This window comes from Nicotiana tabacum, chromosome 21, assembly GCF_000715075.1.
Source record: "Nicotiana tabacum cultivar K326 chromosome 21, ASM71507v2, whole genome shotgun sequence".
Classification (NCBI taxonomy): domain Eukaryota; kingdom Viridiplantae; phylum Streptophyta; class Magnoliopsida; order Solanales; family Solanaceae; genus Nicotiana; species Nicotiana tabacum.
In genome coordinates this window covers 85450093-85522181 of record NC_134100.1, presented here as the reverse complement: position 1 = coordinate 85522181, position 72089 = coordinate 85450093, and the positions used below count along the sequence as shown (strand labels likewise).

At 37.4% G+C, this 72089-nt stretch overlaps 2 protein-coding genes and 1 pseudogene across 2 annotated transcripts; all 3 read left to right on the top strand.

The window, feature by feature from the left end:
* Positions 1-5332: 5332 nt before the first annotated feature.
* Positions 5333-6598, top strand: LOC107761037 (nuclear transcription factor Y subunit B-3). The gene has a single exon (XM_075242350.1). The coding sequence runs from the start codon at positions 5649-5651 to the stop codon at positions 6258-6260; it is 612 nt and encodes a 203-aa protein (XP_075098451.1). The 5' UTR covers positions 5333-5648; the 3' UTR covers positions 6261-6598.
* A 46923-nt stretch (positions 6599-53521) lies between these two features.
* On the top strand, positions 53522-56773 carry LOC107780006 (fasciclin-like arabinogalactan protein 2). The gene is made up of 2 exons (XM_075242164.1): positions 53522-53971; positions 55732-56773. The coding sequence occupies exons 1-2, from the start codon at positions 53617-53619 to the stop codon at positions 56550-56552; spliced, it is 1176 nt and encodes a 391-aa protein (XP_075098265.1). The 5' UTR covers positions 53522-53616; the 3' UTR covers positions 56553-56773.
* A 2273-nt stretch (positions 56774-59046) lies between these two features.
* Positions 59047-59957, top strand: LOC107780005 (fasciclin-like arabinogalactan protein 2; annotated as a pseudogene).
* Positions 59958-72089: the final 12132 nt, after the last annotated feature.

Genomic DNA, 72089 nt, shown 5'->3' with positions numbered 1-72089 from the left:
TACAGAACATCAGCGAACTCTAGCAAATCACACTTGACACCGATATGTTTGTTTTAAAAAAAATAGTGCACCAATGTAGAGAAGAGGAGAAGTTTTCAGATTTTTCTGCATGTAAAAATGAGGCCAAGCCTATAAATTTATAGACAATGAAAATGTGAGATGAAGATGTGCAATCCAAAAAGTGCCTCTTCCATTTCCTATTCACACCCTTTAGAAAAAGTCCAACAAAATCTATATTAATTATGCCAAAAACGAATATCAAACACAAGATAGAAAACAAAAAAAAATCTCTATTGACACAAGCTTGTGTTAAAGAGACCAAATTGAGGTAAACCCTTCGGGGTTGCCCAGTTGGTTTGGAGGGCGGTCACCCATACGGATGATCTGGGATCGAATCTCCCTCAATGCCTTCTGGGTTAAGCCTGTCGCACATGACTTGCCTAGTGCGGTTTACCTCCCATGTGTGGTTTGCATGCTATTACACAGGGGGGGGTTTACCCAGTGCGCACAAGTGTAGCGGCTGCGAGTTTCTCTCTTATCTAAAGTTATTTCAAACGTTAATTATTTTAATCATATCTTTGAAATTGCATTAATAGATACTCCACTTGGTTTAGTGTTAAGTGGAAATCGTTTGCAATTATTTTCAGCTTTTGAAACATATGCAACAAGTTGTACGGGTATAAAATATTAAAAGCACATTAAAAAATAAGTGTCCTAGGAATCTTGGGATAGATTAATACAATATTAATGTTGTGCAACTTGATTTGAATGGGTCAAAATATTTTATGATCTATCATACATAAGAATATTTTACAAGTTCTTGTTTTAGCAAATAATATATTCAATAATTTTTGCGCAATCAGGGCTCAATAGTAGTATCAGAAAGCTGAAAGTTAATGAATTAAGGTGAAGAACTAAGTTCTAATGAATCTAATCTTTGATTTTTAATTAGAATCATAAAAGAATTCCACAGGGGGCCTCCTCTTCTTCTCCCTCTGCTAGTGGCAGCTAACAGAATATTCTTATAGTACTATTTGATATGTAGCTTTTTCTTTAAGATTTTGTTTCCACATCTAATAATAATAATAGCTATGGCTCAATTTCAAATAAGTTTTAAGTTGATTATTTCACCATTCATGTCATTTTATTGATTCAAGGGCAGCCTGCACCACCCAAGAAAATTATTTCTAATTTATGTAACAATGTTTAACTTTTTGCGGAATTTAAGAAAGAAAGATAAATTTTTGAAACTTTTGATTGTAAGCATATTATGGAATTTATGTGGTTATGAAAGCATGTCTTTAATAATAAAATAAAAAATTTAAAATTAAATTATTTTTTAAATATTAAAATATAGTGCAATTCTTTCTTTAAAATTCTAATAAAAAGTAATGCCACATAAAAACAAGTGAAAAATAGTGCAGGAGAGGAAATAATTGGTTGAAGAAAAATCTTGAACATGGAGATATTTTAGTGGTAGGGTCTTATGGAAGCCAACTTTAGGGGGGGACATTGACTAGAAAATTAAAGAGAATAGTTTTGAAAAGTCTTTGCACTAGAACAACTTGCCAATCTCTTTACAAGTATCTTGTTCTAGTTACACGTTATCATTCTCAGACTCTATTAATAGAATTTTATTAGGTTATTATTGTTGTATCTTCTTAGAGTTACACAGTAGAAAGAATTGACATTGACTTCCAAAAATATATTCCAGTAACTTTTTCCAAGTGGTTTTTACACTTTTGAGTTTCTCTCTTTTTTCTTGTTATATACTATATTTTTCATTTAGGCCACTCTCTTTTCTTTTTTTTTTTCTATTTTATATTCGGTATTAGTTTTGAGTCTAATTAAATTTGAATTTGCGTGGAAATTTTTTATATTGAACAATAAAACACTTCCTACCATGAAAATGTGCTTCGAGGCCATTCTTTCTACCAGTATGAGAAAGTGGTTTTGTAGGTAAATAATTTAGGGAAGTCATCATCTTTCACTCTTTCTTAATGTACAAATCCAACTAATTTTACTAAGTGCCTTTTATTTAAAGTAACATGTCAAAGGTAATTCCAAGTGATTAAAGAACATTACTACCTAAATCGATTAGCAAAAATTTCTTTTAACCTACGGCAAAAACTATTTATATTTGGTAGTCATAAAAGTGTATGAAATTTATATATTTTTGTATATAATATACAAAAATGCATATATATGCAAAAAGATTATATACATTTTTCCACTATTATTTTAAAAACGACTATACAATATCATTTTCCCTAAATCGAAAGGTTATCTTCTCTTCTAATTTCAAAGTTTGATGCTATTGTTATCAGTCGTGGAACCAAAAATCATGATAAGTACAACAACAAACTCAATGTAGTCCCATGAGTGAGATTGGAGGAGGGTAGAGTACACTAGTGTAGGAAAGACGGTAAAGAAAAAAATGTTATAAAAAGAAATCCTGATAAGTGAATTCAAACAATACAAAAATGTTTGTATTATAAGATTTTCTTGAAAGATTCACTAATGTTCCTTGTGGAACTTTATGTCTTATCTAAAGGAAAACTTTTTTTGGTTGTCCCCAATATATATAATGCTGCTTAGGTCAATGTTTATTTATTGATGACCGAACTAAATGAGTCACCACCTCTCACAATCAATAACATGGGGCGGCTGTTCCATATGCGAGTTTGCTATTAACACTAAACACTACTTCCCCATTCTCATAGGAAAATTCATGTTCAGAATTTAAGGGTGTGTTTGATACGACGAAAATTATTTTTTTTAGGTGAAAAATATTTTTCATACAAAATATTTTTCTAGAAAATATTTTTTGCTATTTAATTAGTGAGTGAAAAAAATATTTCCCAGCAATAATATGTAGTACTAAAGATTAATAATAATAATATCACCAAATTAGAAATTGTTTTGATGAAGTTTTGAGCACTTGGAATAAATGATATTGTCGAGTGTTAGTTGAAACAAGTAATATAAAGTTAAAAATTGAAATAATTATAAAAAAAATAGAGATGAACCAGATAATGAATCAAATAAATATACCCAAAACTTATGTGAATTCTATACTTATACCAAATAAATAAATACATCATATGTATTGTATATAGACATTTATTACTTAATTATGATTAAGCGCTAAGTCCTCTCACTTATATTTTAACTCATGTGATTACTTTGTTGGGTGGAAAAGCTTATCTATTCTGTTTTTTAAGTTTAGTAAAGATTTTTTCCCTTACTACTAATAGTAACCAGTAAGTGGAAGGTAATGTGGGCTGGCCATAAAGATGTAGCGATATAACCCTAGCTAGATTAGGATAGCGGTTGCCATAAAAAAGCTAATCAGAATGCAAGTCACGTAAACATCAAGTTAAAGAAAATATTTTTTACTTAGGGTGTGTTTGGTATGAAGCAAAATATTTTTCATGAAAAATATTTTTATGGAAACTGAGTGGTTTTCTCACTTATTTTTCCTTGTTTGGTTGGCGAGTGAAAAACTTTTTCCGCTAAATATTTTCTAGTGTTTGGTTAGAGAGTATAAAATATTTTTAAAAAATAATTTTTTATGCTACTCTCCTCAACACACCTTCTCCAAAAACCTCTATTTTTATTCAAAAATTTAATTATTCGTTTCAAAATTCACACAAACCCAAATTAAAGGAACTAATGTGCTACTTTAGTTTTTTACGTAAAAACAACGTTGAGCTCGATAACTAACAAGAAAATACTTTTTTTTGTTGAAAAAAAAAGTATCCTTTCAACAACATGAAAAGAAATTACTCATTTTGTTGAATGAAAGAAAATAATTTTTCTACATCATGAAAAAAAATACTCGTTTTGTTAAAATGAAAGAAAATATTTTGAAAATACTTAGTTTGTTGAAATGAAAAAATATATATTTTCTACATCATGAAAAAAAGTACTCGTTTTGTTAAAATAAAAGAAAATATTTTTTCTACATCAAGAAAAGAAAATACTTAGTTTGTTGAAATGAAAAAAATACCTTATCTACCTCACGAAAAAAAAGTACTCCCTGTTTCAAATTAGATGAAGTACTTTTCTTTTTAGTTTGTTCCAAAATAAATGACACATTTCTAAATTTGAAAATAATTCAACTTTAAACTCATCATTTTATCTATTTTACCCGTAATGAGAAGATTTTATAACCACAAAATGTCATGACCCCACAAATCTTTTACCCCTTAAGTTTTTAAGACCACAAATTTCAAAAAAAAAAAAATCTTAAACTCCGCGGCGTGTCAAACTATTTCATCTAAATTGAAACGGAGGGAGTACTCGTTTTGTTAAAATGAAAGAAAATATTTTTCTACGTTAGAAAAATAAAATACTTAGTTTGTTGAAATAAAAGAAAATACTTTTTCTAGATCATGAAAATAACGTACTCGTTTTGTTAAAATGGAAGAAAATACTTTTCTAAATCATGAATAGAAAGTACTCATTTTGTTGAAAGAAAATACTTTTTCTAAATCATGAAAAAAATATTCGTTTTGTTGAAATAAAAGAAAATATTTTTTCGACATCATGAAAAAAAGATACACGTTTTGTTGAAATGAAAGAAAATATTTTTTTTCTACGTTATGAAAAGAATATACTTATTTTTGTTAAAATAAAAAAAATACTTTATTTATAACGTGAAAGGAAAGTAGGGGTTGGGGTGGTTGGGGGTGTAGGGTGGGGTGGGGTGGTTTGGGGGTGGAATGGATAAGGTGGGCGGGGGTTGGTGATGATGGAGAATATGGTGGAGAATGTTGAAAAAGAATTTTGAAAAATATTTTCTTTCTTCTGATAAGGAAAATATTATCCTGCAATTGGAGGAAAATGAGTTCATGAGAAAAATATTTTTCAAAATATTTAAGTCAATCAAATATGAAAAAATTTAAAAATATTTTTCGAAAAATATTTTCTTTCGTACCAAACACACCAAGATTTTGTTTGCTAATATTAGTTATTATCATTCGCAATAAGTTGAACCTTACGGCTGAAGAAATTCTTAATTGGAAAGGATTCACGTTTAATTTGCGCAATATATTTTATCACAAAGGAATTACTAGTTACATAAATTTTCAACTAGAAAACAAATTAAATCTTTAAAATCTTTTAGAGAAATAACATACTTCCCTACACAGTTTCATAGAATCTCCTCTTCACACCCCCACCACGTGACTCCTCCTTGTCAAGATCTCTTAATACCCCACCCTTTATCTGCGGTTCAGATTCACCCACGCGATCTAACCCTTATCGCCAAACGAACGGTTTTACACTTGCCACGTGTCGTCACCGATACAATATTATACCCCACGATCCAACGGACCTTGCAATTTCTCCCCTCCCCTCCTCTCTCTCTCTCTCTCCCCCTCCCTCCCTCTCTCTCTCAACTCTCGCCGGAAAGTCAAGAACCCGGCAATATCTCCGGCCAAAATTCTCTATCCGACAAAGGGCTTTTCTCTTTTTTAAACTTTTCTTCTCTTTACCCATAAAACAAATTGTAATCCCTTGAATTCTGTTTATAGAAATATAGATTTTCTCTTGGAGTTTCAGCTGGGAAACCTTTTAAAAGGTGCTTTTATTGGGTATCCTTTTTGTTTTTTTTAAAATTTGGAACTGAGGCTTGAATAGCGATGGCTGATTCAGACAACGAGTCAGGAGGACACAACGCTGGAAACGAAGGATCAACAAGGGAACAAGACAGGTTTTTACCAATAGCAAACGTGAGCAGAATTATGAAAAAAGCGTTACCAGCAAACGCAAAAATCTCAAAAGACGCTAAAGAAACAGTTCAAGAATGCGTATCTGAGTTTATCAGTTTCATTACCGGAGAAGCAAGTGATAAGTGTCAGAGAGAAAAAAGGAAAACGATCAACGGCGATGATTTGCTTTGGGCTATGACGACTTTAGGGTTTGAAGAATACGTGGAGCCTTTGAAGATTTATTTGGCTAAGTATAGAGAGATGGAAGGGGAAAAGACTACTATGGGAGGGAGACCAGGAGGGGAGAAAGATAGTGGGGGGAGTGGGGGTGGTGGGGTTAGTCCTAGGGGTGGGGGGAGTGGTGGTGGAGTTGGGTATAATGGTGGGGGTGGTGGGGGAGGGATGTATGGTGGTATGGGGGGTGGTATGATATATCATCCACAAGGTCATCAGATGTATGGTAGTCATGGGTCATATCATCATATGGGTATGGGCGGCGGCGGCGGTGGCGGTGGTGGTGGTGGAGGTTCACGGCCAAGGTAGGCGGTGGAAGGAGATGAAACTTTGGACATTAATCAAATTAATCATATGATGTATCATTGTGTTGATAGCTACTTTTCTCTATTACTTTAGGTCCTTTTTAATTATTTTTTTTGCCTTTTTTTTTTGGAAGCACATTGACATGTGGAGTTTTAGATATGCTTTATTATAGCTTTTCTTTTGATGTTGGAGTATTAGTGGGTTACATGTGTAGTACTTTGTGGAAAGGGTAACGAGAGGATAAAGTAGTACATGATATAACCTTCAATGAAAGGCACTTTGGATATATATGTATTTAATGGGAAATTGAGATGGTATATTGTGTTATCTTTTTACTTGTATTTCTTTATTTTTCGCTTCTTCTTGTTGTTGAATTTGCTTTTGCAACTTGCCACCACAAAACCTTCCCAAACCCCATCTTTAATCTAGTGGCAAATTCAACTATATATGTTTGCGAGTTCGATAGGACTTGGTGTTTTTTAGTGGAATTGTTTATATATGTGCGCCAAAATACAAGTATTGGTAAATCTAGATACACATTTAAGGATTCATTTTCCCGACTCAAAATTCATTCGTCTAAAATCTGAATTTGTCTTTCTTTTTTGTTTTTGAATGTCTTCAAAGTGATTGTAACAACAACCCAATATAACGGTACAAGTGAAGTCGGTACAAGTGAAGTCAGGGAAGACAGTGTGTATTACAGACCTTATCTTTAATCTGAGAAGAAATGTCCTCAGAGATACAATCTATCACTATTATAACATCTTGAAAAATGAGCAAAATGATTAAATTTATTGTCTCGAATATCGACTAAAAAATTAAAGCGTTTATATTCTAAATCTTTTACCGTGGTAATATCTTAAGAAACTAACAAAAAGATTAGTGGAATTTTGAATACCAAAAGCACTTAGAACCCGTTTGACCATAGATTTTGCTAAAATAAATTTGGGTTTTATTTGACAAATACATGTTTGGCCATAAATTTTGCCTACATTTTGACAAAATTTCAAATCTCAAAACCAGCTCAGTAGCTGGTTTTGGGCCAAAATATCACTATTATATTTTTTAAAAAATTACCCCAAACTTTTGTATTTTATAAAAGAGCTCACCATTTATTATTTTGTAATAATGTTATTTCGTCTTCTCGGTTACCTGATAGTGTATCATGTAGTTTATTATAAAAATGATAATTTTGTATCAAATTTATTTATGTTCAGGGCTATGGTTTGCGATAATATAATAAATATTATTGATAATGGTACTGTTAGATATTTGTGATAGTTTTTAGAACTTGTGGTATAAGTCATGTTTCATATTTTTCTAAAATAAATTTAGAAAATATATTTTAAAAACTGATGTCCAAACACATTTTTATCTTCAAACCAAACTCCATCCAAATTAAATTTTTCGGAACAAATTTGCCAAACGCTAGTTTAGATTTGGTGATGTTGAAAGGAGCAGCAGTTAGGTTTTTCAGTTATAGAGTAGTTAAGGGAAGAGTAAATTTTGTGAAGCGACTGCTGCTAGACATTTGCCGCAAATGTCTATTATGGATAGCATAAAGAATAGGATATTTGCGTGTTCTGCCATTTGTCTTACCATCACCCCCTTTCCCTAGGAGAAAAAAGGATAAACACTTTGAGGTACTACTTTCATAATAGTGTTCCTATTTATTTATGCATGTCCAATCATAATTTGACTAAAAGAATTTTTTTTTAAAATTTGTGATCTTAAAAGTTTAAGGGGTAAAAATTTTGTGGGACCATAATATTTATATGATTATAAAAATTTCTCATTAAATGTCGAATTTGTAAAATAGAGAGTTTAAAATTGAATTATTTCTAAATTTAGAAATATATCAATTATTTTGGAACAAACTAAAAATGAATGTACCTCATCTAATTTGAAACGGAGAGAGTAGTTTTTTATTCGGTGTTCAGTATCGATTTTGGGACCCGATTAATTCATACTTATATGAGAAAATTTTATTTGGAGAGTAAAGTGTTTTGACATGTTTTTTTTATCAAGATTTCATATTAGGGCTCGACCCCGAGATCTCTAATTGAGAATGGAGGAGTATTTACTACTTTATCACAAGCTTAATGTGGTGGTCCCATCTGGCAAGGGCGAAAAGGGCGGTGATCAATTGATCACTTCTCGCCAAAAAATACATTATGTATATAAATAAAATATTATTTTACAGTTATATAACATATATTGAACACTCTTTATCGATAAGTTATTCACTTATATATTGATTTTTCCCTAAAGAAATCCCTGTGTGCCAAAGGAGTGAGTAAGCATTTGGTTTGGATATATAGGTGTATTTTTATTTACTTTTACTTAAACCTGTCAAACGGGTCGGGTTGGCCCGGTTCCGGCCCGACCCGACCCGGTAGTAAGGGGCCGGGCAGGGTGATGTTTGGCATATTTCGATATGTGTTGATGTTACTTTACCCATGTTTTAACCACTTCTTGATGTTATTTAATCTTTAAAACGCCCAACATGGTGTAATTATTGGTTTGATGACTAATTAAGTTATGTGTGACGATTTAAGGTGTTCGGAGTGCAAAATATGAAGAAAAGGTGGTTTAGCCAGAGGAAGAAGGGTTGGATGCGTCGCATCCAACCTAGGAAAACATCATCCTGCATGCAACCTTAGCAGTGAAGTTGGGCCATAGCGTTCGCCATCGCGTGCGAAACTGGGAAGTAGAAGAGAAGGCTGGATGCGTCGCGTCCACCCTCGCATGCAAAGCTGAGAAATAGAGGACAAGGTGGATGCGTCGCATCCACCTTCGCAGGCAAAAAATTGAAATGGAGGACGAGGTGGATGCGTCGCATCCACCTTAGCATCAATCCCTGAAGCCGATTTGGACTAGGAATAGGAGAGCTTTGGCCCACGACTTTTGTACGCAATATATAAGCCAAAAACGCCTCCTTTAGGTTATCTAACATATTGGGAAGAGAAAAAAAGGCACGAAAAAGCTGTGGAGGCTGGAATTCATCAAGTTTCATCTTTCTCCCACCAAACTTAGTAATCTTTATGTTTCTTTATATGATTTGTTGTTTGGCTACCATGTCTATGTGGAGCTAAACTTCACGTTCTAGGGTTGTGGTTCTTTCATGACTATTGTTATTCGGATATTGATTTTGACTTCTTGATTTATCATATTAGTTTATTTATTCAATCTTGCACTTAATTATTTAATTGCTTGATCACCAATTGAATATTATCTACGAATCTAGAATTGAACTCGAAAGTGGAAATTCTATATTGCATATAGGATTGAGTAGGGCAAGTTCTTGAACTCGGGCATCGGGGGACGGATTCGTAGTTAGGATAGACATATACCTAATTGCCTTGCTTGGTTGATTTACAGGAATTATAAATGCGTTCTTGTTGATTCTAACTCCATAGACATATAGGCGTTAGGTTAGCTTGAATAGGCGAGTAAGAACTCGACAGATTCTTATGAGCATTAACCCTGTCAACCAATAAGCTAGATAAATTAGTCGGTCAATTCAATTGAAGAATACAATAGGATTGTTAGATAGCCCATAACCCTAGATCGTTTTCATTACATTGATATCATTAAAATCTGCTCTCTCTCTGTTCAAAGTTTATTATTTATATTTTTCTTATTTAATTAGTTTAGAATAAAATATTTTTAGATTTAATTCTTGTTTAGATAATTAGGATAGTCTAATTTAGTTAATAGTTAATCACAAGTCCTCGTGGGTTCGACATCCGACTTTTAGTCACTTTATTACTTGACGACCACGTATACTTGCGTGTGCGTTTGGCTACAACAAGTTTTTGGCGCCGTTGCCGGGGACTTAGAAATTAGCTACGTGACTAAGTTAAGCTTTTATTAGATATTTGTTTTCAAGTTTTAATTTTCAGTTTGCCTGGTTTGTGTCAACGCAGGGTCTTCTCTCGAATGCAGAGGAGTAGAAGTGCAAACAACCTCATTCCTCTTGATCCAGAAATCGAACGAACACTACATAGAGTGAGAAGGGAACACGAAGCTAGAACGAGAATAGAAAGAGAGTTGGACATCGCAGTCCAACCACAGCAAATAGATATGGCAGGCAATGAAGAGCGTCCGGTAATTGAAGCCGCAAGGCCCAATCTTGCGAATATGACTCAGGCTATTGTGAAGCCTGATATCACTGGGCATTTTGAACTCAAACAGTACATGGTACAGCTGATTCAGTCCACAGGACAATATGTGGGTCTATCTCATGAGGACCCGCAGAGGCATATTCAGAACTTCTTGGAAATCACGGACACTTACAATTATCCGAACGTCTCCAAGGACTATGTCAGGCTGACACTATTCCCTTTTTCACTGTTGGGGGAAGCTAAAGAATGGTTGCAAAAGGAGCCCGCGAACTCTATCCACACTTGGGATGATCTAGCAAGGAAATTCCTGATCAAGTTTTTCCCAACTAAGAAGACAAAGTCGCTGAGGAGCCAAATTCTTGGGTTCCAACAACGGGATGGCGAGACACTTCGTCAAGCTTGGGAAAGATACAAGAAGCTACTCAGAGACTGCCCGCATCATTGTCAAACTGATGAGGTATTGGGTCACACTTTTGTTGATGGGTTAGATGAAGCATCAAAGATGAATCTTGACTCAGCTTGTGGGGGTAGTTGCATGGCAAGACCGTATAGTGAAATACAACTCTTGCTAAATAATTTCACTGCTAATGACCATAATTGGCAAGGAGAGGGGGATTCACGAAGGGGAATTAAACAGAAGGCCGCCGGTTTGATTGAGCTTGATGACTTTTCCACCATGAGAGCCGATATAGCAAAATTGGCAAATCAGATGAATAGAATGACAACACAACAAATGCAACATGTACAACAGATGTCTATTTGTTGCGAACTATGCGGAGACAGTCATATGATTGACATGTGCCCCACGAATCCTGAATCTATATACTATGTGGGGCAACAAAACAGAGGTCCTATGAATCAACATGCGCAATATGGGAACACTTACAACCCAAACTGGAGGAATCATCCTAACTTCTCATGGGGCGGAAGTCAACAGAATCAGTATAGGCCTCAAGGGAATTTTACTCAACCTCAGAAGCCACCCCAACAAATGGAAGAAAGTACGAATGACTTGCTGAAAAAGTTGTTGCTAGACAATCAACAGCTCAGGACCGATTTCAGAAATCTTGAGAGGCAAATGGGGCAGTTAGCAGCAAACCAAAATACTAGACCTACAGGCTCACTTCCCAGTGATACAGAGAAGAACCCTCAAATTAATGCAGTTACACTTAGAAACGGGAGGGAACTAGAGGAAGTGCCAAGGAAGATAAAAGAAAAACCTATACCTGGGGGGAGTTGACACCTAAGGCAACACAAGAGTCAAAGGAAGATGATGCAAGTTCAGAGCGAATGGAGGTTACAAGGCCACCACCACCTTTCCCGCAAAGATTGCAGAAAAGGAATGACGATCGCATGTTCAACAAATTTCTCTCCATGTTGAGTCAGGTTCAATTAAATATTCCATTAGTGGATGTACTTCGTGAAATTCCAAAGTACGCTAAGTACATAAAAGACATAGTGGCTCATAAGAGGAAATTGACTGAGTTCGAGACGGTTGCACTTACTGAGGAGTGCACATCAAGGGTCCAAAACAAGCTTCCCCAAAAGCTTAAGGATCCTGGCAGCTTCACCATTCCAGTACAAATCGGTAATATTGACGTGGGACGTGCTCTGTGTGATTTGGGTGCAAGCATAAATCTGATGCCTTTATCCTTGTTTAAACAATTAGGTCTGGGAGCTCAGAGACCAACCACCGTGATGTTGCAATTAGCTGATAGGTCCATAGCCTACCCCGAAGGAGTGATTGAAGATGTGCTGCTGCAAATTGGAAAATTCATCTTCCCAGCTGACTTCATTATTCTAGACTTCGAGGCTGATGAACAAGTTCCAATCATATTGGGACGACCTCTCTTGGCTACTGGCGATGCAATAATTAAAGTGAGAGAAGGGAAAATGATTATGAGAGTGGACAACGAGGAAGCAGTCTTCAATGTCTACAAAGCAATCCAACTTCCCCGCCACTATGAGGAGCTCTCTATGATATCTGTGGTGGAGGTGGATGAGAAACTTCTTGACACGAGTGTATATCTAGACGACTGTTTAGAAAAAGCAATCATGATGTTTGATAGCTTGGAGATGGATGATGAGGTTGAGGAGATGATGCATATCCTAGATACATCATGTGGTTACATGCAAGGAATAATCCCGTTTGAGCCCCTGAATAGGCCAAGTGGCCCCCCACCAAAGCCGTCAATTGAAAAAGCTCCAAATTTGGAACTTAAACCCCTACCCCTCACCTTCAATATGCTTATTTGGGAAGTTCTGACACTTTACCTGTTATTATTTCTGCTCACTTGTCTAAATTACAGGAAGAAAAGCTATTAAGGGTGCTACGTGAGCACAAGCGAGCAATTGGGTGGACAATGTCTGACATTAAAGGCATTAGTCCAGCTTTCTGCATGCACAAAATCCTCATGGAGGACGGACACAAGCCAAGTGTAGAACACCAACGCCGACTAAATCCAATCATGAAAGAAGTGGTAAGAAAAGAAGTGATTAAGTGGCTTGATGCAGGTATTGTATTTCCAATCTCTGATAGTAAATGGGTAAGCCCCGTTCAATGTGTGCCGAAGAAAGGGGGGATAACCGTAGTAGTTAATGAAAATAATGACTTAATTCCTACAAGAACTGTCACTGGATGGAGAATTTGCATAGATTACAGAAAACTGAACAATGCCACCCGGAAAGACCACTTTCCCCTTCCTTTTATTGACCAAATGCTTGATAGATTAGCTGGCCAGGAATACTACTGTTTCCTGGACGGTTATTCGGGGTATAATCAGATTTCTATAGCCCCAGAAGACCAAGAGAAAACTACATTTACATGTCCTTATGGCACGTATGCGTTCAAGAGAATGCCCTTCGGTCTTTGTAATGCACCTGCGACTTTTCAAAGGTGTATGATGGCTATTTTCACTGACATGGTTGAAAGATTTGTAGAAGTATTCATGGACGATTTTTCTGTGTTTGGATGTTCTTTTGATAGTTGTTTGATGAACCTTGATAAAGTGCTAGCTAGGTGTGAAGAGACGAACTTGGTGCTAAACTGGGAAAAGTGCCATTTCATAGTACGTGAAGGTATAGTTTTGGGGCACAAGGTTTCAAAAGATGGTCTACAGGTGGATAAAGCAAAGGTGGAGACGATTGAAAAATTGCCCCCGCCGACATCCATCAAAGGCATTCGCAGTTTCTTGGGTCATGCAGGTTTTTATCGTCGTTTCATTAAAGATTTTTCGAAAATTTCTTCCCCTTTGTGCAGGCTTCTAGAGAAAGATGTTACCTTCAAGTTTGATAATGCATGTCTGAAAGCATTTGAGGAGCTGAAGGGAAGATTGGTGACTGCACCAATTATCATTGGCCCCGATTGGGCACAACCATTTGAGTTGATGTGCGATGCAAGTGACATAGCAATTGGAGCGGTGTTGGGGCAAAGGAGGGATAAAATCTTTCACTCCATTTATTATGCAAGCAAAACTATGAATCCAGCTCAGATGAATTATACAGTGACTGAAAAGGAGTTGCTTGCAGTGGTGTGGGCGTTTGACAAGTTCAGATCCTATCTAGTGGGAACCAAAGTCATCGTCTACACAGATCATTCAGCTATCAGATACCTATTTGAAAAGAAAAACGCCAAGCCGAGGCTGATTCGTTGGGTCCTCCTCTTGCAAGAATTTGACTTAGAGATCCGAGATCGAAAAGGGACAGAAAATCAAGTGGCCGATCATTTGTCCAGATTAGAAAGTCGGGACCATGTAGCTGAAGGAGGGTCAATTAAAGAAACATTTCCGGATGAGCAAATATTAGCAATCACCTCAGGTGAAGTCCCATGGTATGCAGATTATGTGAATTTTATCGCAAGTGGGGTGACGCCACTAGAATGGACAGCTGACAATAGAAGAAGATTCCTACATGATGTAAGGTTCTATGTGTGGGATGAGCCATTCCTATATAGGCAGTGTGCAGATCAGTTGGTGAGAAGGTGTGTTCCTGAGGAAGAGATGAAGGCTATACTGCATGACTGCCATGCGTCACCATATGGAGGTCATCACGGCGGGGATAGAACCGCCCAAAAAGTGCTACAATCAGGTTTTTATTGGCCAAAATTGTTTAAGGATGCACATGCCTTCGTTAAAAATTGTGATAGATGCCAAAGAACTGGAACTATCACGAGGAAGCACGAGATGCCCTTGCAAAATATTCTGGCGGTAGAACTTTTTGATGTTTGGGGGATTGGTTTTATGGGACCATTCCCATATTCTAACGGGCACAGATACATCTTGGTGGCGGTCGACTATGTTTCTAAGTGGGTAGAGGCCATTGCTCTTCCTACTAACGACGCAAAGGTTGTGGTAGGCTTTGTAAAGAAGCACATCTTCACACGTTTTGGGACCCCAAGAGTGTTGATAAGCGACGGGGGAACTCACTTTTGTAACAAACTGCTGAATAATATTCTTGCAAAATACGGAGTCAAGCACAAAGTTTCCACTGCCTATCATCCCCAAACGAGTGGTCAAGTAGAAGTTTCCAACAGAGAGGTCAAGCAGATTTTGGAAAAGACAGTAAGTATGAATAGAAAGGACTGGGCCGGGAAGCTGGATGATGCATTATGGGCATATCGCACTGCGTACAAGACCCCAATAGGCACTTCTCCGTACAGGTTGGTTTATGGGAAGGCCTGTCATCTGCCCGTCGAGCTTGAACACAAAGCATATTGGGCGATTAAAAAGCTAAATATGGAGATGGACTTGGCTGGTGAGAAGAGATTGCTACAACTCAACGAGCTTGATGAGTTTCGATTGCATGCGTATGAAAATGCCAAATTGTATAAAGAGAAGACCAAAAGATGGCATGATAAGCATATCCAACATCGTGAGTTTGAACCAGGTCAAGAAATTCTACTGTTTAATTCAAGGCTAAAGCTTTTTCCAGGAAAGCTTAAATCTCGATGGTCGGGTCCGTTTGAAGTGGTTAGTGTGAAACCTCATGGTGCGATAGAATTGTGTGATAAGGGGTCCAATACGACATTCTTGGTAAATGGCCAAAGAGTAAAACACTATTGGGGTGGTGACATTGCACGTCACAAGACCACAATGGATTTAGTGGAGGCATGAAGAACATGTTGCGTCGTGCCGCGACGTTAAATCAGGCGCTTCTTGGGAGGCCACCCAAGTTAGTTAGTTTATTTTTATTTTTATTTTTATTTTTTTGTAGGACATAGATCTTAAAAAAAAAAAAAAAAAAAGTTCCCCAGATATGAGAAAACGAGGCGGATGCGTCGCATCCCCCTCAGCAAAAAAATTTTTGACGGGCCAATTGCTCAAGGCAGTGAAGTCTGCCTATCGCGTCCGTGTCGCGTCCGAAAATTTTTTGAAGGAAGACAAGGGGATGCGTCGCGTCAAAGCTCGCACGCACAGGTAAGTACTATATATTTTAACACATCTTAAGATAACGAATTCGTTAAAAACTCTTCTTGCGACGCATCCACTCGTCTCTTTTTGCGACGCCTACGAACGCAGAACAGATTTCTTTAATCGAAATTGTAACGCATACAAACGCGACAGGTACGCATCATCCTCTTCGTTCTTCCGTTGGCTTCTCTCCTAATTCTTCTCTCTTCCCTCCCTCAATGGTAGCAACAAGTAGGTTTTGCAATTTCAAAATTTTTTAGGGCTGTCGTTCTTGGTCGTTGTAATGGTTGCGAGATGATAAACTATAATTCCCTTCATCTCGTCAAACTTTGGGAGGGTAGTTGCATTGCTCAACTGATAGAATGAACTAGGCACACTTGTTGCATACCACATGTTCGACGAATTGTCCCTGAGGAAAATTTAGGCGTCGGTGAAGTCTGAGTAACCGAGCAACATTGGTGTATGCTTGAGAATAAGTGTGGGGTCGAGTGAGGGGCTATGTGAAATTGAATTTTTGAAGAGAGTTATCATATACTTGCTGAAAGTCATGAGCTACAATTCCATGAAGTAGTGAATGGCATGACTTTACGAATAAATTGAAGTCTGCAAGCTGTTGCAATTGCTTTCAAGCTGAACTTCGCTGTTTCATCTGCTAATTGTTGAATTCTTTGCATTGCAGGTACTTAGATTCGTAAAATGACAGCAGTGAGTAAACCATCCAAGCAACAAGACAAAGATGGTAACAAGCAACCGCCCAAAAAGCCTACCGGAAGGGCAGCGGGCGGTCCAAATCCACAGAAAAAAGGAAGCGGACGGAGAAGGAAATGGAACTGCTGCCTAGGCAGTTAAGTGATGATTCAGAGCAAGAGGAGGAGGAAACATTAGTCAGGAGGACAGTGAAGAAGGGTATTACACCAAGCAAAGGAATAGAGATAAGAGAGCCTGTGACATACCAAAGAAAAGCTTCGAAAATGAGTGATCCGACTGATAAAGTGTTACACCCTATATTTTCGTATGTAAAAATGCGTCGTAAGCAAACTAATGTAGGACAAAAAAATGAGATAATATTTAAAAGTATATAAAGTAAGTTAATCATGTTACCTCTGAGGTTACAAATATTGAAGATCATGAACAACAAGTACAAAGAGGGTTGGACAGTTCAGAAGCTAAAGCAATTAAATAAAACAATGTTTCATCGAAAGTCGACAAGTTGGGAATGTTATAACATGTACCTTTGGGGTGAGACTAGGGTGATTAACATGATAAAGAGATTATGTTATGATTTATATTAGTCATATTACATCCGTGTGTTATGTTTTTAAGTCAAGCGAGTTGTGGAACAAAAGTCGATGAAAGTCATCACAAGTTACATTCATAAGTTTTACTGAAACTTTGGGTCAAATGTAACTGCGATTTTCTCCCAATATACTTAGAGTTATGGTGTGTTCCACCGATCAAATTAAAGATCTATGAGTCTATTTTCCAACGCATTAAACCATTTGTTAATACGACATCGGAGTAGAGAGATATGTGCATTTTTGCGATACTGCGCAAGCTGCTAGGTGACAAGTAGGTGTGTCACCTTCTTGCTTAAATGAAAGCCCAAAAATGGGCCATTTCGGGTCGTCCAAAGAGGCCTTTTAAGGGCCTATTTTCTTCATATATTAGACTTAAAATAGAGCATAATAACCAGACATAAGCTCTGCAAAGAATCCTCCCAAAAATTTCTCACAAACCCTAATTGATTTTCTCTCCCTTTCAAGTTCCAATTGGAGGTAAAACTTAGAGTTTGAAGAACCAAGATAGGAGCTGAGTTATCCAACAAATAAGGTGAGTTTACTGCTCTCTTTCATCCATTTTTTCTTCTGTAAATTCATGGTAAGTCGTTCTATACTTGTAAGAACTCACGGGATGGTGATCGGAAGCCGTGAGTTCGAGTTATTCACTTGTAGCGGACTGTTTTGTGGACTGTTTTGTGTTGCTGTTGGGCTGCGTATTTTATTACTATTTTGTGGAGTTTTGGAGGAGGAAGGGGGTTTATAAACACCATATAAATGTAGGGTGGTTGGCTGGTCGTTCGTCATAACATTTTCGGGTCGTTTGACACTACTACGGTGGTCGTTTTGTGTACGAAGAGATTGGGGTGTGTTGGGCTGTTTTGTAGTATTTGATGGTGTATATAGGGCTGGAAAATGATGTATATATGTTGTTATTGTTCTGTCCTTGTATTGTTGGTGTTATCTTGAAGTTGGAGGAAGGGCATATTATAGGGGAGATGCTGCCCGTTTTAATACAAAATAGGTTTGTCGTTCGTTGTGCGATAGTTGTACCTTTCGTAACTTAACGATAGTATTATTATCATTCTTGTAGATTAAGGTGCGAAGAGGTGAGTTCAACTTGGTGATTGAAAAGATTGTGATAAGGTATGTTAAGGCTAAGCCTTCCTTCATTTTGGCATGATCTCGTAGCTACATGTGTTAGTAATGAGACAAAAAGAGAAGTTCATATTCATGAATTTATTCACACTATTCTAGTCTCATAAGTTACAATATTATTCCTTATCGAGACTCTATATTCAATTTTAGTATTGTCTTCTTCCAGTCAAGAGAGCAGCAAGCCTATATATACAGTATTACAGTATTTTCATTACCATCGAGCTATAATCGATGGGCAGGCCCCTATTGGGCAACCTCTGATCAGATGGAAAGTTATATACCGAGCCTACTGTGGCCGAGCGCCTATGAGCGAGCCCAGCATAGCCGAGATACATAGCCTAGTATGGCCGAGCGCCTATGAGCGAGCCTACTATGGCAGAGCAGTTATATATATACCGAGCCTTATAAGGCCGTACAATTATTTTACTTACTATATTGAAGGAGTTGAGTCAGTATCAGCAGGTAAGTATATCTCCAGATCATCTTTGACTCCCAGTTAATTTCAGTTATCATATTATCAGTTCAGTTTCAGATTTCAGTTATTTTATTGCCTTACATACTCGGTACATTATTTCGTACTGACGTCCCTTTTTTGGGGGCGCTGCATTTCATGCGTGCAGGTTCAGACAGACAAACGGGTAGACCTCCTCAGTAGGTGTTTTCCGAGTTCCGCCTGATCGGTAAGCTCCACGTCTTTCGGAGTTGCCAGGACTAGAGTTTTGTGTACATCTTATGTATATCTGTATATATGTTATGGGTAGGTCGGGGCCCTGTTCCGATCACAGTACATCTATCAGTAGAGACTTGTAGGCATATCCTGTTGGTTAGTGCAGTATGTTGGGTTTGTATAAATTGGTGGTTTGTCAGCTGTAGTAGCTATGACGGCCTTGTCGGCCTAGCTTTATATTGATATTTAGTTAGTGCTAGTTTCCATTCAGATTTATATTTTGCTTCGCAAATTGTCTTGCAAGGTGGCCCCATGGCCAAAGTATGACATTATGTGTTCAGAGTCCCTTAGTCGCAATTTGGTACGCCAGGTTAGGTGAGGCACGGGGTGCTTGTCTCGCTCCTAGGTTCGGGGCGTGATAAACTTGGTATCAGAGCAGTTCTGTCCTAGGGAGTCTACAAGCCGTGTCTAGTAGGGTCTTGTTTATAGATGTGTTGTGCACCACATTATATAAGCAAGGAACTACAGGGCATTTAGGAGTTGGTTACACTTCTTTGAAATCTAAATCGTGCTATAGAACTGAGTTATAGGAAATTTGAATTAAACTTATGTGTTGGTGTTTGCATGCACAGATGACGGTGACTAGGAAGACTACGGCTAGCCAGAGGAGAGATACAGTAGTAGGTGAGGGGACCAACAGGGTACCCCCAGTAGATGGGGCCCAGTCTGAGGCTCAAGGGGAGACCCCTACTCAGCCATTACCGGCTCCTCCACCAACTACAGAGATTCCTAGGGAAACCGCACATCCAGTTCCCCCTCCACTTCCATCAGATCAGGACTTAAGGAGTGCGGTGCATTTGTTGACACAGTTGGTAGCTACCCAGCAACATGCTAGGGCATCAGCTAGTGCAGGAACTTCTGAGGGGTCTGGGAGTTCAAGGGTCCGAGAGTTTATTGCTTTGAGTCCCCCAGAGTTCACGGGGACAGATCAGAGGGAGGACCCGCAGGATTTCATAGATCAGCTTCACAGGATCTTTCGTGTTATGCATGCCACGGAGAAAGAGGCAGTTGAGCTAGCAGCTTTTCGACTCCGAGATATAGCCATCCTTTGGTATGAGGGATGGGAGAGGTCCAGGGGACGTGATACACCTCCAGCTATTTGGGAGAATTTTTCAGATGCTTTCCTTGACCAGTACTTACCGCGGGAGATCCGACAGGCTCGAGTCGATCAGTTTCTAGCCCTCAAGCAGGGTAATATGAGTGTTCAAGAGTATAGTCTCCGTTTTGACTCATTGGCCAGATATGCACCATCCATAGTTTCTACTATGCGGGACAGGATTCACAGGTTTATAGCAGGGTTAGCCCCAGAGTTAACCGAGGCATGTGCCACCGCTGCATTGCAGGATAGTATGGATATCTGCCGGATTCAGGCATTCGCCCAGAATATAGAAAGGGGTAGGCGTCGGCAGCAGGGTACAGAGAGGGCTGAGCAAGGGCAACGTAAGAGGATGAGATTTCCCAGGTCTCAGGAGCAATCTCAGGGTAGTTATAGGACCCAGTACTTCGGACGGCCACCTAGGCCTCCGCCACCTCAGTTACAGGGTTACGGGTATGACCGCTATACTCAGTCAGGACCAGGTGAGAGCTCACGGGCGTCGGGTTTGCAGCGACAACGAGGTTCTGCGCAGACATGGTCATTTCCTCCGCGGTGTGACATCTGTGGTAGAGGACACTTGGGTCAATGCCGAGCAGGTTCTGATGCTTGTTATACATGTGGGCGTCCGGGGCATATGATGCGAGATTGCCCAAATAGAGATTCTGGGGGAATGGCACAACCAGCGAGTTCAGCAACAGGATCGTCTATGTCCGTGCATCCTTCAAGGCGTGAGTCTCTGTCTTCGGCTGGTAGAGGTCGAGGCAGAGGTAGAGGTTCCAGTTCAAGTGGTAATCAGAACCGTATCTATGCTTTAGCGGGTCGACAGGACCAGGAGTCTTCACCAGACGTTGTGACAGGTATATTAACCATTTTCTCTCACGATGCTTATGCTTTGATAGACCCAGGATCTACTTTATCGTATATTACCCCATTTGTCGCGAGGAAGTTTGGTATAGTGCCTGAAATACTAAGTGATCCTTTTGCGGTATCTACACCGGTCGGAGAATCGATTATTGCTAGACGGGTTTACCGAGGTTGTACGGTGACAATTTGTAGTCGTCAGACCTCAGCTGACCTAGTTGAGCTAGAGATGATGGACTTTGATGCTATCATGGGCATGGACTGGTTGGCAGCTTGCTATGCCACAGTTGATTGCCGAGCAAAGGTAGCCAAATTTCATTTTCCGGGTGAGCCAGTCCTTGAATGGGTAGGTAATACACCAACACCCAGAGGTAGGTTTATTTCCTATCTGAAGGCGAGGAAAATGATCGCAAAAGGGTGCATTTATCATATTGTGCGAGTTAGAGATGCAGATGCTGAGATACCTACACTTCAGTCTATTCCCATAGTCAAAGAGTATGCAGATGTGTTTCCAGATGAGCTTCCAGGTATTCCTCCAGAGCGAGAGATTGATTTTAGCATCGATTTGCTTCCAGGAACTCAACCAATATCCGTCCCTCCGTATAGAATGGCACCTGCCGAATTGAAGGAGTTGAAGGAGCAGTTAAAAGATTTGCTGGAGAAAGGTTACATTAGGCCCAGTACCTCACCTTGGGGTGCACCGGTACTATTTGTGCGGAAGAAAGACGGCTCGCTGAGGATGTGTATCGATTATAGGCAGTTGAACAAGGTAACTATTAAGAATAAGTATCCACTTCCAAGGATCGATGACTTGTTTGATCAGTTGCAGGGAGCTAGATGCTTTTCCAAGATTGATTTGAGGTCGGGGTACCACCAGGTCAGAGTTCGGGAAAAAGATATTCCGAAGACAGCCTTCAGGACCCGATATGGCCACTTCGAGTTCCTTGTCATGTCCTTCGGGTTGACTAATGCACCCGCTGTATTTATGGACTTGATGAATAGCCTATTCCGGCCATTTTTAGATCTTTTCGTGATAGTATTTATTGATGATATTCTGGTTTATTCCCGTTCAGAGGATGAGCATGCGGACCACCTGCGAGCGGTACTCCAAACCCTCCGTGATCGTAAGTTGTATGCTAAGTTTTCTAAATGTGAGTTCTGGTTGAAGTCTGTAGCATTCTTGGGGCATATTGTATCAGATGAAGGGATAAAGGTGGACACTCAGAAGATTGAGGCCGTGAAATCTTGGCCTAGACCTACCACTCCGACAGAGGTTCGTAGCTTTCTAGGCTTAGCAGGATACTATCGGAGTTTCGTAGAGGGTTTTTCTTCCCTTTCGGCACCATTGACGAAGTTGACACAGAAAGAAACTAAGTTTCAATGGACAGAGGCTTGTGAGCGGAGTTTCCAAGAGCTTAAGAACAAGTTGACCTCAGCTCCAGTTCTAACACTTCCAGAGGGTCTAGAGGGTTATGCCGTGTATTGTGATGCATCAGGTGTCGGGTTAGGATGTGTCCTGATGCAACATGGGAAGGTAATTGCATATGCTTCAAGGCAGTTGAGGAAGCACGAGAGGAATTATCCGACCCACGACCTCGAGTTAGCTGCGGTTGTCCATGCACTTAAGATATGGCGGCATTATTTATATGGTGTTCATGTTGATATATTTACTGATCATAAAAGCCTACAATATATTTTCAAGCAGAAAGAGTTGAATTTGCGACAGAGGCGATGGCTTGAGTTATTGAAAGATTACGATGTTAACATTCTCTACCATCCAGGGAAAGCTAATGTTGTAGCAGATGCCTTAAGTCGCCGATCTATGGGTAGCTTAGCACATGTAGAGCCCGAGAAAAGACAATTAGCTAGAGATATTCATCAATTGGCTTCGTTGGGGGTTCGGTTAGTAGATTCTGAGGATGGTGGAGTTGTAATCCAAAACACTGCAAAATCATCCCTCATAGCTGAAGTCAAGGAAAGGCAGTACGAGGACCCAGAGTTGGTCGAGTTGAGAGAGCGAGTTCCGCAGCAGAAGAAGCCATTGTTAGAGCTCAAGGGAGATGGGGTTCTCAGATACAAGGGTCGTTTGTGTGTTCCAGATGTAGCAGGGCTACGAGACAGGATTATGTCAGAGGCAAATTGCTGCTATTTATAAAGATTGGCCATGTGTGGCATGCATAGTATGTTTCTGGCTACGTGCAGGTTGGTTTTAACCTAGTGTACGAAGGATACTCTGGAAAAAGTTTCCAAAGTCTCCAAGAGTAAACATTCGAGGACGAATGTTCCCAAGGGGGAGTGATGTTACACCCTATATTTTCGTATGTAAAAATGCGTCGTAAGCAAACTAATGTAGGACAAAAAAATGAGATAATATTTAAAAGTATATAAAGTAAGTTAATCATGTTACCTCTGAGGTTACAAATATTGAAGATCATGAACAACAAGTACAAAGAGGGTTGGACAGTTCAGAAGCTAAAGCAATTAAATAAAACAATGTTTCATCGAAAGTCGACAAGTTGGGAATGTTATAACATGTACCTTTGGGGTGAGACTAGGGTGATTAACATGATAAAGAGATTATGTTATGATTTATATTAGTCATATTACATCCGTGTGTTATGTTTTTAAGTCAAGTGAGTTGTGGAACAAAAGTCGATGAAAGTCATCACAAGTTACATTCATAAGTTTTACTGAAACTTTGGGTTAAATGTAACTGCGATTTTCTCCCAATATACTTAGAGTTATGGTGTGTTCCACCGATCAAATTAAAGATCTATGAGTCTATTTTCCAACGCATTAAACCATTTGTTAATACGACATCGGAGTAGAGAGATATGTGCATTTTTGCGATACTGCGCAAGCTGCTAGGTGACAAGTAGGTGTGTCACCTTCTTGCTTAAATGAAAGCCCAAAAATGGGCCATTTCGGGTCGTCCAAAGAGGCCTTTTAAGGGCCTATTTTCTTCATATATTAGACTTAAAATAGAGCATAATAACCAGACATAAGCTCTGCAAAGAATCCTCCCAAAAATTTCTCACAAACCCTAATTGATTTTCTCTCCCTTTCAAGTTCCAATTGGAGGTAAAACTTAGAGTTTGAAGAACCAAGATAGGAGCTGAGTTATCCAACAAATAAGGTGATTTTACTGCTCTCTTTCATCCATTTTTTCTTCTGTAAATTCATGGTAAGTCGTTCTATACTTGTAAGAACTCACGGGATGGTGATCGGAAGCCGTGAGTTCGAGTTATTCACTTGTAGCGGACTGTTTTGTGGACTGTTTTGTGTTGCTGTTGGGCTGCGTATTTTATTACTATTTTGTGGAGTTTTGGAGGAGGAAGGGGGTTTATAAACACCATATAAATGTAGGGTGGTTGGCTGGTCGTTCGTCATAACATTTTCGGGTCGTTTGACACTACTTCGGTGGTCGTTTTGTGTACGAAGAGATTGGGGTGTGTTGGGCTGTTTTGTAGTATTTGATGGTGTATATAGGGCTGGAAAATGATGTATATATGTTGTTATTGTTCTGTCCTTGTATTGTTGGTGTTATCTTGAAGTTGGAGGAAGGGCATATTATAGGGGAGATGCTGCCCGTTTTAATACAAAATAGGTTTGTCGTTCGTTGTGCGATAGTTGTACCTTTCGTAACTTAACGATAGTATTATTATCATTCTTGTAGATTAAGGTGCGAAGAGGTGAGTTCAACTTGGTGATTGAAAAGATTGTGATAAGGTATGTTAAGGCTAAGCCTTCCTTCATTTTGGCATGATCTCGTAGCTACATGTGTTAGTAATGAGACAAAAAGAGAAGTTCATATTCATGAATTTATTCACACTATTCTAGTCTCATAAGTTACAATATTATTCCTTATCGAGACTCTATATTCAATTTTAGTATTGTCTTCTTCCAGTCAAGAGAGCAGCAAGCCTATATATACAGTATTACAGTATTTTCATTACCATCGAGCTATAATCGATGGGCAGGCCCCTATTGGGCAACCTCTGATCAGATGGAAAGTTATATACCGAGCCTACTGTGGCCGAGCGCCTATGAGCGAGCCCAGCATGGCCGAGATACATAGCCTAGTATGGCCGAGCGCCTATGAGCGAGCCTACTATGGCAGAGCAGTTATATATATACCGAGCCTTATAAGGCCGTACAATTATTTTACTTACTATATTGAAGGAGTTGAGTCAGTATCAGCAGGTAAGTATATCTCCAGATCATCTTTGACTCCCAGTTAATTTCAGTTATCATATTATCAGTTCAGTTTCAGATTTCAGTTATTTTATTGCCTTACATACTCGGTACATTATTTCGTACTGACGTCCCTTTTTTGGGGGCGCTGCATTTCATGCGTGCAGGTTCAGACAGACAAACGGGTAGACCTCCTCAGTAGGTGTTTTCCGAGTTCCGCCTGATCGGTAAGCTCCACGTCTTTCGGAGTTGCCAGGACTAGAGTTTTGTGTACATCTTATGTATATCTGTATATATGTTATGGGTAGGTCGGGGCCCTGTTCCGATCACAGTACATCTATCAGTAGAGACTTGTAGGCATATCCTGTTGGTTAGTGCAGTATGTTGGGTTTGTATAAATTGGTGGTTTGTCAGCTGTAGTAGCTATGACGGCCTTGTCGGCCTAGCTTTATATTGATATTTAGTTAGTGCTAGTTTCCATTCAGATTTATATTTTGCTTCGCAAATTGTCTTGCAAGGTGGCCCCATGGCCAAAGTATGACATTATGTGTTCAGAGTCCCTTAGTCGCAATTTGGTACGCTAGGTTAGGTGAGGCACGGGGTGCTTGTCTCGCTCCTAGGTTCGGGGCGTGACATAAAGGGAAGGAGAAGATTACTACAGAATCTGAATCAGATTCCGATTCGGACAATGACCACCTACATGTCAACATGAGTGATGAAGACGAGGGTGAACCCATAGACCAAGTTGATTGGGAGAAATACTTTGTTAATGAGAAGGCATTCCGAGCCTATAAGAAGATACTGGTTTCAAAGAAGTATATTCCGGAAAAGCCGATAAATATCGGACCACTTAAGACAAAGTACTCAGAGTTTCTCAAGTCAATTCGAGAGGTGCAAAAATGGGGACCCATCTTGAAAGGTCACGGCAAAGCCAACCTCACCATTGTTAGAGAGCTCTACGCCAATTGGCGTCACGCAAGGGGAAACATTGTGCGAGTAAGAGGGGTAGATATTAATGTGTCAGCTGAAGCTCTGAATAACTTCTTAAGGGTGCCACACACACTTACAGACAGGTTTGACTCCATATGCAAAACACCAGATTATGCACACATTAAGTCTGTCCTATGCCCTACCAGGAAGGATGCAGAATGGAAGCATGGGAGTATGGAGTACCACTCTATAGCCAAGGAATTCATGAGTGCGTTGGCACGTGTGGCTCTAAATTTCATTTGTAACCGACTGTTGCCATGCCAACATAAAACTGATGTCCCTCGTTACCGCGCACTCGTATTATATGCTTTATTAGAGGGGATACCACTCAACTTCGGAGCCATCATGCATGATCAAATGCAGCGAACCAGGATGAATTACAAGTGGAGGCTGTTCTTTGCTAATACCCTAACGGCTTTTTTAACAGAGATGGGAGTACTATGGGACAAGGAGAATGACGACATTGAGGCTAAAGCTCCAGGACCATATGATGTCACTCATGTTCTAGAGCCGAACAAGGGAAGGTCTTCTAAGCTCACCATTCAACAATTATTTGAGCACATGCAAGCAGATATGCAAGAGAACAGGGCTGAGCTGATAGCGACTCATATCGAGTTGAGTGCCACCAGGGATGAGTTGAGACAGACTCGTGCGGATCTAAGCTGAGTTCAGACCGAGCAGGCCACGATGATGAAGGAGATATCATTACTCCTCAGAGCTCTGGTTCAATGTGCAGGTACAGACATCTCCCAGCTGATTGCATCATCCACTGCCGGACCATCCACTCCTGTTCCTCCCATAGTCACTGAGGCTCCACTCAACAGGCCTACTGAGGTCGCTGTAACACCTGATACAGAATCAGCACCAGTTGTTGATGATAGGAATGCTATGGATGCAGATGCTCCTCCACAGACTGCGGATGAGCCCTCCACCTTGACTTGAGGGAGTTCTTCTCACCCTACTTTACCTTGTTTGTGTGCGTTGGGGACAACGCACAGTCCTAAGTGTGGGGTGGGGGTGATTCATGTTTTGATGTATGGATGAATGTACTAAAATATTCACTGGATTAATGGCATAAAATAGCAGTAAATTCATCTATATGGAGTAACTATCAGTTTATCTATCAGTTTATCATTATCAAAAAAATATATATATATATATATATATATATATATATATATATCAAAATATATCTTTTAGCTTTCTTTAGGTAGTAATAATCCCCTGTGGTTTTTCTTTGTGCCTCGGTTCTTTTCCATGGGATGTAGTTTGAACCGGGTAATTTTGTTTTCTTTTTAGAGTAGAGTAGGAATGTAGGGAATAAAAGGAGGAAGAATGATGAACCTAGGTGACCTTGACTTGGTTGATAATGGCATATTTAGGCTTTTACATATGTAATATCTTCCCTTCTCACTCTGAAATTATTGATGATGCCTTGTTAAAATGGATAGCATGTTTTGTGGCGCCTATTTCTTATTTTCTTGACTTGTGTTCACTTTGCGCTTAATGCTTAATATCTCGTTGCTCCGTGAATACTTGCATTGTTTGAGAGTCGGAATGTGACCGTCCTTAATGAGTTATGTGCCATGTGTGGTAAGGTTTTTGTGTAGTCCATGTAGTGTACTTGTGTCTAGAACTTGCCCAGTATGTGAGTTGAAGCGAAATTTTAGGTGATGCTCGGTTTGAAAAATGATTTTAGGCTTTCTTTGATCTTTTTGAGCTTATTGCTTATCACAAATAAAATCTATCCCTAGTTAACCCTTTTGAGCCTGTAGACCTTTTATTTGGTACCCACATTACAAGCCTATACCCTTTTTATTCTTAATTGACATTGTTTTGATCCTTTTACCTCTTAAAGCACTTTAATTGTTAGATGAGCGCTAAAAGAAGTAAGAAAGGACTAAGTGTGGGGTGACTTTTGAGTGGAACCAATGAAAGAAAGAAGGGTGCACTTATTTTGTAAAATAATACACCACTAGCGGAAAGTGAAAAAAAAAAAGAGAAAAATCTGGAAAAAAAAAAGAAAGAAAAATATAAATGAATAAATTGTTGTCTTGTTCTTGCTAGTGGGTATGAATTAAAGTAGTGCTTAAAGAAAGAGGAAATATTGTTTGAAGTGATATTATTGGTGAAATTGAAAGGGTGTTGAAGAATTCGCGCTTAAGTTATTTGATGATGTGTTAAAGTGCTTAGGAGGGTGAGTCACTATTCCTTAAATATATCCTACCCGTCCCTTAGCCCACATTACAACCATGAAAAAGTCCTAATTGATTTTAGATCGAGCGAGCTTACATTAGTAGAGATTTACATTAAGGGCAAGCCTATGGTACCAACTACATGCATGTGACTTCTTTTGTGAGAGTGAGCAATTTTCTTTGTGAGCATGAGATTCGAATGTGTGGACTGAACTCGCTCTCTTGTTTTTGTTGTGAGGGCACATGGTTTCACGAGGGATAGGTAACGTTATTAGACTTCTCTATGATGTTGGTTGTTCAAGCCATGAGTGCATTGTGACATTGAGTCGGTTTTTGAGGTTAGGATTGTTGTGAGCATGTTGTCTTTGTTCGAATATGTTTAAAGAAGGGCATAAGAAAAGGGAAGTGTGTTGATGCATAGTCTAGAGCCTAATTGTAGCAAATAACCATGGTCATAGATGTAGTGTGCTTTGAATGATAAGAGCTTAATTTTATTTTGTTTACTATAGTGATGGTTTGTTCGAGGACGAACAAAGGTTTAAGTGTGGGGTAGTGATGTTTGGCATATTTCGATATGTGTTGATGTTACTTTACCCATGTTTTAACCACTTCTTGATGTTATTTAATCTTTAAAACGCCCAACATGGTGTAATTATTGGTTTGATGACTAATTAAGTTATGTGTGACGATTTAAGGTGTTCGGAGTGCAAAATATGAAGAAAAGGTGGTTTAGCCAGAGGAAGAAGGGTTGGATGCGTCGCATCCAACCTAGGAAAACATCATCCTGCATGCAACCTTAGCAGTGAAGTTGGGCCATAGCGTTCGCCATCGCGTGCGAAACTGGAAAGTAGAAGAGAAGGCTGGATGCGTCGCGTCCACCCTCGCATGCAAAGCTGAGAAATAGAGGACAAGGTGGATGCGTCGCATCCACCTTCGCAGGCAAAAAATTGAAATGGAGGACGAGGTGGATGCGTCGCATCCACCGTAGCATCAATCCCTGAAGCCGATTTGGACTAGGAATAGGAGAGCTTTGGCCCACGACTTTTGTACGCAATATATAAGCCAAAAACGCCTCCTTTAGGTTATCTAACATATTGGGAAGAGAAAAAAAGGCACGAAAAAGCTGTGGAGGCTGGAATTCATCAAGTTTCATCTTTCTCCCACCAAACTTAGTAATCTTTATGTTTCTTTATATGATTTGTTGTTTGGCTACCATGTCTATGTGGAGCTAAACTTCACGTTCTAGGGTTGTGGTTCTTTCATGACTATTGTTATTCGGATATTGATTTTGACTTCTTGATTTATCATATTAGTTTATTTATTCAATCTTGCACTTAATTATTTAATTGCTTGATCACCAATTGAATATTATCTACGAATCTAGAATTGAACTCGAAAGTGGAAATTCTATATTGCATATAGGATTGAGTAGGGCAAGTTCTTGAACTCGGGCATCGGGGGACGGATTCGTAGTTAGGATAGACATATACCTAATTGCCTTGCTTGGTTGATTTACAGGAATTATAAATGCGTTCTTGTTGATTCTAACTCCATAGACATATAGGCGTTAGGTTAGCTTGAATAGGCGAGTAAGAACTCGACAGATTCTTATGAGCATTAACCCTGTCAACCAATAAGCTAGATAAATTAGTCGGTCAATTCAATTGAAGAATACAATAGGATTGTTAGATAGCCCATAACCCTAGATCGTTTTCATTACATTGATATCATTAAAATCTGCTCTCTCTCTGTTCAAAGTTTATTATTTATATTTTTCTTATTTAATTAGTTTAGAATAAAATATTTTTAGATTTAATTCTTGTTTAGATAATTAGGATAGTCTAATTTAGTTAATAGTTAATCACAAGTCCTCGTGGGTTCGACATCCGACTTTTAGTCACTTTATTACTTGACGACCACGTATACTTGCGTGTGCGTTTGGCTGCAACACAGGGCTGGGTTAGGACGGGGATCAGAATGTGCCGGGTAATTTTTTGGTATCGGTTAACCGAACCGGTACGACCCGTTATGGTCAAGTCACATGTGAACCGGTTAACCAGACCGGTTCAATAGCTATTTTTTAATTTTTTTTAATTTTATAAAGTTGACGATTATTATACAAAATACAAAAAATACAAACAAAAAAAAATTAGCCCAGCCCGGCCCGATACATTGGACCCGAAATTGTTCCGGTTAAATTTTGTACCGGAGAAGCCCAAAAACTATCAAAAATAATCGGAACCGGCCCGATAACGAAACTGGCCCGACCCCCTTTTATTGTGTTTTTGGAAAGCTTCATACTATACTCTTGAGGTCGAGCTTTAAAAAGGAAGATATTTTGGGAAGAAAAGAAAAATAATAATCTCAAAGCACTTAGTCAACAAGTTTTTGAATTTCACTTGAATTTGAATGGATTCAAAAAACATCGGCCCCGGCAATTTGCCGAAGAAATAACTACTCAAATAAAGGATTGAATTAAGACAGACACGACAAGTGAGACTTACTTAGTTGGTAAAAGCACCTCCATCCACGACCGTTAGGTCATGAGTTTGAGTCACGCGGGAGGGGAATGTGAAAACACTATAAATCCTTCTAATTTGGGAGGGGTTTAAAAAGAAAAAATTAAGATAGACACTAATTAAAGTAAAGGAATTAGGCATAATAGACTGTTCATATAACCAATTAAGGTGAAGACAAATTTCTTTATGATAAACAGATTTATTTTTCAAATTAGATATTACGAGTAGTTCCTAATAAGGTAATTTGAGCTAGTTTCATTTATCTTCCTACTCGAATCGGAAACCTCCGGTCAAAAATGTAATATAACAATCGATCCGCCAAATCCCTTGTTAGTCGTATCCCTGCCTTTTAAGATTAATGAATAATTGTTGCTATCGAAAAAGTGTATAATTAATTAATTTCTCCCTGAAAGTCGGAAAAAGTCTTAGTGCGTCCTACCTTTAGAATAAGTCATGCATTCCACTTGGGATCTCACTTTTCCATGTCCATTCACCATTGCTTGCTAAAGTTTCTATATTTTAATGTGTGTTTATTAAAGGCAATTATCCTCAATTTCCATGACTATGCATTTGCTCTTGAATGAAAAACTCTGGCATAGAATTAGAGGAAAATGATTATAATAACACAGAATTGATTAAAAATTAAAGATGTAAGGTATGTATGTGTATATATATATATATAAAAGGAGGTTTGCCTAGAAGCAGCCACCCTTGAAAGAGCGCATAATAGCTCACTTGATCGAGCGCTCTTGCGCCGAAGATGAACGGGGCTAAGCGATCTGCCGAAGCTGTGGGATGTAAAAATACATCGGTAGGAGAGCATTCCGCCTTAGAGAGAAGCCTCCGCGCGAGCGGTGGTGGACGAAGCGGAAGCGAGAATGTCGGCTTGAGTAACGCAAACATTGGTGAGAATCCAATGCCCCGAAAACCTAAGGGTTCCTCCGTAAGGTTCGTCCACGAAGGGTGAGTCAGGGCCTAAGATCAGGCCGAAAGACGTAGTCGATGGACAACATATTACACTTTTGAGTTTAATATGAGTATTATTTTGCCGGTTGTAGCTTACATTACCATAGACTAATAGTTTTAAATGGTTTGAAGTAAGCTAATAATATAAACTATAACTCGCGTAAGCAGGTGGAAGGGAATTAAATAAAAATCTCATAGTTGTAAAGTGATTTAAGAATCAGGCTTTAAGGTTGATATTTCTTTCATTACCAACAAGGGTTGTGGTGGAGTGATAAGTACTCATTCATCCTTAACCAGAGGTTTCAGATTCAAACTTTGGGTATGAAATCACCTTTGCTAGGTTGTGAAACTTCCGACGAATCTGAATATAATCGAGCCACAATGCGTTACCGCACACCGGATAAAAATATGAGTTACTTTCATCAGGTTGGCGTCTTCCAGGCTAAATTAGAAATATGCTAAGACATAGTATCATCTGATTGGACCTCGTTCTTATATCCCATTCTACAGCATTGGTAAAAATTGGCGGTCTAAATTTACACTTTTACACTAAGAAGAGCAAGATATATAGTTAAAAAATTTTAAAAATAAAAAGATACATTCCTGAGCGTCAAGTGTGAGAATTGTACTATTATTACGATTGTTGACGATTGATCCAAGAACCTGCAGCCACTAGGGAAAAAATGGAAAAAAGCAAGAAAATTGAATGATTATGACCATTAGAATTAAAGCGAGAGTGTTTTGTCCCTATTAAAGTGCGAAATTGAGAAGAAAAAAATTATTTTGCGGCCTCTTGTTATATGTTTGTTTAATAGTAAGTAGTATTTTACCTTTTGTTTTAAGTTGACCAGATTAAATAATTGCTTTAGGTTAGCTCCTTAACGTGAATTTGTTGAGTCCATTAACCAAGTAGTCATTGAAATTATGTGAAATTATGGAGTAAAGTCACTTTTATTTAATCGGTAACAAGAAAGTCATTTAACTATTGCTATTGCAATTTGATGATTACTCGATTGGATTTATTAATTTTTCCAGAGAAAAATGATGACTTGCCATTCAGTCCACATGGACTTTTGAATCACATAAAATAATTGACACCCAAACAAAGTATTAAAACACACCCATACCCCCAATCCAACCCGACACCACCAGTTTATAAAGATAAAAATCCACCTAAGCATCTTACAATGCACTTTCTTCTTCTCTTAAACTCACCCAAATACAAAACCCTTGAAAATGCACGTGAACTTCCCTACTTATTTCATATAGGTTAACACAACAATCAAATAGCATAATAAGAATTGAGGACCAAGGGTTATAAAGAAAAAGGATAAAGTGATTTTGTATATAAAGATATGGGTTTTCGAGTTTAGATCGAAATTACATTCATCTTTTACTTATGCATTGCATTTACAACATCCATTGCAAGGCAAATGCAAAAGAGGTCACTTCAAAATGCTAGATAAAGAACACCTAGAAGCGCATTTCTAATGAGGTGATGCAAATATTTTATGAAGGATTATACACCCTTTCACCCGTTTAATATACACTACTTTTACTCAACTGGCGTGCACTCAAACACCAATAAAAGGAGCACGGGAAAGGACTCATAGCCCGTTCAGATTGATTTAAAAAAGTGGCTTTTCAACAAAAAAAGCTTTTAAATCCAACTTATTGCTTTTTGCTTGTTTTAAGAAGAGCTTAAAAGCTCATTCTATTTCATTGTTTGACTCGGTTTTTACATAACGTCTTTTTGTAGGGCTCTTAGAGTAGTCCAAGTTTATCATCTTCATGGTTTCTTCATTATTACGAGTAGAGTCGTCAAGATGGGCTTGGCTCGTGAGGCTAGCCCAACCCATCCCGCTACTTGGATAGGATTGGGTTGGAATTTTTTTAGCCTATTTAAAACTGAGGCTTATAAGCTCGACCCAATTTAGCCCGCTGGCCCTTGAGGCTTGACCGAGGCTTGGCCTGGGCTAGCCCATGGGCCAAAATTAATTAAATTCAAATTTAATTATTTAATATTTTTTTAAAAAACTATTAACTATAATTCCTATTCTCAACCTTAGATTACTCATTTACCCTTCCATATCAACTAGAATTTAGATTTCTGATAGGCATGTAGTACGACAAGATTAGCTTTTCTTTTACTTGATTAAAGTTTTAAGTGTCAATAATATTTTTTCTCAATAGAAAATATTACTTTAAGTGGCCAATAATAAGTTTGGTTACTTTAATATATTATTAATTATTAAATTGCTCTTCATTATAGAAAAAGGTCAAGTTTTAATACCCAAAGAAAATTGACAACACTAGCAAATTTCATGAATTTTAAAATTTCTATGGACTATAATGATGAAACTAGCAAATGATGTTAAACCTAAATTTAAAAACTTCAACATATAAACTTATTGAAGCAATCCCTGAACCTGAGGAAATTGAAAGAAAATTATTAAAAAAATATTCATGTAACGTTAAAAAAGAAGAGCGAGACATAGAGAGAATTTACATTTCAATTACGAGATTCCTTGTCAAATATCAAGATTATTGTACGCTCTAAACAAACAGAAGTCGTTCATATATGATTAATAAACTATGTCACGGAGAAATATTTAAAGATTTGAAGAAAAAATATTTTTAAAAAAATTGAAGGGCTGGCCCGCCCTAACCCGCGATCCTCTAAGGGCTAGGTTGGACAGGCCATTTTAAGGCCCAGTACACCAAATTTAAAAGTCCATAAAACTTGGGCTGGGTTGGACTGGGCTGACTTGTTTTGACAGATCTAATTACGAGTTTCAAGGGGGGGACTCGAAAGTTCTGCCTAATAGTTGGGCTTTCCTAAGACAATAAGGCCCATAAAACTGATAAATCTACATGTTGTATAATAGGCCAGGAATTGTGGACAAAAGTTGAAGAGTACTTAAATAGCTATACAAATAGCTTTTTGCAGCCACTTTGACATTAGAAGTTTAAATTCTTTATAAAAAGGTATATTTTTCATGTGGTGCCTGTTTTACGCCGCACATTGAATTTGTACCTATTTTTTTAAAAAAAGTTTAACTCATTCTCAATTTTTGGATATTTTCAGATACATATACTTTTTTCTTCTTCTTTACTGCTATTTTCTTCTTCTTTGTGCTTAGAATTTCTTGTTCTTCTTAGTTCAAAATTGGTTTGTTAATTTCTTTTTATTATTTTGACAATTTGATGATTGAGATTTGTTCATTATGATATTTGAAAGTTATATTTCAAATTTGAACTCATTTCGGGTAGAGTTGGGCATTGAATCGTGTATAAGATTGTTGAAAATCGAAGAACATGTTTATGTTTGAAAACTTAAGTGTCACGACCCAAAATCCTAGCCTATTGTGATGGCGCCTATCTGAATACTAGGCAAGCCGACACTCTTAATAAACCACAATTTCCTTTAAGTTCGAAAACATAATATTTGCATTCCATAGAAAATCTCACAATTTCTAACATAAAATACATTCTCAAAACGCGGCGTCACTCTGTACATGAGCATCTAAATGATAAAAAAGTCTGAAAGGAAAGAGATGTCAAGGTCAGCGGACGCCAAGCAACTACCTTGATATTCTCCAACAGATAAGTCCTCAACTCTAGCCACCATCGTATCCGGATGTACCTGGATCTGCACATGAGGTGCAAGGTGTAGTATGAGTACAACCAACTCAATAAGTAACAAGACTATCCTCTGGACTAAAAGTAGTGACGAGCTCAGCAGGTACGGTCCAGTATAAAAATAACAGTACAAAAATGTAGGCATGCTTTCAAGTTCAACAGTTAAACTCAGTCCACGTAAAATAGATAATTCCTGCATGATATGAGGAATATGACATCTCTATATCTACATGCCAAAATATATGTTGTATGTGATGTACCATAATGGAAACCTCGTGTACTCACACTCTCAGAATACTCAATCACTCAGTACTGTATATGGCCAGTCCAGCCCAGGGAAGATCCATCCCATATATATATATATATATATATATATATATATATATATATATATATATATATATCGACACACAGTCAGTAAGGCAACTCCCTATAGAAGGCCAATCTAGCCGAGGGAACTCCATCCCAATATAAATAAATAAGGCAACTCCCTATAGAAGGCCAATCTAGCCGAGGGAACTCCATCCCAATATAAATAAATAAGGCAACTCCATCCCAAATATAAATAGATAAGGTAACTCCATGCCTAGGGAACTCCATCCCTAATATAAATAAATAAGTTAACTCCATGCCTAGGGAACTCCGTCCCTAATATAAATAAATAAGGCAACTCCATGCCTAGGGAACTCCATCCCTAATATAAATCATCTACGCTCACTATGGGCGGTGCAGACTCCAGAAGGGATCCTTCAGTGCAAGCGTGATATAAAGCTTATATGGCATGCTGCAGCCGGGCAGCCCCGATCTATATAATAATAAAGCCTATAAGGCCTGCTACAGGCGGAAAACCCCATTTTATATAATAATACTAATATATCAAGCCAATATGGCCTGCTGCAGGCGGGCAACCATGATCCCATAAATATCCTCACAATAGATGGACATGACTGAGTATGAAATATACATTTTAAAACAATTAAATTCAACAGCAACACGACCTTATGAGTCCCAAAATATCGGCACATAGCCTAAATATTATCTTTAATACGAGTCTCAGCTCAATTTCTCTAACACGTGGAGAATATGCGGATAATAACATGGTTCTTTAATTTTATAACTCCACAGAATTTATTCAAGTCACAATTTCTATGGTGCACGCCCACACGCTCGCCACCTAACATGTGCGTTACCTCCAAACAATTGATATAACACCAAATTCGGGGATTCATACACTCGTAACCAAGTTTAGAAGTGTTATTTGCCTTAAGCCGTATAATTCTTTACTCCTCTATGCCTTTTCCTCGCGAATTGGCCTCCGAAAATCTCGTATCTAGTCACAATTAATTCGATTAAGACAATACAAATTATAGGAATTAATTCCATAGGAAAAAACTAATTTTTCAACAAAATTCGAAATTGCACTCAAAAATTGCCTGTGGGGCACACGTCTCGGAATCCGACGAAACTCACAAAATCCGACAACCCATTTAATTACGAGTCTAACCATTAACCATACTAGTTTCACTCAAATTCGACTCCGAATTGACATTTAAATCCCAAAAATTTATTTTATGAAATTTCTACAATTCTCCCCAAAGTTCCATCTCAAAATACTAATTAAATGATTAAAACAATGATATATTCATGTATATTAACCAAATACGAGTAAGAATCACTTACCCCAATGAAAGTTTTGAAAATCCCACGAAATATCGCCACAAATCGAGCTCCCAAAATCCAAATATGAAATAATACTCTAACCATCGTTTATAAAGTTCAAAAATCTGACCTCCCATTGTGCTGACTGCACATTTTTATTGAGGTCAGCACATTTCCAAGTTCCAGCCGCACTTCAACAGTGACTACACTACCGTGCTTTAGTAAATTGACCATAACTTTCTCTACAAATGTTCAAATTATTAAAGGTAAACATTTCTGGAAACTAGACTCAAAGGGATACAACTTTTAGTTATTGAAGCATCTCTAAATTTCTTGTAGATTAAAAGATATAAGTCTCTGAAGTCAGACCATCAAATCTGTAGAATCTTCTTTCTGCGGTTGCGAGAGGATTTCTGCGGTTCACACATTTCCTCTACGGTCCGCACTTTTCCTCTGCAGTCCGCACCTGAGGCTTTGCCTCAACACTCCAAAATATGCCCCCACACTTCCAAAGTTCCAGAACAACATCAGAGTGCCGAAATGTCATATTCTCTCAAAACTCACCCCGAAACACACTCGAGTCACTCGGGACACCGTCCGAATGTACAAACAAGTCCTAAAACACGATATGAACTTAGTCGAGCCCTCAAATCACATCAAACAATATTAAAAATACAAATCGCACTCCAATTCAAGCCTAATGAAAACTATCAATTTCCAACTTCTACCTTCAATGCCGAAACCTGCCAAATCAAGTCCGATTGACCTCAAATTTTGCACACGAGTCATAAATGATATAACAGACCTATTTCAATTTTCAGAATCGGATTCCAACCCCGATATCAAAAATTCAACTCCCCGGTCAAACTTTCAAACTTAAATTTCTATTTTAGCCATTTCAAGCCAAATTCAACTACGAACTTCCAAATAATTTTTCGGATATGCCCCTAAGTCCAAAATCACCATACGGAGCTATTGGAATCATCAAAATTTCTATCCAAGGTCAAACACTAAAAGTAAAACTTGGTCAACTCTTCCAACACCCAGCTTCAAACATGAAAATTCATTCTTCCGAACTAATTCCGAAATACCTGAAAATCAAACCGACAATTCACACAAGTCATAATATCGTATGAAACTTTTCAAGACTTCAAATAGTTGAAAGGAGCGTAAATATTCAAAACGACCGGTCGGGTCGTTACATTAAGATTCGAAATGCATTCAATAGATTGAACTATTTAAGATTCCAATTTGTGAAGTAGCATTTGAAAGATAGAAGAATTTCAGATTTGATTTATGAAGTTGCATTGAAGCGATTGAACTACTTCAGATTCGAATTTCTGAAGTTGCATTTGAAAAATAGAAGAATTTCAAATTTGACTTCTAAAGTTGCATTGAAGAGATTGAACTACTTCAATCCGAGCGTGTACACTTTGCAAAATTTGTGCAATACGGGTATAACTTTAATGATAACCTTTAAAGTAGGTATATATGGAAATGCCCCTAAAAAAAGAAGGAAATTTTATCTTAACTCAGGACTTGTTCCACTTAAATATAATAAAAATTCAATTCTATATTAGTACATGAACACTACCTAGTTAACTAAGCATAACTAATCAGGATACGTATTTGGAGTATTACATTAACTTTTTGTAAATTTTTAATCTGTATTAGAACTTTAAAAATTTATGGCTTCCTTTACGGCTTTTATAGGAGGATCTTATTTGCTACTTTTAATCCCAGCAATTGATAAAATTAGGTGCGATGTCAGTGTTTATGTGTAAACAATGTCTCCACCAACAACAGTTTAGTTAGATCTTTGGGAAAAAGAAAAGAGGACTTTTGTCTTAACTTTAGTAGATTAACTAGTATATTAATTTTCATGCTTTTGTTACAATAGTAGGTAGTGTTACGCTCGCTAGCGGCACCGAATTGCCCCTCGCTGCAGGTCAACCTTCATCCTTTCCCAGGTTTTCAAGCACGATCCTGTGCTTGTTGGTGGAACTCGCCCATGAGGCTCGAGAATATAATTAAATAATAAAAGTTTACTCTCTTTAACAATATAAATTTCTATATGAAATTAGCACAGATTTCAATATGTACCACGGCATGCAAGAAATAGTGGGTTCTCCCTGTCATCCATTATCAAAGAAATTTCAAGTGCTTGGCCTGTGGCCCACATGTGAATGGACATGTAGAGAATACAATGAGTAATTTTCAGAAATCACTATTGTTTAGTGGCTCTTAACTTCCTTTAGCTATCATATACATAATTACTTTCTATAGCTACTATTTTGTTATTACAAGACTGTATTCGTTGTATTCGCTGTATTCGCGCTATTGTATTCATGAATACAGTAGCGGAAATTGCCTAAAAAATAAGGGAGTCTAGTTGTGCGACTGTATTCTCACTACTGTATTCATGTTGTATTCGTTGTATTCGCGCTACTGTATTCATGAATACAATAGCGGAATTTGCCTAAAAAATAGGGGAGTCCAACCGTGCGATTGTATTCACTGTATTATCGCTACTATATTCATGAATACAATAACGGAATTCACCTAAAAAATAGGGGAATCCAACTGTTTAATAACGAAAAGAGGATCAATTAGCGTGTATCACTACTAATTTAACTCAACAAAATTAATTCTACATAAATTTCACTGATACTGTGTTGTATTCCATGTATTCGCACGACTGTATATAAATACAATGAGGTAACAAAGAAATAAGGTGTATATCGTTCTATTCAATTCGACCGTATACATTATATTCAATTCACAGATATTCATTATTCACTATTATACATTGTTGTAACGACCCGGCCGGTCGTTTTGAGAATTTAAGTCTCGTTCGGCGGCATAAGGCCCTGAGCAGCTTCATATTATGTGTATTGACTTGCGTACGTGGTTGAATTCAGTTACCGGATGATTCAGAGTGATTTGGGATACTTAGTCCCTAAAACGAAAGCCTAATCCTTAGGATTTTGACTGTAGTCAGAACTATATGAAGATGACTTCGGAATAGAGTTCCGTCAGTTTCATTAGCTCTGTTGGGTAATTTTGGACTTAGGAGTGTGTCCGGACTGTAAATCTGAGGTCTGTAGCTAATTTAGGCTTGAAATGGCGAAAGTCAATTTTTTGGAGATTTGGACAGAAAGTGAACTTTTTGATATCAGGGTCGGAATGCGATTCCGAGAGTTGGAACAGCTCCGTTATGTTATTTGGGACTTGCCTGCAAAATTTGACATCAATTCCGGGTTGATTTGATAGGTTTCGACACGAGTTTTAGAAGTTGAAAGATTTAAAATTTATAAGTTCGATTCATGGTGCGATTCGTGGTTTCGACATTCTTTGATGTGACTTTAAGGCTTGACTAAGTTTGTATGGTATATTAGGATTGGTTGGTATGTTTGCTTGAGGTCCCGGGGGCCTCGGGTGAGTTTCGGGTGCTTAACGGACTAAAAGTTTGATGTGTGTTACTGTTAAGTCTTCAGGCTTCTGGTATTTTCGCACCTGCGAAGAAAAGACAGCAGGTGCGAGAGAGCACGTGCGGAGAGGCAAGCGCAGAAGCGGAAAAATAGAGGAGTGCCAGGGGTCGCGGGTGCGAGGAAAATTCTGCATCTGTGATGCCCGCAGATGCGAAGATTGAGGCGCAGGTGCGAGAAGAGCTGGACTTGACAGTCTCCGCAGGTGCGGAGAAATTGTGCGCATCAGCGACTCCGCAGAAGCGGATTTTTGGCACGCAGAAGCGAGAGGAAGCACATGTGCGGTTGGACATGCGCACCTGCAGTCGCGCAGATGCGGCTAATTATGCGCAGGTGCAGTCACGCCTGGGCAGAAAAGAGAAATCTGAGGGTTTGGTTTTATTCTTCATTTTTGGACGTGAGAGCTCGGAATTTGGCGATTTTTCAAGGGATTTTCAGAGTAAACTTTGGGATAATAATTCCTAACTCGTTTTTGGTTGTATTCCATTAATCTATAGTTGTTTTCTCCATTTAGTTTCGGATTTTTGGGGTTGAAATTGGAAAAAAAATTGGAAGAACGTCTTCTATGAAGATTTTGAGTTTTGAATGGGGATTTGTGTAATTCTTATATGGTTGGATTCGTGAGTGAATTGGTGTTCATATTTTGTGATTTTTACCCTATTTCGAGAAGTGGGCCACACGGGCGATGTTGAGTTAATTTCGGAATTTTCGTTAAAATGTTGATTTCATTAATTAGATGAATCTATTATTGTTGTAATTATGATATCTAATATCTTTTGGCTAGATTTGGGCCATCCAGAGCCGGATGTTCGTGAAAAGGGCATTCTTACGTATTTATTGAGCTGGACTCGAGGTAAGTATCTTGCCTAACCTTGTGTGGGGGAACTACCCCTTAGGATTTGAGTTATCTATGTTGATTGTAGTCTGTGTACGCGAGGTGACGAATGCGTGCTCGGACCTATTTGTGGAAAGTTGGCCTTTTAGGATTCTTATGTCCTTATATTCACTGTGTATGATGTTATTTTTGATACGTTTGAATTCCTATTTGCTAGTTTTACCTCTACATGCTTTGACTAGAGATAATTGCTTTAGGATTCACTCTTACTGTCTATTTGACCCTTATTCGACTTAACCAAAGAATTTTACCTCTTCTATCGTCGTGCTATATTTTTTTTTAACTGCTTATCCTTATTTGAATTGTTGAATTTTCTTCGTAATTGCTCAACCTCAAGAGGAATTTAGATAACCTATATCTTAGTTGACTTACCATTATTGGAACTATTTGACTCGTGTTGGCTTCTTATTGTTGACTTGAATATTGTGGAATCGTTGCTACATTTTTATTTTATTTTTCCTTGTTAAGTTGTTCTCCTTGTGCCTAACATTCTTTACTGTGGTTATTTCTTGTGAATGAGTTATACCGTTCTTGTGATTTAAATTCTTGAGTTGATTTGTTCGCCGTACTTTGCATTTCTGTTATTATTGCTTTTGTACTCGTTGTGGTGATTTACGAGGTTTCTGTCATGTTATAGTTGTTATCTCTGTTATTTGCGCTGCATATTTAAATTGGGACTACAGACGTATTTCGGGAGATCCCCCAACACTGCATATTTAAATTGGAACTACGGACGTATCCCAGTAGATCCCCCAGTCTTGCATATTTAAATTGGGACTACGGACGCATTCCGGGAGATCCCCCTGTCTTGCATATTTACTTTGGGACTACAGACATATTCCGGGAGATTCCCCTGCAATGCATAATTAAATTGGGACTACAGACGTATTTCGGGAGATCCCTCAGCACTACATATTTAAATTGGGACTACGGACGTATTCCGGGAGATCCCCCTGTCTTGCATATTTAAATTGGGACTACAGACGTATTCCGGGAGATCTCCCTGTCTTGCATATTTACTTTGGGACTACAGACGTATTCCGGGAGATCCTCATGCACTATATATTTAAATTGGGACTACAAACGTATTTTGGGAGATCCCCCCAGTACTGCATATTTAAATTGGAACTACAGACGTATTCCGGGAGATCCCCCTATCTTGCATATTTACTTTGGGACTACGTACGTATTCCGGGAGATCCCCCAGCACTATATATTTATTTTGGGATTACGGGACGGTGTTCCGATAGATTCCCCACTGTGGTTATATCTGTGTTCGGGGCTGCAAATCTTCCATGCTCAGGTGTCACAGGGTGACTTATACTCGAAGGATATGATTTGAAAAGTTTATATTTGAAAAGTATTTATCTCGAAGAAACTATATTTGAAGATATTTATTTGAAAGAGTTATACTTGAAAAGTATTTATCTTGAAAGAACTATGTTTGAAGGCTAATTATTTAAAAAGTTTATATTTGAAAGAACTATGTTTGAAGGAAGTATATTTCAAAAATAATTTCTTATTGGAAAGGATTATATTCAAAAGACCTCAATTTTAAAAAAAAACTTACGGGTGGAAGTTTACACTTGAAGGATTTTGACTAATTTATTGGGGTTGTTGGCTGAGACCTGATGTGAAAAATATTGCAGCTGCTGAGTTACTACTTGCCTTTACTGTATTGTGATTTCTGAATTTGGGTTGTATTTTCGTTCATTCTTCTTTGTCTTATTCTGGTGTTCCGCTGTTACTTGCTGTTTTTCCTTCCTTATTGCAGTTGCTATGTCGTTAGCCATATCTCGGGGTCCTTAGATAGATGTCATGTTCTGCCATCCCTATACTTATACTTGTTCAGTTTATTAGACCAGTGGGTGTCTTGACTAGTCCTCGTCACTACTTCACCGAGGTTAGTCTTGATATTTACTAGGTACCGCTGTGATGTGCTCATGCTACTCTTTTGCACATTTTATTTTTATGCAGATCCAGGTACTTGTTCGTTAGTTATCTGTGTGGACTGTTACTGTGGAGACTCAAGGTAAACCTACTGCTGCGTTCGCAGGTTTCAGAGTCACCTTTAACTTTTCGTTTTGCATTGTTTATTCTTATTTCTAGACAGTTATATTTAGAAGTTTTCTACCAAACACTCTGTAGAGCTTATGACTTTTACTACCGGTTTTGAGTTTTAAGAGATTCTATTTAAATAATGTTGTTTTAATTATTGTTAGGCTTACCTAGTCCCTAAGACTAGGTGCCATCACGATACCCAGGCGGAGAAAAAATTGGGTCGTGACAATTGTATTTAATTCACCATATTCAATTTGACTGTATTCAAACAACAACAAATCACAAAACACAGTGATATTTGGTTGTATTCAAGAAATATAGACCTTTCAGAATACATAAATACATGCGAAAATAATGTATTTATACAAAAATACAATCTATTTGAGTGCATTTACATGGAATACAATATATTTGTACCATTGTATGTGACTAAATAATAAAGAAGAGAAGAAAGTTTGTCGGAAATGGCGTTTTTCGGCCAAGCAAAATACTCTATATATTGTATTAAAATTAAAAATGGAGACAAACAAAAACCCTGCCCTCAAATCTTCTTTGGCTAGAGTAGTGCTCTGTCTGCTAAAATTATTAACAACATACATAGCTTACAACATTTTAGTTTGGATATTCCCAAGACGAAGCCAAAACACATTGCAGCAGCATGTGCTCCTTACTACCAAATATCTCCGATCCAAAATCATCACTCTTCCACCGGATCTCCGCCTCCACCTACTTCTCCGAGTCATCGGAGACATCGAATTTCCGGCTGACGCCGGCGATTCTTCTGATTTGAGGAAGAAGATAGAGAATCAAGAATAAGAGAAAGAGAAAGAACATAATTGGCGTATTTCATGCCTCAACGATATGGTATAAAATAAATATATATTTTGCTATAAAATAAAAAAGGTAGCTATAATTAATAATATTTTAAAATTATTTTGATTTATAATAAATGGAATGTAATAATTTGGTATAAGAAGTAAAATTTTCATATAATTAAGTAAATAAAAATGTAACTGCTTAATCTTTTTGATTAAATAGTCACAGACTTGAATAACTGATATGTATTAGTCAACTTCATTAGATGTCCCTTGCGGCCAAGAAATATAAGTTAATAATAATACCAAATAACTAATGAAAAAGGTGTATTAAAAATGTTTCTACCAACTCTAACAAAACCAACCTAACTACAAATCAAGAAAAACATGGTCCTTCGAAAATGATTGATGGGACAATACTTTGTTACTTCACTTACTTGATGAGATTATATATATGTAAGTATTCATTAGAAAAATTTCACATTACCATTTATTTTGACTAGTGCTAAAATGACAAATCTTTTTCATATTTTGTTTATCGTATAACCAAAAATCAATGCAAAGCCCTTTTCATCTGACCAGCAAATTGAAAATATAAATAGGTTTTTGCTTTGTCAAGTGTGATAGTTAGTAACGCATGCAAAGCACGAAAAAGACATTAGATCATCCGGGCGGACCTAGAGTATTGGCTATAGGTTTTCGGGAACCCAGTAACTTTTGCGTAGATCCTGTATTTATATTAAAAAATTTATTAAATATTTATAAATATCTTACTGTGAACCCAAATATTATTACATATTAAATTGAAATTACGGTAGGAACCCATAAGCCTCAAATCCTGGATCCGCCTCTGATCAGCGATGATTGGGCTAACTCATCAGCCATAATAATTAAAAATAAAAATAAAGCAGAAAAAAAAATTAGCATTAGGAAGAACATTTTATGTAAATCTATCTCGTTCTAATTTTGTTTCGTCAAATATCTATAAGAATACTGTTGCGGAAGCCGAATATATAGATAGTGATTAAATAACAACTAATATATCTAAAGGTAGCTAATAAATAGTAAATGAGACAATAATAAAAGGAACACCAGAAATTAACGAGGTTCGGCAAAATTTAATTTTTGCCTTGTCCTCAGACACAATCAACTCAAACTTTATTTCACTCCAAAAAATACAAGTGAAATACTACAAGAGAGAAAGAAGATTCAAATGCCTTAGGAGATAAGAAGGCAAGTGGAAAATATTTTCAAATGAACAAAACCCTTGCTATTTATAGAAGGGAAATGACCTTAATAATGTCATGCATGACATCATATTAAGTGTGAACATGCAATGTAAATGCATGAAAAATGCATCTACCAATTTCTTCCTAAAAGGAGGCTTCAAATGCTCACATTAGTTCACATTAATCTTGTCAAATTCAACAAATCTCCACCTTGGCAAGATTCCACTTTTTTAATTTTCTCTCACTGATAAATTTTGATTGTGTCTTCAACTTCAATCTTCAAAGTTCAACAATGTTGATCAAGTTCAAATAATGTTGAAACTTGATCGCAGTCACTACTTTTGTTAGCATATCAGCAGGGTTGTCTGTAGTCCTAATTTTCTGCACCATGACTCCACCTTCTTCTATAATATCTCGTACAAAGTGATATCGAACATCAATGTGCTTCGTCCTTGCATGCTAAACTTGGTTCTTTGCTAATTGGATAGCACTCCGACTATCACAAAATAGTGTGATGCTTTCTTGACCAATACCAAGATCTCTAAGCAACCCTTGAAGCCAAATTGCCTCTTTTATAGCCTCCGTAATTGCCATGTACTCTACCTCAGTAGTAGACAAAGCAACCGTTGACTGCAAAGTAGACTTCCAACTAACTGGTGCATTTGCAAAAGTGAAATCATAATCAGTAGTTGATCTACGCTTGTCCAAATCACCTGCATAATCTGAGTCACAATATCCAACAAGATATTGACTATCTTCCTCCTAAAATATCAATCCAATATCTACAGTATTATACCATAGAATCCATTTTACAACTTGTCAATGCTCCTTTCTTGGATCATGCATATACCCGCCCGGGTAGTTACAGAAATATCAGGTCTTGTGCAAACCATTGCATACATCAAGCTACCAACGGCATTCGCATATGGCACTCTTGACATATACTCTCGTTCAACTTCATTCTTCGGCGACATAGCAGCACTAAGCTTAAAGTGAGGAGCAAGAGGAGTGCTAACCGACTTCGTGTTCTCATTCATGCCAAATCGATCTATTACTCTCTTCAAGTATTCTTTCTGAAGTTTCTTTGAATGTCTATCTCTTTTTATCTCCATGCCAAGAATTTTCTTCGCCTCACCTAAATCCTTCATCTCAAACTCCTTTCTTAGTTGAATCTTTAACTTCTCAATTTCCTCCTGACTTTTGGAAGCTATCAACATATCATCAACGTATAAGAGAAGATATATGAAGGATCCATCTTCAAGCTTGCGCAAATACACACAATGATCGTATTTGCTTCTTCTGTACTTCTGCCGCAACATAAACTTATCAAATCGTTTGTACCATTATCTAGAAGATTATTTCAATACGTACAACGATTTTTTAAGTTTGCACACCATATTTTCCTTTTCAGCAACTTTGAATCCTTCTGGCTGAGTCATATAGATTTTCTTTTTCAAGTCTCTATGTAAAAATACAGTTTTTACATCTAACTGAACTAGTTCCAAATTCAACTGTGCTACCAAAACTAACAAAACTCTAATGGAGGAGTGTTTCACTACTGGAGAAAACACCTCATTATAATCAATTCCCTCCTTTTGAACGTACCCTTTGGCCACCAATCTTGCTTTGTAGCGAACATCTTCTTGGTAAGGAAATCCTTCTTTCTTTACAAATATCCATTTGCACCCAATATCTTTCTTTCCCTTCGGGAGATTGACCAATTTTCATGTGCAATTCTGATGAAGGGACTGCATTTCTTCATTCATGGCAATCCTCCACTTATCTTCTTCTGAACTTTGGACTGCGTCATTATAAGTGGTAGGAATACCATCAGCTACAATTGAGATTGCACAAGCCACCGTCGAACAAGTTTCTTTATTGTTCTTTTTAGCTTGCTAGTTACTATTGATTCAAGTTGTTGTTGGGGTTCCTGAGTTGGAATCTCTCCTTCCTCTGACTCTTCTTCCAGGGGAAAATCTTCTATTGTTTCCTCGTTTTCTCCCTGTGTTGGGAAAATTAATTTTCCCTCAAACTCCATCTGTTTTGAAGCACTATCATTTTGTTTGACATCTTCAACTGTCACCTTATCTGTTATGGCAGATTCATCAAAGATAACATCTCTGCTGAATATAATTTTTCTTGTCTTTAGACACCATAATCGGTATCCTTTGACTCCAGAAGTAATCCCCATAAATATAGATTTTCTTGTCCTCGGATCTAATTTTGACTCTTTCACTTGATAGTATGCAATTGAGCCAAATACATACAAAAAATTATAATCTTTAGCAGGTTTTTCATACCATTTTTCAAATGGTGTCTTGCCTCCAATAACGGCAGATGGTAGACGATTAATGAGGTGGCATACATATGTTATTGTCTCAATCCAAAATTCTTTGCCCAAGCCAGCATTGGACAACATACACCGAACCTTCTCCAGCAAAGTCCGGTTCATGCGTTCTCCCACTCCATTCCGTTGTGGTGTATTTCTGACGGTGAAATATCTCAAAATGCCATCATCATCACAAATCTTATAGTAAAGATAATTTTTGTATTCTCCACCGTTATCTGTGCGAAGACACTTTATCTTTCTGCCTGTTTGAGTCTCTATCATCGCCTTCTATTTGAGAAAAATTTCCAGAACCTCATCTTTGGTTTTCATAGTATGCACCCACACTCTCCGGGAAAAGTCATCAATAAAGGTTACAAAATAGTATTTTCCACCTAATGAAAGTGTTTTGGAAGCACCCTAAATATCATAGTGAACATAATCCAAAATACCTTTAGTATTATGGATTGCTGTTCCAAATTTAACCCTTGTCTGTTTTTCCTTGACACAATGCTCACAAAACTCCAAATTGCAAGTCTTTACTCCTTTTAACAATCCTTGATATGATAAAATCTTCAGGAATTTTCCTCTAGCATGTCCCATAGCTTGGTTGCTTCTGCCTCCTTGTCATCACTGGATGTCACTGTTGCTGTCCCAATAACTGTACTACCGTGATAGTGGTACATGTTATTATTTCGCCGAATTCCCTTCATTACCACTAGAGCACCAGAGCATATTCTCATTATCCTATTTTCTGCAACGACTTTGAGCCCCTTTGACTCTACGACTCCTACAGAAATGAGATTTTTCTTCAATTCCGGTACATATCGAACATCTGTTAATGTTATGATCAATCCATCATGGTTCCTTAATCGGATTGAACCAATACCATATGCGGTGAGAGGATTGTTATTCGCGGTGTGAATAACTCCATATTCCCCTTCTTGAAAATCAATGAACCAGTCCCTGTTGGGACACATATGATAGCTACAAGCTGAATCCATCAGCCATATGTCAGATGGTTTGAATGGCTCAGTTGTAACTAGTGAGAAATCAGAGTCATCACAATCAGCTACATTTGAATCGATGACAGCCTTCCCATTGTTAGGTTTGACCTTGTTTTTCAACTTTGGACAGTCTTTCTTTCAGTGTCCTTTTTCTCGAAAAAAGGCGCATTCATCTTTGCTAGGTATGGATCTTGACTTGGATCTTTCTTTATTCGTTCTCATATGATTTTGAGAACGACCTCTCACAACCAGTGCTTCTCCTTGTCCACTTTTTTGCTTTTCTCTCTTTCTTTGTTCATAGTGGTATAACGCAGAACAAACTTTTTTGAGAGATACATCATCATTTCCATAAAGTAGAGTTGTTTCAAGGTGCTCGTACTCATCGGGAAGTGAACTTAATAACATTAAGGCCATATCTCCAACACTAAAGGTCACGTCCATATTCTGCAAATCTGTCGCCAACTTATTAAAGCTGGTGATGTGATCATTCATTGTAGTATCAGGAACATATGTGAAGCGCAACAGTCTTTTAAAGTTTATTTTGACTGTTTTTCTTCAAGAATTTATCTTCCAATGCATTCCACAATTTACTTGCAGAAGTTTCTTTTGTGTATGGATACTTCTGTTCTCTTGCGAGGTAAGATCGAATGGTACCACAAGCAACGCGGTTGATAATCTTCCAATCTCCTTCTCCGATATTGTCTGATTTATTTTCTTCTATGGCAATATCTAGCCCTTGTTGAAAAAGGACATCAAGAACCATAGCTTGCCACATCCCGAAATGTCCTGACCCGTCAAATATTTTAACTACAAATTTCGCATTTGACATAATTCTTGTCATAAGAGATGATGCCAACGATGTATTACTGACACCCGATGTGGACTCTTCATTTTTATTATCTCCCATTTTGCTATAGATACTATTTATTTGCTGACAGTACAGAACACCAAAGTAATTCTTTTCTGATATGGAAGTTCAGACTATGCTGCAACCACAAAGCATACTAAGATAGAATCTTGGCTCTGATACCAATTTTTGCGGAAGCCGAATATATAGAGAGTGATTAAATCACAACTACTATATCTAAAGGTAACTAATAAATAGTAAATGAGACAATAATAAAAGGAACACCAGAAATTAACGAGGTTCGGCAAAATTTTATTTTTTGCCTAGTCCCCGGACAGAATCACTCAAACTTTATTTTACTCCAAGAAATACAAGTGAAATACTACAAGAGAGAAAGAAGATTCAAATACCTTAGGAGATAAGAAGGCAAGTGAGAGATGTTTTCAAATGAACAAAACCATTGCTATTTATAGAAGGGAAATGGCCTTAATAATGTCATGCATGACATCATATTAAGTGTAAACATGCAATGTAAATACATGAAAAATGTATCTACCAATTTCTTCCTAAAAGGAAGCTTCAAATATTAACATTAGTTCACATTAATTTTTTCAAATTCAACAAATACAACTTATACTATCAAGGGATGAGATAAGGCTGTTTGAGATTCCTCTATCTTTAGTTAGAAGTTTCGGGTTTGAGTTTTGAAAATATATAACCTTTTGGGTACGGGAGCTTTAACATTTATTAATGAGCTTTTCGCTTTTAGCCCGCGCCAAAAACTATATATATTCGGTAGTCAAAAAATTATATAATTTTTGTATATAACATACAGAATGTATATATATACAAAAATATATATATATATTCGACTATAACAGCTATATAGTGTCATTTTTTTAAAATTTTAATAGACCTACCTAGCAGGTTTCGTATTAATCGGAACAATATACAGGTTCCCGGTACATACTTATTCACCAAACCATATTTGTATTTCGTTACTATAAAATACGAATCTTTGACGAATCCATTGAAAATCTTTTTCGACGAGCTAATTTACGATGGGATATCCTGTTGGGTTAAAACGGCCCAAAGATACTCTTAACATGATGTGAAATTGTCCGTTTTTGGACTAAACCCGTACGATTTCTCCAAAAAAAAACTTCACACCATTAAGAATATCAAATTCCTTATAAGTATCTTATTTTTCTTTTCTCCTTTTCATGTAGGTATTTGTTCTCACACATCCAATACGTCCGTTGGAATTTGTATCTTTTTAGTACTATTTCCTCAACATAAAACTAATTAAGTCAAGAGATCGCTTGCGGATATATAATTAGAACGTGATGTGGAGCACTTTTATTTTCCTCGGAAGGAACACAAGGTGTTGATTATATTCAATTTGTAACATCACTTGACTAATGATTAACTAACTTTTTCATATGATACATTTCAATTTGAATTATTCTCTACTTTGCTTAGTTTCTGACAAGTAACTCTCTAGAGCAGGTAAAATTATACTCACAGAGTCAGTATATAACTATATAACAACTAAACTTCAATATTAAAAGTGCTTATAATTAAAATTATATAAATGTAATTGGTGTAACTAATTCCTTAACAAAGGTAGTAAATTAGAGTCTTGTCGCTCTCTAGTTTAACAGCGCCTACCAAAGTCCATAATGCATATAAACCCCTCGTCGAAAAATAACTCACGCATCTCCAATTCTTCTTCTATTCTTTTCTTCTGAACTCACATTGTCTAAATTACGAAATAAAAATGCAGCACTTGCCGTCGTCGTTCTCTATTTCTCTACTTTTTCTACTATTTCTCTCCACCACCACCTCCTCCGCACACAACATCACTCAAATCCTTGCCAAACACCCGCATTTTCAACCTTTAACCGCTACTTAACCCTTACTCACTTAGCTTCCGAGATATGGTATAAAATAAATACCTATTTTACTATAAAATAGAAAAAGTAGCTATAATTAATAATATTTTAAAATTATTTTGATTTATAATAAATGGGGTGTAATAGTTTGTTATAAGAAGTAAAATTTTCATATAATTAAGTTAATAAAAATGTATTTGATCTCTAACTGCTTAATCTTTTTGATTAAATAGTCACAGACTTGAATAACTGACATGTATTAGTCAACTTCATTAGATGTCCCTTGCGGCCAAGAAATATAAGTTGATAATAACACCAAATAACTAATGAAAAAGGTGCATTAAAAATGTTTCTACCAACTCTAACAAATATAAAACCAACCTAACTACAAATCAAGAAAAACATGGTCCTTCGAAAATGATTGATGAGACAATACTTTGTTACTTCACTTACTTGATGAGATTATATATATATGTAAGTATTTATTTTGATTAGTGCTAAAATGAAAAATCTTTTTCATATTTTGTTTATCGTATAACCAAAAATCAATGCAAAGCCCTTTTCATCTGACCAGCAAATTGAAAATATAAATAGGTTTTTGCTTTGTCAAGTGTGATAGTTAGTAACGCATGCAAAGCATGAAAAAGACATTAGATCAGCGATGATTGGGCTAACTCACCAGCCATAATAATTAAAAATAAAACTAAAGCAGAAGAAAAAAATTAGCATTAGGAATAACATTTTAGTAAATCTATCTCGTTCTAATTTTGTTTTGTCGAATATCTATAAGAATACAACTTATACTGTTTAAAGGTTGTTTGAGATTCTTCTCTCTTTGGTCAGAAGTTTCGGGTTTGAGTTTTGAAAATATATAACCTTTTGAGTACGGGAAGCTTTACCATTTATTAATGAACTTTTTTACTTTTAGCTCGTGCTAAAAACTATTTACATTCGATAGTCGAAAAATTGTATAATTTTTGTATATAACATACAAAATATATATATATATATATATATATATATATATATATATATATATATATATATATATATATATATATATATATATATATATATATTCGGTTATGCTAACTTATGAATTTTTTCTTTATTTTAGTAGACTTTGATGCACATTTCGTATTAATCGGAAAAATATACAGGTTCCCGGTACATACTTATTCACCAAAGCATATTTGTATTTCGCTACTATAAAACGCGAATCTTTGATGATACCATTGAAAATCTTTTTCGACGAGCCAATTTATGACGGGGCGTCCTGTTGGGTTAAAACGGCCCAAAGATACTTTTAACATGATGTGAAATTGTTCGTTTTTGGGCTAAACCCGCACGATTTCCCCCATAAAAACTTCACACACTCCTTATAAGTATCTTATTTTTCTTTTCTCCTTTTCATGTAGGTCTTTGTTCTCACACATCCAATACGTCCGTTGGAATTTGTATCTTTTTAGTAGTATTTCCTCAACATAAAACTAATTAAGTCAAGAGATCGCTTGCGGATATATAATTAGAACGTGATGTGGAGCACTTTTATTTTCCTCGGAAGGAACACAAGGTGTTGATTATATTCAATTTGTAACATCACTTGACTAATGATTAACTAACTTCTTCATATGATACATTTCAATTTGAATTATTCTCTACTTTGCTTAGTTTCTGACAAGTAACTCTCTAGAGCAGGTAAAATTACACTCACAGAGTCAGTATATAACTATATAACAACTAAACTTCAATATTAAAAGTGCTTAATTATAATTAAAATTATATAAATGTAATTGGTGTAACTAATTCCTTAACAAAGCTAGTAAATTAGAGTTTTGTCGCCCTCCAATTTAACAACACTACCAAATTCCATATTGCATATAAACCCCTCGTCCAAAAATAACTCATCCACCTCCAACTCTTCTTCTATTCTATTCTTTTCTTCGTAACTCACATCGTCTAAATTACGAAATAAAAATGCAGCACTCGTCGTCGTTCTCTCTTTCTCTATTTTATCTACTATTTCTCTCTACCACCACCACCTCCTACGCCCACAACATCACTCAAATCCTTGCCAAACACCGCGAATTCTCAACCTTTAACCGCTACTTAACCCTTACTCACTTAGCTTCCGAGATCAACCGCCGCCAAACCATCACCGTTTGCGCAGTGGACAACGCCGCCATGGATGACCTCCTCGATAAACACTTGTCCATTTACACTCTCAAGAATGTCCTCTCTCTCCATGTTTTTGCAGATTATTTTAGCTCCAAGAAACTCCATAAGATCACCAATGGAACAACCCTCACTGCCACCCTTTTCCAAGCCACAGGTGAGTCAGCATATTCATAATATAGATATATATGTGAAAAATGTTGAAAATAAGTACAAAATATTATGTTTTGAATCCATAGAATGCACAAACTTAAACCAATTAAATAAAAAATTCTGAATCCATAGAATACAACGTCCTTAAACCAATTACAATAAAATTTAAGTTACAAGTGTTGAAAGTATAAAGAAATTAAACACTATTAGTCCAATCTAATTTATTCATTTATTTTTTTTAAAGATTAAGATGTCTGAATCTGAATACACGTCTGAATATCAAAATGTGTATTAAGATTAAGTCATTCGAATCTGAATACACATCTGAATGTCAAGTCAAGATGTGTATTAATATCTGAATACTAAATGATTAAGACTGTTTGATTTCTAACATCTGAATGTATAAAATTTACGTTTATTTGAAAATTAATAAACATAAAATTCAAATAAAATACTAATTAATCTAATATTACATCACTAAAATATATAGCTTTTTAAAATATGATAGTTGCCGGTGGTGATGACTAATGGTAGTGCTTGTGAATGCCGACTAAAAGCGGTGGTTGGTGGTAGTTTAGGGTAGTAGCTAGTGGTGATTGGTAGTGGTAGATATTATGATTGAGGATGGTGGTGGTGGGTGGTGATATTTAATAATGGCGAGTGGTGGTGGTGGTAGTTGTGATTGAGGAAGATGGTGGTGGTGGGTGGTAGTTTATAATGATGGGCAGTGCGAGCTATGATTGTTGATGGTGATGGGGTGGTTAGTTGTGGTAGTTGAGGTGGATGAGTGTTGGTTGTCGTTAATGATGGTAGTGGGAGTGGTGGGGATGGTGGATGGTGGTAGTCGACAATGGTGGCGGCTATGATTGAGGATGATGATGGTGGTGGGTGGTATGGTGGTAGTTGATAATGGTAGATGGTGGCGGGAGTTAATAATGAATATGGATGATAGCATCTTAATGAAATTAAGTCTCTGTTATAGATCTTAATGATACAGACATATTCAGACCCATTAAGTGATTGTGAAGTAAAAAAAAAAAATACACTTAACGATTAAGATCTGAATAATTAAGATTCAGACTTTGAAAACAAACGCACTTAATGTGTGAGATCTGAATAATTAAGATTTAGACATCTATTAAGTACAAACAAATGAGGCCTTAACTCACTATGGTAGGTTATCACTCTGATTTTATGTTTCACTTATTATGGTCGTTGGGTTTAAATGTATTAGATCAATGTTGGTCAAAATAGATCATAATTCAACAAGTCCAATATGACTTGACTTCTCTTACCTTTTTACTGTCAACAAAGAAAGTGAAGGTTAATTTATTTTCTTTAGTTGCTAACTTAAATTCTTTCCAAATTTACGGAGTTCTCAATTTCCAAACTTGATTTTGCTTGTTTAGGTTTGGATTACATTTTGACTTATTGGGTTACACGGATTTGATCAATTTTGACTCAATAGCTATATGAGTCATTTCAGGTTCAACCCGTTAAGTTACATCAACAAACATGTCATAACTCAACTAGTTTAATATTGAGGAGTTTAGTGAGTTACATAAAAATTGGTTGATTTTATCTACTCTAGGTTCAATTGACTCCCCCCTCCCAATATTTAGCTTAAAGCTTGGATATATAATATATATGTGCTAACATATGTAAAAAATTAAAAAACATAGGCATTAAGTTATAAATTCATATTTTCAAAGAATGCAAAATTGTAAACCTATTAAATTAAAATTTTTGAATTCGTCTTTGTAGGTGAGGCCCCAGGGACAACAGGGTACATCAACATTACCAATACGAAAGGTAAAAAAGTGGGGTTCACCACAGAAGACAACAACGGTCATTTTTCTGCTAGTTTCGTCAAGTCTGTTCAAGAAATCCCTTACAATATCTCTGTCATACAAATCAGCAATATTATTCAATCTTCAGAAGCAGAAGCTCCAGTATCTGCTCCTTCAGAAATTGACATAATTGATTTAATGACAAATAAAGGCTGCAAAGAATTTGCAAAACTTTTAGAAAATTCAAAAATTACCAAAACTTTTACAGATATTATGGAAAATGGCTTAACAGTTTTTTGCCCGATTGATAAAGTCGTTAACAGTTTTTTACCTAAGTACAAGAATTTAACAAAAAATGGACAAACTTCTTTGCTTTTGTACCATGGTATTCCAGATTATCATTCTTTAGGTATGTTGAGGTCGAAAAATGGATTTATAAATACTATGGCAACAACAAAAGGGAAAAATAATAAGTACGATTTTTCTGTGAAAAATGATGGAGATAATGTTAAATTAGACACAAATATTGTGACAGCAAAAATCACTGGAACTTTATTAGATGAGGAGCCATTAGCTGTTTATAAAATTGACAAAGTTTTGCAGCCAAGTGAATTGTTTAAAGCACAGTCTATTATTAATAATTCTGAGGATACTGCGCCGGAGCCGAGCTCCGGCGGCGATGACGACGGTGACGTCCCTGCGGATGCGACGGCGGATAAAAATGGAGCTATGATTATGAGTGCCAATGGTTGGTTGATGACATTTATTTTGAGTATTGGTTTGGTATTTGTTTGAATATATGAACGAGGTTGTTGTTAATTTGGTTATGGTATTCACATAATTTGATTGTATATTATATTAGAAAATAACCGCAAAATTTGAATTCTATTCCTTTTTTATTTCTTCTATTTTTGTCTCTCTTATTTTTCGTCTCTTCTTCCTATTAATTGTAAGCACTGGAGTTATCCATGAACATTTCTACAAATAGAGTTATGTTTGAGTTTTTCGTAATACAATTTACTTTTGTAAATTTTTACTTCTATGATAATTTTAGTTTATATTTCTTTCGTTTATAACATACAAAAGATAAAACGCAATTGGAAGTATATAGTTGAATAAAATGAACAATTATATGAATATTTCAAGTTTGATGCAGAAAAATAAATTCGTTTTCTCTTCCGTCGATAAAAGAAAACAGAGCAATAACAAGATAAAAAAACATATCAGTTTCGTATATACTACGTATGAAAAAAAACGAGCAATAACAAGATAAAAATATTTTTGCAGTTCTCTTGTCCATTAATGCGCAAAGGTCCATTATCATACTTTGCATATCAGTTTTTTGTCGTTATTCTTCACTTGTGGGATGCAAGGTGTTATCGAAGAAGAGGCAAACCCAAAAATAAAGAAGATAAAAAACATTAAATTTTAACATAAAAAATCTTTCAAATCGAAGGTAAAAATTAAGGGATCACAAATATCCAAAAAGCTGCACTATAACAATAAGAGTGTTACAAAACTTTTTCAAATTGACTATACAATAAGTACCAAACACGGAGCAACAATAGTAACAACAAATCAATTGAAGAAAGAGGAGAAATTACAAAAATATAGCTACTGTTCGGGACTCGAAATCTGATGTCACAGGCCTCTAAATCCGATCTTCACCGTTCAAATCAAAGACCAAGATGTTACAAACATTCAGTTAAACTTTCAGCCCGATCCCACAGTTAAATCGGAAAACGTGATTTGAAGTTGGCTGATCGGAACAAAAATCTGCAGCAAAACAAACACTTTTTCTTCTCTCGTCTCTCTTTATGAAAGCTCTCTCAAAAATCACTCTTTTGTGCTAAAGTCTTTCAAAGACTTATACCAATGAGCATAGAACAATTCTCCTTATAGATTATGAGTAGTGCTTTCTTGTAAAACCAAAACCAACTCTAAATAGGAATAAAAATCGAACATATTGACAGGCTTCATGCCTGCCAATTTTCTGCAAAACGCATGCTTATCTGCAACCACCGCTTTTGTCAGCATATCCGAAAGATTTTCATCAGTGTATATCTTCTCAACCTCAAATAATTTCTCTTCCACGACCATTCTTATCCAATGATACTTTCTATTTATATGTTTGGTCTTAGAATGAAAAGTGGAGAGCTTGGTGAGACAAATAACACTCTGATTATCACAAAATAAGATGTACCTTGGCTGCTCAAAGCCAAGATCATTAATAAACTCCTTCATCCATAATAGTTCTTTGGCGCCTTCTGTGACAGCAATATATTCGACTTCTATGGTGGATAGAGCTATGCACTTCTGTAGTCTAGATTGCCAAGAAATAACCCTCCCTTCCACCCCTCCCCCTGCAAAAGTGATCAAATAACCGGAAGTGGATCTTGAATTATGAAGATTGCCTCCTAAATCAGAGTCTATGTAACAAACAAGTTCAAGCTTGTCACTGCCAAGGCATAACTTCAAATCTGCAGTACCTTTTAGATACCTTAATATCCATTTTAATGCATCCCAATGTTCTTTTTCAGGATTAGAAAGGAATCCACTAACAGTACCAACGACATGTGCAATATTTGGTCTAGTTCAAATAATAGCATATACCAAACTACCAACAGCAGAAGAGCAAGGAATACGAGACATCTCCCTTTTCTTTTATCACTAGATGGGCTCCGACTAATACTCAATTTGAAGTGTTTAGCAAGAGGAGTGCTAACCACTTTTGCATATGTTATATTGAACCTCTTGAATACCTTCTCAATGTATTACTTTAGGGACAAAAATAACTCCTTTCTATCTTTGTGTTGGTGGATTTAAATGCCCAAAATTTTCTTTGCTGGCCCCAAGTACCTTCATTCCAAACGATTTGCTCAACTGCTTCTTAAGGACTACAATTTTGGATTTATTCTTGCGAATAATAAACATATCATCCACATAAAGTAATAGGATAATAAAAATCATCATCAGAGAACTTCTAGAAGAATACACAGTGGTCTGCATAAGTTTTCTTGTACCCTTATTTTTCTATGACAGATTCAAACTTCAAATATCATTGCCTTAATATTTGACATATTGGGTAACACAAACTTGATCCATTTTGACCAAATAGCTAGATGAGCCATTTCAGTTTCAGACCGTTAGGTCAAGCCAACAAACGGGTCATAACTCAACTCGTTTAATATTGAAGAGGTCAGTAAGTTACATAAAAATTGGTTGATTTTGTCACCTCTAGGTTCAATTGACCCCCCAATATTTAGTTTAAAGCTTGGACAAACAATATATGTGTATGTAAGAAATTAAAGAACATAGACATTAAGTTTTAAATTCGTATTTTCAAAGAATGCTAAATCGTAAACCTATTAAATTAAAAATTCTGGTTTCGTCTCTGCGGGTGAGCCCCAGGGACATCAGGGTACATCAACATTACAAACACGAAAGGTTAAAAAGTGGGGTTCACCACAGAAGACAATGACGGTAATTTTTCTGCTAGTTTCGTCAAGTCTGTTCAAGAAATCCCTTACAATATCTCCGTCATACAAATCAGCAACATTATTCAATCTTCAGAAGCAGAAGCTCCAGTATCGGCTCCAGCAGAAATTGATATAATTGATTTAATGACAAATAAAGGCTGCAAGGAATTTGCAAAACTTTTAGAAAATTCAAAAATTACCAAAACTTTTACAGATATTACGGAAAATGGCTTAACAATATTTTGCCCGATTGATAAAGTCATTAACGGTTTTTTACCTAAGTACAAGAATTTAACGGAAAATGGACAAACTTCTTTATTATTATATCATGGTATTCCAGATTATCATTCTTTAGGTATGTTGAGGTCTAAAAATGGATTTATAAATACTATGGCAACAACAAAAGGAAAAAGTAATAAGTACGATTTTTCTGTGAAAAATGATGGAGATAATGTTAAATTAGACACAAATATTGTGACAGCAAAAATTACTGGAACTAGATGAGGAGCCATTAGCTGTTTATAAAAGTGACAAAGTTTTGCAGTCAAGTGAATTGTTTAAAGCACAGTCTATTATTAATAATTCTGAGGATACTGCGCCGGAGCGGAGCTCCAACGACAACGGTGACGTGCCGGCGGATAATAATGGAGCTATGATTATGTGTGTCAATGGTTGGTTGATGACATTTATTTTGAGTATTGATTTGGTATTTGTTTCATGAATATATGAATGAGGTAGTTGTTAATTTGATTTTGATATGAACATAATTTGATTGTATATTGTATGAGAAAATGAACCAGTATATTGGCATTCTACCCTTCTCTTTTTTCTTTATAGTATTTTTTTGGGGGTGTTTATTACCTTTTGTGGGCACTTGAGATCGGGGCGGATGCAGTGTAGTGTAGTGTAGTGTAGAAGTGTCGGATTCAACTGAACTCAGTACTTTTGACGCGGAATATAAATTTATAGGTTAAAATTCACCAAAACTATAAAAACTAGTAGATCTGAATCCATAACTTCTAAAATATAATAGATTCAATGCTTAGAATTTTGGAGGTTGAATCCATAAAATTCAAATCCTAGATCCGTCTTTGCTTAAGATATTCATGAACATTTTTACGAATAAAGTCATACCTGGATTTTTATTTTGTTCCTAATACAATTTACTTTTGCTATTTTTCACATCTATGATAATTTTAGTTTATATTTCTTTCGTTTGTAATATACAAAAGATTACATGCAAATGGAAGTAAATAGTTGAGTAACTAGGGGAAAACTACCAGTTATGTTCATTTATAAGTAGCTCATTACAAAAATAGGTAATTCCTAAAATATTATTAATATTATCCAAATATTACTAATATTATCCAATTAGCTATTTGTAGCAAACAAATATCAAATTTTTGCTTTCTTTTGAGTGGATATTATTAGAATAGATTGGGTACATCTTAAGGAGCTTTAATCTGAGTTTTGGGATGATTTGGTGAAGTTTTGAGGTGGTTTGAATTAAAAATTCGAATTAAAAACTGAACATGAAAAAAGTGATATGTGTATCACACTGTGTATCATTTGTGTATCACATATGTATCATATTTGTATCAATTGTGTATCACATGTATATCCATGTATACATGTGCGTGAGATACATGCGTGATATATGTTTGATATGTCACACCTCCTTTTTCCCGAGGGGATAAGTGAGTTATTCCAATTAAAGTGACATTAATCGAAATGAGATTATTTATTAAATTTCAGAGTCGCCACTTAGGATAATTATGGTATCCCAAGTCACTGATTTATTTAGATCCCAAATCGAGGAAATTTAACTCTATTTAAAAGTCCGCGAAACCAGAAGACCGGGTAAGGAATTCTGTTAATCGGAATAAGGTGTTAGGCATTTTCGGATTTCGTGGTTTTAGCACGGTCGCTTTAATCATATCTGGCTTAATTAAATTATTTTAATTACGTATTTTAGAACCTATGTGCATTTTACCTTTTTCCGCTTTTAAATATTCGATTATTAGTGATTACAGAATTATCTTGAAATGAGTCACGCGTACGTGTACCGATTTTGTTTGGTATGTCAAAGTCATGCCACGCGTACGTGTACACAACTAAAAATACTTTATTATTATTATTAAGATTGTTTGGCACAAGTCGCGCGAATGCGTACCTCAGTTTTAATTTTGGAAAAAATCATAATTATATTACGCGGACGTATACACAATCACGATAATAGGTTAAAACGCGCCTAAAGCACGCTAGCGCATTCAAGGTTGTTCATTTCCTAAGTTTGTTTGAGAATGTTTGGTCAAAGTCGCGCGAACGCGTACCTTGATTTATTTGTGGGAATCATAATTATGTTACGCGAACGTGTACACAATCACGATAATAGATTATAACGTGCCTAAAGCATTCTACGAATATTCATGAATTAATTTTCTAATTTACCCTTTTAGATCCGTTGTGCAAGTATAAATATTATGGAATAAGATGTTTGGGGATATAAAATTAATTAAAACAATTTTGAAGCTATGGATCAATCAGTGTAAAAGGGTTGTGTAGGAACAAAGTTAGGCTCGAATGAAAAGGCCCAATATGGAAGCCCAAACTGCTTGGTGGGGAATTCTAATGGGGTAAAGGCGTTGGGCCGAAAACTACCATGCGGCCCGGAACCTATTTAGCTAATAGCCCAAGTTCATACCCAACATAAACAAGTTCTTCTCAATATTAATAGGGCAAAGCTTGTGGGCTCATAAATAATGTTTAAAACTCTAAACAAAACGTGAATGCAGTGTTTTAACTCTTCTACTGAAATTTATAGGTTATTGACAACACGGTTAAAACATTTGCAGGCTCTTCACCAAATAACCCTTTCTGTGGACTAATAAGGTCATTTCTGGTTATAAGCAAACAACAGTAGAGATACATCGACAAATAAAAATCAACATTGCTTTTAATTTTTAAGTTAGCACTCAACTTCAAAAGAAAAGCTGACTGAAATAACATTTACAAGTCTGGCCACTTCAATAACAATTCTCATGTCACGCTCTGAACCTGGGGGGCGAGACCGTCACCCGGTGCCTCACTTATCCTTGCGTACCAACTTGCGACTAAGGGGCTCTGAACATATAATATCATACTTTGCCCATGGGCCACATTGCAAGACAATTACGAATGCTGACTAAACATCAATATAAAGTTGGGCCGACAAGGCCGCCATAACTACTACGGCTGGCAAACCAACAAAATATACATAAAAGGCTTACAAGCCCAACATACTGCACTAACTAACAGGATATGTCTACAAGCCTCTACTGATGGATGTACTGTGATCGGAACAGGGCCCCGACATACTCATAACATATATATACATTTATACACAAGATGTACATAAAGCTCTAGACCCGGTAACTCCGAAGGGCATGGAGCTTACCGATCAAGCTGAACTCAGACAACACCTAATGAGGAGGTCTACCCGTCTGTCTGTGTGAACCTGCACGCATGAAATGCAACGCCCCCAGAAAAAGGGACGTCAGTACGAAATAATGTACCGAGTATGCAAGGCAATATACTGAAAGCTAAAACTAAACTGATAATATAATAACTGAAAGTAACTGGGATTCAAAGATAATCTGAAGATATGCTTACATGCTGATACTAACTCAACTCTCTCAATATAGTAAGTAAAATAGTTGTCCGGCCTTATAAGGCTCGGTATATATATAACTTCTCTGTCGTAGTAGGCTCGTTCATAGGCGTTCGGCCATACTAGGATCAGTATCTCGGCCATTCCGGGCTCGCTCATAGGCGCTCGGCCACAGTAGGCTCGGTATATAACTTACCATCTGATCAGAGGTTGCCCAATAGGGGCCTGCCCATCGATTATAGCTCGATGGTAATAAAAATACTGTAATACTGTATATATAGGCTCTCTGCTCTCTTGACTGGAAGAAGACAATACTCAATTAAATATGAAGTCCTGATAAGAAGAATACTGTAATTTATGAGACTAGGATAATGTATATAAATTCGGGAGTATGAACTTCTCTTTATGCCTCATTATCAAACATATGTAATTACGAGATCATGCCAAAATGAAGGAAGGGCTTAGCCTTAACTGTAACGACCCCGCCGGTCATTTTGAGTATTACAACCTTGCTCCCCCCTTTATTGCTCAAATTATACTTTACAATTGTTGTGTGAATTACCGGGGTAAATGGTTCGGGTCCGGTGAGGTTTTGGAATAAATTGAAACACTTAATTTCAAGGTTTAAAACTTAAGTTAAAATAGTGACCGGATGTCGACTTATGTGTAAACGACCCCGGAATGGAGTTTTGATGATTCCAATAGCTCCGTATGGTATGACTTAGGAGCGTGTCCGTAAAATTTTTTGGAAGTACGTAGTGGAGTTTGGCTTGAAATGCCGAAAGTTAAATTTTTGGGAAGTTTGACTGGGGGGTTGACTTTTTTGATATCGGGGTCGGAATCCGATTCTGGAAATTTGAACAGGTCTGTAATATGAAATGTGACTTGTGTACAAAATTGAAGTTAATCGGACGTGATTGGATAGGTTTCGGCGTCCTTTGTAGAATTTGGAAATTTCAAAATTTATTAGGCTTGAATCTGTATGTAATTTGTATTTTTGAGGTTGTTTGATATGATTTAAAGCCTCGAGTAGGTCCGTGGTGTGTTTTAGGACTTGTTGGTATATTTAAACGGGGTCCCGAGTGGCTCAGGTGAATTTCGGATGGTTGACAGATCAAATTCAACTTGAAACATTTATGGAACTGCTGCCTACTGGTGTGATAGCACCTGCGAAGCTTTTGATCGCAAGTGTGAAGCCGCATGTGCACGAGATCAGTTGCAGAAGCGGCCAAGAGTGGTACTGGGCAGTGCTCGCAGGTGCGAGGAATTTTCCGCATCTGCGAGGCCGTAGGTGCGAAGGTGTTGGTGCAGATGCGGACTGGGGCTGTCCTGGGGCGAACACAGGTATGAAGGGTTGGCGCATCTGCGAGCCCGCATATGCGAGAAGGGCACCACAGATGCAAGGTTTTGAGGTTGGCATTGTCCGCAGGCACGCAATTTGTTCCGCAAATGCGAGCCCAGGCACCGCAGGTGCGGAAATGCCTGTGTAGTATTTAATACGAGGGCTCCGAGAAGTTTTCTCATTTTCGGATTTTGGAGCACGGTTTGGGCGATTTTGGAGAGAAAATTTTCCACACAACTTGGGGTAAGTGTTGTTAACTCCATTGTGATTATATTACATGAATTAATCTTCATTTTTTGTGTAAGATTATTGAATCTTCAAGAGAAATAGAAGAAAATTTCTATAATGTCACAAAACGAATTTTTCAAGTTTGAATACCGATTTGGAGTCGGATTTGAGTGAAACTAGTATGGTTGAACTTGTAATTGGCTGGTTGTTGTATTTTGTGAGTTTCATCAGATTTCGAGATGTGGTCCCCACGGGTGAGTTTTGGGGCATAATTTCGGATTTTATGGAAAATATTGGCATTTTGATATGGAATTAATTTCTATAAATTGTGTGGACTGAATTAAATTAATTGTGGTAGATTCGAGCCGTTCGGGAGTTGATACACGCATAATGGGATTTTTTGGAGCATTGTTTAGCTTGCTTGACATTGGATTCGGCTTGTTCAAGGTAAGTAACTCTTCTAATCTTGGAGTTGAGGGCATGAACCCTGAATATATGTATTTTTGTGAATTGTTGGGAGGTGACGCACATGCTAGGTGGCGGGCGTGTGGGCGTGCACTATAGAAATTGTGACATAATTGTTTCTGTGGAATTTTATAGTTAAATAATCTTGGCATTTTCCATGTGGTTTTATGTGTTAAAGAAATTGAGCTGAAAAGCATATTAAAAATCATGTTGAGGCTATGTGCCAGCATTATTGGGACCCACAGAGGTCATATTGCTATGAATTATTGTGTTAAAATGAAAACTTAATACTCAGTCATATTCATTTCATAGCATATCATATCTCAGTCTCTGTTGTTATTTATTGATACATCATACAATCATTCTGGGCTATTTTTCATGACATTGTGAACCCGAGAGACTGGATATATTGATGACTGAGTGAGGCCGATGGCCTGATTTGTGAGGATGTTTATGGGATCGGGCTGCACGCCGCAGCATGTTGCATATTTATGGGATCGGGCTGCACGCCGCAACATGTTTGATATCGGCCGAGGGGTTGATTATGAGGATGAGTGTGGATCGGGGCTGCCCACCTGCAGCATACTTTATTATTATAGCACGTGAGTTGTCCGTGCAGATTATAGCGCTTGGGCTGAAGGAGCCTTTCCGGAGTCTGTACACACCCCCAGTGAGCGCAGGTACCTACTGAGTGCGAGTGCCGAGTGCTGAGTGACTGGGAGGCATGAGGGATTGTGAGGTATGCTCGAGTGGCAAGAGTGATTGTGAGGTATGCCCGAGTGGCACAAGTGACTGTGAGGTTTGCCTGAGGGGCTGTATATGAGTGATGTTCTGCCCGAGGGGCTGTTTATGATTTTTATCATTGAGTTGCATCGCATTGGCATGCACACATGACATACATGCACAGGGATGTATTTTTCAGCATGATGTACTGCATCACATCATTCATGTTTTTACATATTTTTGACAGATGGGCATAGTGATGCATTTGTTTTTTCACGGGTTATCCGAAAGGAAAATGAAATATCTTATTTATTATTGAAAAGATTTTGGGAGAAATTATTGTTTTCAAACTATTCATATTTTTGGAAACTTCGGCAAACGATTTGGGTTTTCACTGATGTATTTGAACGGAAGAACTATTATTTTTGAAATCATGATTTGCCTGAGCATTTTATCTCTGAGTTACTTCTGGTATTATTTGCTTTATGTTGTTGTGGACTATTGGTTGTGGACCCGACCTTGGTAGAAGCTCGTCGCTACTTTCAACCTACGGCTAGGTTTGTTACTTACTCAATACATGGGGTCGGTTATACTGATACTATATTTCTGCACATTGCGTGCAGATGTTGGCTGCTGTTGTTGCTGTGCTCGATGGTTGCGGGACTTGAAGATGTACTTGCGTTCCTGTTGTAGCTGCCTCTTGTTCAAGGTAGCCTTAGATTTATAAAAGCTCTGTTTATGTATTATTCAAACAGACTATGTATTTATTTCATTTCCTCTTTGTATACTCTATTCTTAGAAGCTCATGATCTGTACTATCAGTTCTTGGGGGATGTATAAGATTAAGATGTTTATTCACTTAAATTGCTTTAAAAATTATTATTGGAATTGGATAATTGAAAGTTGGCTTACCTAGCGGATTGGGGTAGGTGCCATCACGACTAGTTGGATTTTGGGTCGTGACAAGGTGGTATCAGAGCTCTAGGTTCATAGGTTCTACAAGTCATGAGCAAGTGTCTAGTAGAATCTTGCGGATCGGTATGATGACGTCCATACTTATCTTCGAGATGCTATAAGGCATTTAGCATATATACTTCCCATCTTTATTTCCTTATCGTTCGAGATTGATTCAGCTTGAGACATAACTCTTTGAATTCCTTCCACATATTCGTATGCGCACATGAGCGCTCGGAATCAGCTATGCATCGCCGGCTTGTGATTCCTGAATGAAATTCGAGATGAGTATTCTATGTTTTGGTGATGGGCCAGTCTGGAGGACTTGAGGCCAAGTTTAGACCGCAGCTTAGGCTCGATAGCTTCAGTTGTAACCTGTACATTTTTGACTCATATGTCTGGTAATATCCCTATGATGGGAAGTTGTGGCTCGATGAGCGACAGAATGGCTTTGTGATGAGTATGATGTAAATGCGAGATGTGTTAAAATGATTTGAATATAACGAGAAGTGTTCCTTGAAATGTAAAGGAAAGGACATTGGGTGCTTGATTTTCGAATTGGTGTGGCATACAGTCTCCAGTATGAATGTTTTGAAGGATCTTTCATATTGTTAAATTTTGGGGTAAAACTAAATTCTCACGTCTGGTTAATGAGTTTGGACTCAGATAGACTAAGTGATTGCATAGTAATTGTGAATGCGAAAGGGTATAACAAGATACCAGATTGAGGCTAAGCAAGTGGATTATCCCATGCAGAGTAATCTACGTAGGAGTATTCCTTAAGATATGAGTAGAGAGTTTCTTTTCTGCCAACGGGGTGTATGTGTGGAGATTTGAATTTGAAGGTGGTTGAGAAGGTTGAATTGAATGACAAGAGAAATAAATGCTTGCTTAGCGGATGATTGAGGTATTTTATGGTTGGTGTTGCATGAACTTGAGAATTTTTTTTGTTGAACTCACTGTAGTATCATGGTAGTAATACTGTATGGGTGTTATGATTTATTGAATGAAATGATCTATAGCTTTGAGACAAGTGGGGGAGCCTGCTCCAAATGGCTTAATTTCATTGTTATATATTAAATTTTAATTTTTGTCTGAGGCATACTTGTGGGTTGACTTGCAAAAGTTGAGATCGAGGATGACTCGAATAAGAAAATTCCTAGTTAAGGATTATATAGCACGTATGAGTAAATGAAATTCGCGGGATGAGTAAGTTGTTATTGGTGAATGATGTAGTGCGCACGGAGTATGAATTTGATATGTGGTGTTAAAGTAGAGTTACTTCTTTGAGTGTTGTAGTGCTAATGGGGCACATGTCTTTTGGCCCATTTGGGTGGCGCAATTAGATTTGAGCAAAGTGCGAGAAAAATTCCAGTGGGTTTGAGAATTATATATAGCAATTGAGAATGTTTCCGGACTTGTGTATGGATAAAATCCGAGATTTGCGTTTGATGGTGCCTGGACTTGGGGAAATTCTATATGACTATGGATTCTACATTTTTGTATAAGGAAGGTAAGAAGAACAATTTTAAAATCACATAAGGTATTCTCAGAGTGAGTGTTATAGTTGTGGTATTTTTGAAGGTGCTTAAGAAGAATACAGTTGCTTATGGGCCGTAAGGCGTTGTGGTTCTATGCTAAGGTTTGTAGGGTGAGTTGTGGTTAAAGATTGTGGTATTTTAGCAAGAAGAAGCATCAATCTGAAGACAAATTCGGAAGGGACTCGGAGAAAATAGGACAGGTGGGTAGTAGGTTGGATCAGTATGGTAATGGATATGATCGGTTCATTGGGTGCTTATGACGTGAGAGTTTTCTACAGGTGCTTGTGGCAATATACTTGGACTTGGCGACCTGTGTGGCTTGGTCGAGTTAGAGGAATTTAGTTTTAAGGGCTTGATTATGTGCAAATGGATTCCAAAGTATTCTTGATAGTTTTTTACCGGTGTGGAGAACGTGTTGTGAATTGTGATTTTCTCCTGGAAAGAAGCAAGATAAAGGTTTCTAACTAAAATGGTATGTAAATTATTGGTGACTCAAAGTTGATAATAAGATTCTAGTGCTTTTCACATGATGGCAAGATAGATGTTATGTATTGTACGAAAGCTAGATTTTCATGTACAAGGTGGCAGTACAGTCTTGAAAAGAAGGTAACGAATGTTGGACAACATGGGCGGTTCCAAATAACTAGATGAATATTATTACTACTTGGTGTTGTATGAGAAAGGGGCAGACTTAAGAAGGCGCATTGTATTTTGACTTACAGATGTATAAATTAGTATTGTAGTACTCACATGGTTAATAGACTATTGATATTCAAATTTCGTCAAGTGGCACGGAAGAACTTTCAAAGTATTTCTCGTGGGATGATCGTGTATGAGAGAGGTATTAGGCATTCAGGCGGTGGAAATGGAATCAAATATGGTGATTCATGTGTTCTAAGGATTTGGAGATTTGGGAGTTCTCAAGAGCAAATTATTTCATGGTTGTGGACTGTGAAGTTGTGGCCGGAGCTAGCCAGATGATAGAATGTGTTGTGATTCAGTCATTATGGATTTTTGGAGGGATTTTTATCTATTGTGGGTAACCCGAGTTGATTTGGGGGTCCATTGGTAGGCACAATTAAGATCTGTATTCTACACCGAGCCGAAATGGTTGGCTCTATACTGCTATTGTTGAGGGATGTGTCATTCGGTTGATGTTAAACTTATTAGTGTTCGAAAATGATATGCGAGTTACTCCTATATGCTACGAGGAGTTGTGATTCATTGGTTATGTGCACACATGGTGCGGTTTTATTGGGGGTCTTATGGCGGAATTTGAACAATATGAGCATTCGGGTATTGCATGATTGATTGCGTATGGATTATGTTCTTTCGGGTTTGTGTCGCATTGTGTCATTTGCTTCTACATGGTTATGGTAATGCACTTTGAGTACTTGATGTCGGATTGCGCGTGGTTATTAATTTTGAGCGGGGTGGCTCGAGGTAGATAATATAGACCAACGTTTGGATGGGGTCACGCATTGCAGCGGAGTTATGTTAAGGCATGAACCTTGTGTTAGAATCGGGTAATGGTTCTACGGTGTATGATGAATTTTCAGCGTTTCGTTGTGGCGGTACTTGTTAATCTGGCGGGGCAGTTCTCTCATTTGAGTCATTTTCCAAGATTGGGTACATTTGAATGTTGCGTATTGGTGCACAGATGGAACGAGTTGTGGCTTTGAGTTATATTGGTGCGGTATGTCTATGGAACAGTTATGTTTAGTAATATAAGGTCATTGGGCCTGGAATGGGTACTATCAGGTTTAATTTCGGTATATTCAGGAGTATAATATTGAAAGTCAGCTTAGAAAGGGATTATGGTTCTGGTTGGGGCGAGAGAGCTCCGTGACTTGTTGATCTGGTAAGTGGTCATGAAATTTTGCGTGTTTCTTTTATTATCAATAGTGTACGAACATTTTGGGATGAGGTTTGGTTCGATAAGAGGTTTAATACTAGTAATTGGTTGGTTTTGGAGTTGTCACTGTGCTCAGGAATAGTGCTACGAGCATGCGAGTTGTGTAATATGCTGGGTGATTATATCCATGGTTATCGTTATGGCTTGATACAACTTGTTCAAACTCATAAAGTGTGTAAATGTAAGATTCGTGTCTTGAAAGAAATTCTAAAGGTTGGAAATTAAATTCCAAGGTTTATGGGCTAGAGTTAAATTAATGGATTCAGTTGGATTGTGTTGTCAAGCCTATATGGAATAGGGTGAGGTGGGTTCACCCCCGGATACGTGTGTGGTGAGATGGAACAGTGATTTGATGTCTTGGAAACAACTCTTGGCACGTTCGAGGACAAACATATATTAAAGTGGGGGAGGATGTAATGACCTGGCCGGTCGTTTTGAGTATTACAACCTTGCTTCCCTCTTTACTGGAACTGCTGCCTACTAGTGTGATCGCACCTGCGAAGCTTTTGATCGCAGGTGCGAAGCCGCATGTGCGCGAGATCAGTCGCAGAAGTGGCCAAGAGTGGGACTGGGCAGTGCTCACAGGTGCGAGGAATTTTTCGCATCTACAAGGCCGCAGGTGCGAAGGTGTTGGCGCAGATGCGGACTGGGGCTGTCCTGGGGCGAACACAGGTGCGAAGGGTTTGCGCATCTGCGAGCCCGTAGATGCAAGAAGGGCGTCTCAGATGCGAGGTTTTGCGAGGCTGGCATTGTCTGCAGGCGCGCAATTTGTTCCGCAAATGCGGATGCACAGGTGCGGAAATGCCTGAGCAGTGTTTAAAACGAGGGTTCCGAGAATTTTTGTCATTTCGGATTTTGGAGCACGGTTTGGGCGATTTTGGAGAGGAAACTTTTCACACAACTTGGGGTAAGTGTTCTTAACTCCCTTGTGTTATATTCCATGAATTAATTTTTATTTTTGGTGTAAGATTATTGAATCTTCAAGAAAAATAGAAGGAAATTTCTATAATGTCACAAAATGAATTTTTCAAGTTTGAATACCGATTTGGAGTCGGATTTGAGTGAAATTAGTATGGTTGAACTTGTAATTTGATGGGTTGTCGTATTTTGTGAGTTTCATCAGATTTCGAGACGTGGTTCCCACGGGTGATTTTTGGGGTGTAATTTTGGATTTTGTGGAAAATATTAGCATTTTGATATGGAATTAATTTCTATAAATTGTGTGGACGGAATAAATTAATTGTGGTAGATTCGAGCCATTCAGGAGTTCATACGCGCATAATGGGATTTTTTGGAGCATTGTTTAGCTTGCTCGACATTGGATTCGGCTTGTTCGAGGTAAGTAACTCTTCTAATCTTGGAGTTGAGGGTATGAACCCTGAATATATGTATTTTTGTGAATTGTTAGGAGGTGACACTCATGCTAGGTGACGGGCGTGTGGGCGTGCACTATAGAAATTGTGACATAATTGTTTCTGTTACGGATCCACCGGGACCGTTAAAATACAGATCCGGGCCCGTTTACCAAAAATATTGACCGAAGTCAACTCAACTGAGGTTTTTAGGCAAAATTCTTATTTTTATCAGGTTTTAACATATAAGCCTTCTAGGCCAATACCCGGACTAAGCACGCAAATCAATGAGGGTAAGAAAGAGATTTTTAAGGCTTAAGAGCGCATAATCGAGTTCTAAAATATAAGATGACCTTTTTGGGTCATCACAATATATTATTATTTATGGGATCGGGCTGCACGCCGCAACATGAGTGACTGATTTATGCCACGATTGGCTTGTTATAGCGCTTGGGCTGAAGGAGCTCCTCCGGAGTTGGTACACACCCGGAGGATTGAGTGACTGTGAGGTATGGGTGACTGTGAGCATTGAGTGAGTGGGATGACTGAGTGACTTTGAGGACTGAGTGATTGAGTGACTGGGAGGACTAAGTGAAATGATACTCTGAGAGTATGCATATAGTTTTATCACTGAGGTGCATCGCACTAACATGCACACTTGACATACATGCATAGAGATGTATT

What these genes read in the sequence shown, in the direction of transcription:
- LOC107761037 (XM_075242350.1), top strand. Translation starts at nt 5,649, where the DNA reads ATGGCTGATTCAGACAACGAGTCAGGAGGACACAACGCTGGAAACGAA.
- LOC107780006 (XM_075242164.1), top strand. Translation starts at nt 53,617, where the DNA reads ATGCAGCACTCGTCGTCGTTCTCTCTTTCTCTATTTTATCTACTATTT. An exon ending in CACCCTTTTCCAAGCCACAG is followed by an intron (nt 53,972 to 55,731) that starts GTGAGTCAGCAT and finishes TCGTCTTTGTAG; the next exon opens with GTGAGGCCCCAGGGACAACA.